We start from the raw sequence: 72,089 nt of genomic DNA, 5'->3' as shown, positions 1-72,089 counted from the left end.
TAAATAATTACCTGGACAAATGGTCAAAACCCTGTGATGGTTTTTGTACCATTACTCGTACGGTAAAGTTGATTGTACAAGTGTGCAAGCATAGCAGTATCCCATGCATAGTTGTCGACTTTATCTAAGTCTTCCGAGAATTGCAGTCACAGGTAACTTATCCTCGAACCAGACAAATCAGAAAATAAAGTAATACCAAAAAAATAAAGAAGGAAGCCGCGCAACTCTTGATCAGCTCTTTCAGATGCACATGTAGCAGACTGACCTTCCCATTTATTACAGAAAAAATAAACTTTCATTGATGCAGAATTGCTTACACCAGAAATACATTACTTTTAGTCTTCCATCGACATTCTTAGAAGGGCCATGCACCTGTCCCTTGCGGTATAGTTTGAATCCCGTAATAGGATAGCACTTCCATGGCACTTTAAGGCCCATAATTCGCACCACATCTTCTAGGGTCATGGTGATCTCAAAAAAATCAAACTGGAATGTGTTTGTCTTATTATTCCACTTATTTACCAGGTGGGTCATGGTGTTTCAGCATATTTTAAAAGAATGCTGGTCCAGAAGGCCGCCGAAGTGCATATTTCGTAATCGATCTTTTTGATATTCACTCAGTTGTTCATACCACGACAGAACTACAGGTCACTGACACCACTCTCTAAGCTTTTCACCCGGTGCTCTACTTCTCTTGTGACCTCTCTGTAATACAAAATAACATATTATTCATATCAAATCAAAATTAGTCTCATTTGTACTTCTACACATCGTTGTACATAATAATCACTATAAATAATAATCATTACACACTCGCTATACATAGTAATCACTATCACAGTAATCGCTATACATAATCATACATATAACAATAAATCATTCACAGTAATCGCTATCACATTAATCACTATACATAGTAATCGCTATACATAATAATACCTATCAAAGTAAATTATGACAGACATGATCGATTTACGTACCTTGGTCATAGTTTTCTCCTCTTCATCCCCTTCCTCCATCCTCTACCTTTCTTTTTCCTTCCTTGGCTCCTTCGCCTCCCTCCTCTGCTTTTCAATTTCTTCCTTTCTATTTCCTTCTCTTCCTCCTCCTACTTTTTCCTTTCCCTTTCCTTCTCTTCCTCCTCCTGCTTCTTCCTTTCCCTTTCCTTCTCTTCCTCCTGCTTCTTCCTTTCTCTTTTCTTATCTTTCTCATCCTCCTTCTCCTTCCTTTGCCTTTTCTTCTCTTCCTCATCCTCCTTCTCCTTGCTTTGCCTTTCCTTCTCTTCCTCATGCTAATGCTTCTTCCTTTGCCTTTCCTCTTCCATCTTCATCATTTGCCTTTCCTTCTCTTCCTCCTTCTTCTTCTTCAATTGCATTTTCTTCTCTTCCTCCTTATTCTTTCTTTGTTTTTCCCTCTCCTCCTTCTTCTTCCTTTGCTTTTCATTCTCCTCCTTCTTCCTTTGCCTTTTCCTCTCATCTGTCTTCTTCCATTGTCTTTCCCTCTCCTCCTCCTTCTTCTTCTTCTTCAATTGCCTTTCATTCTCTTCCTACTACTCTTTATTCTTTCTTTGCCTTTCCCTCTCCTCCTCCTCTTTCTTCATTTGCTTTTCATTCTCCTCCTCCTTCTTCCTTTGTCTTTCCCTCTCATCTGCCTTCTTCCTTTGCCTTTCCCTGTCCTCCTTCATTTATCTTTTTTTCCTTTGCTTTTCCTTCTCTTCGTCATCCTTCTTCTTCTTCATCATCTTTAGTTCTTTTCCATGATTCCTTTGCTCTTCAGCCTCAATATCTGATGAATAATGCTCCGCATAATAAAATTCCAACGCTTTATCTTTATTTTTATCATTCTCAAACTTCATTATATTTTGGTACCTTTTATAACACTCATATAGATGGGACTGGAGGATAATTTCTCTAATAGTCATCAAATCGAATAGCGGGGGATTTCTTGTCTGACGAGCTTTAGACATTGCTAACCTACACACCACATAAATTTAACTGCATCATTATATGTTACAACCACCTCACCAAGTATATAATATTACAAATTATCTCATTCGTTAAAGAATCACCAACATTACAAATCATCACAATATTTGGCTTCATAAGTAAACATCATTGTAAGATTTAACAAACTTAAGTACAAATCGAGGTAACTTCATAAATACATATTGCTACTGCTTTAAATGTATAAATCATTGCTGCTTCAAGCTTACACATCGTTGTAGAAATCATAACCTTTATAAGTACATATCGTTGTAACGTTTGGGCTTCATACGTAAATATTGTTGTACGATTTATCAAACTTAAGTATAAATCATGGTAATTTCATTAAATCATTACTGCTTCAAACGTATAAATGTTTAGCCTTCATAAGAACAAATCATGCTAGCTGTTTTTCGATGCCCAAAAGGTGGATATGTATAAATCGATTTGTTTCAGTATGAAAATAGGTGTTATTTAGCATGAATAGTACAACCAGTTATAAGATTTAGCATTCAGATTTATAAATTGACTTGTTTGCATAACAAAATGTTACATAAAACTCACCGAAATGATACGAGTTTTGGTAATCTGACAGTGGAGGAGAAATACCCAGAAGGTAGACGCAGCCGATGGTGGCAACGATGCTGCCACTATGCAGACGATGGCTAAGGATGCTCCGACAACAGTAGACGATGGCAAAGGGTACTCTGGCGGCATTAGACGACTACAAAGGTTTCTCCAACGACAATAGACGATGACAGAGGATGCTTCGGCAGTAGCAGACGACGACAAAGGGTGCTCCGGTGGAAGCAGACGATGGCAAAGGAAAGTTTGGTGGCAGCAGACGACGACAAAGGGTGTGTTGCCAAATGGAGCTCTTATTATAGCAGATGGTGCAAAAGTTTACTGCTTAGGGCGAAAATGAAACGTTTGGACTTTAAAGAGTTAACTTCATCCTCGACTTTATGGATGGAGGACATTTTTGTCCTTTTCTCAAACCATCATTTTGTTTTTCTAGATAGAGGGCATTTTTGTCCTTTTCTTAAACCATCATTTCATGGCAAGAATGGCGGGAAAGGGTAGTTAAGTCTTTGCAATAGCACCAGACTCTGATCCTATGTGATGCAGACACACACAGGGATACGAGCCCCACATGCTTATATATATGGTGCTCATTCAGACCCCCGAACACGCACTGTAGCAAACAGTGGGGGGGGGGAGCATATAACCTGCTTCACAAATTACCTCTCTAGTTGTGTTAGCATATATGTTGTTGCTGGCCAAGACCTTGGCTCAGGCATTAAGAAGCCATGATAGCACCATGTGCCACACCTGTTGGTCTACAGAAAGGGACATTGGTTGTTGAAGAGTTCAATTAACAAACCCAAACTTATTTAAGGGCCATCTTCATAGCCATTTTCCATGTAGAATAATTATCTTCATTCAATGGAGTTGAAACAGAGATTGCACCTAGATTGTCAGAATGGTACAAGAAACAAGGAGAAGAAGATTCAGGGGCTGAACCATTATCTACTGAATGATTCTGTGTTGTTGTCGTTGGAAGCCATTGAAGAAAACAAGGATGAGACACAGGAAATAACAATCTGAGGGAAGGAAGTAGATGACAACCATACACTAGAACCCTAAATACTTTAGTGAATATGAGAGAGGACAAGTATGGAGCTTCTGCTTATGATATCATGAGAAATAACAGAGACAAAAAAGATAATGGAATAAATCATATGTTTTTTCATTTAGTATGGTGGCAAAAATATATATATAGTTTACATAAGGAACATTCCCTTGATTAAAGGGATGATTACACTTGGAGGATCACTACACAATATAATCTACATACAAATATGATACAATAGAAAAAATATAAAAAATAGTAAATGAATAACTGCTATAACACGACCTTGATCCTTATAAGAGAATTTCCTAATTTATCGCTCAATAGCAGTGGATGGTTCATTGTTCACACACCAAAGGCTGAAACAATTGAGAATAAGTTTTCTAAGAATGAAAGAAACTAAAGAAAGATCAGAAAAAGAAAGAATTTGATTAAGTTTTTCTTGATACAATGGTTTTACAAATAGTTGAGTAGATAAATACAATTTTTTGTATTGGTCGACTATTACACCTCAAATGTAGGTAACGGCTAACCAAATAAATCGTTATCCTAAGCTGGCTGCTGCCTCCTCAAATGGAGATGATGATAAGCCCTCAAATATAGTTAACGAGATCCTTGTAGATGAGCCCAAGGTATTTAACGATATCCTTGTAGATGAGCCCAAATGTAATTAATGATCTTCCTGAGGATGAGCCCACAAATGTGGTTAACGATATGCCTGTAGATGAGCCTCAAATGTAGATGATAAATCGTTATACGTAGATAACAATTTATCTGAAGCAACTAATACACCCCCTCAAGTTGGAGCATGTGGATTGAGCATGCCCAACTTAGTCTTCAGAAGGGAGAGTTGTGCACTGCTCAAGGCCTTTGTGAAAATGTTTGTGCACTATGAATATGTAGGAATAAACTGAGTACGGATTAACCCACTTTGAATTTTCTTTCAAATAAGATGACAATCAATTTTGATGTGTTTGGTGCGCTCATGGTAAACAAGGTTAGCAACAATATGTAGCGCTACTTGATTATCACAAAATAGAGTCATTGGCTGAGGATGGGAGATCCTAAAGTCGGTCAATAAATATTTGACCCAAATGAGTTCACAAGTTGCTAATGCCATAAAACGATACTCAGCCTCTGCAAAGAATCGAGAGACAGTTGACTGTTTCTTGGATTTCTAAGATATCAGACTCCGGTCAATCATAATGCAATACCCGAAAGTAGATCTGTGAGTTATCAGACAAGAAGCCCAATCTAAATCAGAATAGCTGAGAACAATCAACAGACTAGAGGAATGCATTAGAATCCGTTGGCCCGATGTGCCTTTGAGATAGCACAAAATTCAAAGGGTGGCATCCATATGAGGAGTGCATGGTTGGATTAGAACATGGACGACATAGGAGATGCCAGAACAGGTGATGGCGAGATATATCAGTCGACCAATCAGCCATCAATAAAAACTCGGATCTTCAAAAATGGATCCGTCTTCATTATTGAACTTGAAATTTTGCTCTATAGGAAAAGAACATGGTCGTGAACCCAGATATCCCATGTCTTCCAAAATATCCAATGTATACTTACGTTGAGAGAGGAAAAGTCCCTGCTTGGAGGGAGCCATTTCAATGCCTAGAAAATATTTGAGAGTGCCGAGATCTTTAAAAGAGAATTTCTAGTTGAAATTTTGTTTGAGGTCACTGATCTGATCAAGATTGTCTCCTGCAATGATTATGTCATCCACGTACACCAATATGAATAGGTGGTGAGCGTTCCCTGTATGGGAGAATAAAGAGTAGTCAGCCTTGGATTGAACAAAACCAATGTCCTATAAATAAGAAGAGTGATTTGCAAACTAATTCCGTGATGATTGTTTGAGGCTGTAAAGAGACTTATGTAGGCAGCAAACTTGGTATGCCCCCTGAAGAGAAAAACTGGGAGGAAGCCGCATGTATATCTCTTCATCGAGATCACCATGAAGAAATGCGGTGTTGACATCAATTTGAAAAATATGCCAATTACACATAGAAGCAATGACAAGAAGGCATCGAACGATGACCATCTTGGCCACTGGAGCAAATGTCTCATTATAATTAAGACCTTTGATTTTAGTGTACCATTTGGCAACCAAGCAGGCCTTATAACATTTAATGGAACCATCAGACCGAAATTTAACTTTATAGACCCATTTGCAAGCGACGAGATGCTTATCTTCAAGTAAGGTCATCACCATCCAAGTATGGTTCACCTCAAGTGCTCGGATTTCAGCAGCCATGGCATCACACCAATGTTGGTGTTTTATGGCTTGAAAAAAAGTCTTTGTCTCTAAAATTTTATGTGAAAGTGACTAAGAAAAGTCTATGTGAAAGAGAGAAGTGCTGATATGCAAGGTAATGGTTAAGAGGATGGTGGGTACTTGGAGCCACGTCACATGAGTCATCTGATTGGAGTATGGGGGCTGCAGAGTAACACTTAAAATCCTTAAGGTATGAAGGTGGTTGACGAAAAGGATCAGATCTTTAAAGTTGAGGGATGGCTGGGGTGCTTTGGATGGCAACATGATTGGATGGGTTGTCTGAAGTAGACGACAATGCGGGATTATTTGAGGCATTCAGAATGGTGGGTAAAGGCTCAAGAGCTTGATGTTTGGGTGAGAAGTCATGGGGTTCAAATATGAGAATGGGTATAACATTAGTAGCATCAAAAGAAGGAGCTTTATGATCTTGAAAAAAGAAAACATTTTCATAAAATTTGATATCTCGACTAACAAATATCTTTTGAGATTAAAGATTATAAACTTTATAACCAACTTGGCCATATGGATATCTTACAAAGATGCATTGTTTGATAGTCAAATTTATGGGTATGATTGATGTTAAAAGCATAACATAAGCATCCAAATATTCGTAAATGATCATATTTGAGTGCTTTATTGTATAACATCTTATAGAGAGTTTTACCCATCAAGGGTTTTGAGGGGAGTTGATTGATAAGGTATATGGCAGTAAGAACACACTCCTCCCAAAACTTGATTGATAAATTTGATTGAAATCGGAGGGCCCGAGCCACATTCAATAAATCTCTATGTTTGTGTTCAACAACTCCGTTTTGTGGCGGAGTTGCTATGCAACTATGCTAATGGTTGATTCCATTTTCTCTAAGATAAAATTGCATATCATTTGAAAAGAATTTGGTTATATTGTCGGACCTAATGCTCAAAATGTTGGTTTGAAATTGATTTTGGATCAACATGATAAAAATTTTGATAATATTAAATATCTCAGACTTATACCTCATGAGATATACCCACGTGCATCTGCTGTAATCATCTACATTTGTTAAGAAAAAATGAGCTCCTGACATGGAAGGAGTTTGACGTAAAACCCGAGATTTTTCTTTGGTAATTAAAATGAATAAATGATGAACTTTATATGCATCTATGACATGAGTGCAATTTCTTAGTTTTCTTGAAATTCTTAAATTTCTTGATTTTCTTGATTTTGAATTATTATCAAATTAAGTCTCAAGTTATTAAGAACATTGCAAAAATATTTCAAAATTTTAAAATATATGGACTAAACAAGAAAGTAAATGTTTTTTATATGTTTAGTTTATGGATATTGGATTTGGATCTAAATCCTAGCATTCAGGTTCAATATAAATTTGGACCTTAAATTAGGTAATGGATTTAACTAATGGTATTTGAATCAAACCCAATTAAGTTGGAATATATCTAATTAGGGATGAATTGAGTTGGATATAACTCGGGATATTTGGATCCAATCTCATTGGATTGGACCCATAGGGTAGGATGTTCATAACAACATTATTATGGCTTCGATAGAAATTTTGGCCGATCGGTGCCTTACCTATTAAATTGAAGTCAACCTCAACATTTCTCATTTTTAGGGCATTAAAATTGACTATCTACATGCCTAAATTAGTGTCGATTTGAGCATTTTATCATCGACTGAAGTTTATGCCTAACTATAGGTTAAAAATTAATGTTTTTCAACATCGACTAATTTTTTTTATGATCTGTGTGCGTACAATTAAATCTAAGACCATCACGATGATCTATGTTTTGAGGGCTATCAAATTGACTCTTTAAACATTAAATTTTGTTGAGTCTTTGGGTTTGTAGGCTTCCCGAAAGGTTACCATGTTAGTAGAGCCCACACTACGGTAAGAAGACCCCACCTTTCTTCTCTAGCTTAATCAATTTCAAAATTTAATAAGTTAGGACCCATAATTTATTTACTTATTAATAAAAAATAAAAGATATTAATCTCTTATATTAGATATGAGACTCTTGCTTAGGCCCATCTATAAATATAAGCCCTCATGATAGGAATGTGCATCTCTCCCTTCTTCTTCCTCATATCTCATTCTTCCTCTAAGCCATTAGAAAAGTCCATACTTCCATTAGAGACCTGCAACCACCTTGGTTAAGGTCTAATCCAGCCCGAAACGAGGTGCAAGTGGAGGAAAAAGTGATAGTGTCATTGCAGAAAATATGTTTTCGGTAGAGAATCTTTACTTTTATGATGTTCGATTTTAGGATGTATTAGCATACTCTTTTTTTGATCCAAGGCTTAGATCTTTATGTAATCTATGCCTATAACATCTATGGCTATTAGATCTATATGAAAAAGATTTTTGAAAACCCAAAATGGTGTTTTAGAATATCGATTTTGAGAAAATGATTTAGAAAAGACTAGTTTTGAAACCCTAAAAAGCAAAAATCATATGGATAGATAGATCTATATTTTATTTGATTGTTCAACATGAATAATGAATGTAAAAATATATTTTTGAGTATTTTTCTATGGATCTTGATGCTATAAATATGTCTCTTGCATAGATCTTGGTTAACAATATGCGAAAATCGTTTTAAAGAAGGTTTTGCCAAAAATGTTTTAGGGTTTTGATATTTTATGATAAAGAAAGTTAATCTGAATAAATATATTAGGGTAGATTAGGACATGTATAACATGATTAAACAATATATTATTGAATAAATAATCCATAATTTTATAGTATTTTTATGTCTCTTGTGATTCTTGCATAGATGAAATTGTATTTGAGATATTCCATGAAGGTTTTATGATTTTTAGATTTTGTTTGTTAATGTTTTAGCAAGATTAACCTAAATATGATTAAAGATGTGTTGTATGATGTTGTAAATGTGTTTAGAGCATCTAAAAATTGTAATCGTATGAGTTTTACCATGTTTCTTGTTCTTACTTAATAGATTTTGCATGAGTTTGGATCTTGGCTATTCTGCCCTCATTTTTTTGTTTCAACTAGTCTAAAATTTTTTTGATATCTCTATAAAAATGAGGTCAATAAATAAAAATAAAAATACTTGAGTGTTCTACACATCCAGAGCTTAAATTTAGAATCTTGTTTCATCCCGTTTGGCTCAGTTTGGAGGCTGAAACTTCTATTACAATAGAGCACATATTTTTTGCCTTATCAACAGGATTGTTCTGACTAAAGATTTTGAAAACTCTAAAACCCTAATCAAAACTGATCAAAATAAATTATGAAAAATCTAGGTGAAAGGTAACATTATAAAACAATTATATAAAAATGATTTTGTTAAAAGATTTTTCTGTAAATCTTAAGAAATTCCTCAAATCAGTTTAAATTTCTACAGTTAACTGGATCTGTCTGATGTATTTTCTGAATAGGGTTCAGTCTCAAAAATTTTCTGATTTTATTAAAACAAAGTTTGTAATTTTGTTTCTTGGACTGTGTTCTAAGATAATGGAGAAATCTCAGTAAAATCTTGAGAGTTAAATTTGATACCTATGATTTTTGATGGTTTTTCCAAAATCTGGTTAATGGGGATCCAAACTGCACAGTATGACATGTGTTAATGCCGAGTTTTATTTTACTTTTTGCAGCATGTTTGTTAATGCTTAAATGAGATATTGGATTGATATGCATGTTAAATGAATGCATCTCATTATTGATTAAATTGAGCATGCATAAATATCAATGATTAACCTACCTTAACTGTGTAAACGCATAATGATTGCATTATTGTATTGATTTTATGGTAAAGACTAATCAAAAGCATGCATAAAGTGACATGAATATTGTTGCATATGAACCTTAAATGTGGTTGCATGTTTGCTTTGACACTATTAACAAGAGAGTTAATTAAGAAATTAAAATCAAATTAATTCTCTTGGGGCTTATTCAGAGAGTAAACATGGTACTAACGGTTCTGTGGAATATTTAGCTTAGCATGAAAGGTTGCTTTTGTCCCCCATCCACAGGACAAGAATCGAAAGAACTATCATGATTTGTTTGTGGTGTGGTAAGTAAGACTCATGAGAAAAATCTGATATATCGGGATTGTAGGAGTTGGAAACTCTCTTTATAAAATTATATTTTCTCTTTGTAGTATGCACAGTTAGGGTGTCACACAGGTTAAGAAGACACAATTGTTTGAAAATACAAACCTAAGTTATACCTTCATCTGGGAGAGTCTATATTGTACCCACAGACAGATATTGGTAAGTGAAACAAGATTATGATTTGCATATAGATAGAACATGACATATATCATTTAAGCAAGAAAACAATAATTGAAGAAAAGAACTTATTCATGCATGAAAGACTCGCAACACTGAAATGGTAAGCTCATGCATCTTATATATGTTCAAGCATTTTATAAATATTCATGCATATGCATAATTTATTGTGTTGATGCAAATCCTAGCATAAATGAATGTACATTAAATTGATTTACTAGCATGATTTTATGTTTATTGCCTACCAAAATATGTTATATGATTGATATATGAGGTTGTGTTTGAATATATTCTTATATCGTGCATTTGTTAAAAGTATGTTATTTTCTACCAGGCTTTCATGAGTCTGACCCGTTTTGTGGGGTTTTGGGTAAATTATAATGTTCAACTGCAGAGCGGATGCGAAATGCTTAGGCGACGTTGAGAGCCAGTCTTTTTCTTTTTCGATGATAGTTTTAGAAAAATAATTATTGTTATCAAAATACTCTAATATGTATTTTAAATTATTAAAACTGAATTAAATTTTAATGTTCACATTTTAATTCATTTATGATAATTGATTGTACTGTAACCCGTCCAGAATGTTTAACCCAAAGAAAAAAGTTATTTTTGTTGTTTTAAAAAGAAAAAAAAAGTTTTCTATGAAATTTAAGGGTTAAAATTTTGGGGTGTTACATTTGATATGCATATATTAATTCAAATGGTTTGGAAGATGATATGGTCCGATTAGGAAATGACATTCTGGTTTGTTTGGCCTTATGACAAACAAAACAATGTTCATGGGAAACTTTTTAATTAACTTTATTAGAATTAATAAGAATTTAAAGTCGAGAATTGGATAAATGTCCAAGTCTAAGGTGCTAAATGAAAGGGGATGAATCATTCAAAGCATGGTTACCACTAGTCTCAAGGATGTAAAGATTTTCTTGCAGCCTACCCATTCCAATCGTCATCTTCGAGTGCGGGTCCTGAAAAACACAATGATTTTCTTTAAACACATCATATTTCAAATCATGAATTAATTTACTAACTGATATGAGATTGAATTTGAAATGAAGAACATATAAGACATTATGTAAAGTTATGGTGGAAGTCAACATGACGCTGCTAGTGTGAGTGATAGGGGCAGATGTCCCATCAGGAAGGCCGATAGGTGGGAAGGAGATCGACACCGTGGAAAAAATATTGGATATTGAGTTTGTGATGTGATCTGTGGCCCCTGAATCTATAATCCAACATTGAGATGCAAATAGGCAAACTGATGGTTTTGGTATATTACCTGCAAGGTTGGCCATAGATGAAGTGTTTTGGTTACCTAGATTGACAATGGCCATGATCTTATCATATTGCTCTTGGGTAAGTTTGAGAAGAAAAAGACTAGAAATTGGTTTTTCAGGTTCGGTTGTAGAAGAACATGCATTGACATTAGCCTAGTTGGTGAAGCGAGCATTGAAAGAACCCCTTGATCGGTTAGGAAAACCATAAAGGTAATAGCATTTTATCTTGATGTGACCTAGACGCCTACAATGATCACATTTTGGTCTAGGACGTGTTTGGTCTGTCTTCGATGTGTCATCTTTGATAGGCAGATTGCTTCGATCGATTGGCGTGGCAGTCGATTCATGAAATGGTGTGAGATGAAGGTCACATTGTCGTTCTTTTTGAATGATCAATGAATAGGCTTTGAATATATATGGTAAGGGTTTTATGAAGAGTAATTAACTCTGGATGGCACTAAAGTTGTCATTAAGGCCTATAAAAAATTAAATGAGCCTTTCTCGTTGTTGGAGTTCTTGAATGACCTTCATGGCTCCACACAAACAAGGCGAAATCTCAATATATATGAACATTTCATCCCATAACCCCTTCAGTTTGGTGAAATACACCGTTACTAAAGATTGTCCTTGCTTGAGATTGATTATCTCTTGTTGGATTTGATATATTCTAAGAGCATTTGATTGAGAAAACCTCTCACGAAGCTCTGCCTATACCTCGGCTGCGAATTGGGCATAGATAATGCTTGCTACTGGATCCTTGTAAATAGAGTTGAGCAACCAAGATAACACCATATTTTTGCACCACTCCCATATAACAACATTTGGTGATGAAGATTCAGGTTTCATGATTAATCAATCGACGATTTTTGGCACTTAGTGCCATAACCATGGCTCTACTCCACATCGAGTAGTTGTCTCCAACAAGCTGTTGCGACACTAAGGGTATCTCTGGATTATCCGAGTGATGGAGAAAGAAATGATTGACTGTTGATTCTTGAGCATTCTTAGATGAACCAAAACCGCTATTGATACTATCAGAAGCCATTGGAAAGAACTCAAAGATGTGGCAATGGTTTGGTAACGTGAGATGACCAAATTGCGGGTCCGACAAGATGAAATACGCATGATCAAAGTCCCTGCTATGATACCATGAAAGAAACTAAAGAAAAATTAGAAAATTAAACAATCTGATTAAGTTTTTCTTGATACAACGTTTTTACAAATAATTGAGTACATAAATACAGTTTTTTGTATTGGTCCACTATTACACCTCAAATGTAGGTAACGGCCAACCAGATAAATCGTTATCCTAAGCTGGCTGCTGCCTCCTCAAATGGAGATGAGGATAAGCCCTCAAATGTAGTTAACGAGATCCTTGTAGATGAGCCCAAGGTAGTTAACGATATCCTTGTAGATGAGCCCAAATGTAGTTAACGATCTTCCTAGGATGAGCCCACAAATGTGGTTAACAATATGACTGCAGATGAGCCTTTATGTAGATGATAAAAGCAACTAATACAGCTGATGTTCACTCTACTGTAAGGCAGAAGAATCGGCACTTGTTTATAGGATGCCCGATCAGTCAAGGCGCATGGATGAAGGTAACAACCTTGTTTGGGGTGCACACTCGTTAGAGGAGGCGTGAAGGAAACAGGTGGAATAGAAGTAGATTTAAAGATAAAGCCACACCGGGGAGTTGGAATGTTACATTCCAACTGATGGTATGGTCTATTTGGAGGGCCCGTAACGGCAATAAATTTTGAGGACCAGGTTAAGGATTAAGCCAGGGTCATGCAATAGATTATCTTGTCAATCAGAGAGCATGTAATGGAAATTTTGAAAACGCTACTCACCCAGTGGCAGATCAGTGGAGAAGACTTAATTGTTGAGACCCCTTAAGGAAGGGTGGGTCAAACTGGAGATCAATGCAGTGTTTTGCCAAGGATGGCATATAGGATATGCACCGAGGGACTATCAGGGGGTGTTCATTGATGTGGGTTGTTAGTACTTTGCTAAGGGGACATTGCAAACCGAGAGTGGAGCGGATGGCAGGAGGCCTTGAATTGAAAGACATTCCCTCAGGAACACGAAGCTGGTCTTCAAGAATCGAAGGCCGGATCTCATCAGCAACTTAAAAAAATTTGTTGAAGGTAGGAGGTGTAACATACGAATACCCCAACACTTTCATATTTTTTTGTACAATTTGGACAGAATTCAGTTTTGTAGGACTCAGGGTCATAAAAACAATATGACCAAAGGCCTAGCTGTTTTGGCCAGATCGGGAGTGAAAAGTCCTGGAAGGACCACCCTCCCGACTGGTATCCTCTGGTAGGGAGGCATTTTTTATATAATATTGTAATCTGTAAATTTGGTTCATTAATAAACTGGTGAGGGTCAGCTTAGCCCCAGCTCACTTATCCAAAAAAAAAAAAGTTGAAGTGTTTGGCTCGCAGCCAATAGAGTTAGAGTTCAAATCATATTGCTTCCAGCTTTGAAACAATGCATTATTTCTGTGAAAGAACGAACTTGAGCTTGGTTCAAATCCTACAACTTTCAGCAATTGTGTTTCGGACGTTGCAAGTTCAAATCCCAATGGTATGGATGTATAATTGGTGAGAGTCTGCCTAACCCCAGCTTGCCAGGTTGTGTTTAGCTCATTTAGTTTGAGCTTGTCATGAACTCCAACTTGGCTCGACTTGCCAAAAAAATGAACAGAGCCTGGACACCTCAAGTTCGGTTCATTCAGCTTGTCACCAGCCGTACATGCTACTTGCTACCAACCTACTAACAGCAGAACGAAAGGAGTGGTGAGCGGGTATCTGTCCACCAGGCCTTAAATTCTTAGAAGCAGAATCTACTAAGGGCTTCTGTAGAACCCTTTGCTTATGATGCCATGTCTTGAAATGCAGTTCTGGGCACTTAGAGTTTGAAATCAGGAACATCGTTCAAAAAGATCCAGATATGCTAGGTACCGCGGTCAATAATGTAGTATTTAAAGAGTGACTTAATCAGATTCGAAATGGGCGAGACTCAAAACCTGTTGATGTATCATGGCTATTCTTGGTTGATTTCAATCACCAGTCAAGACGCGCCCAGTATCTCAAATGAAGCCCCAGTGTTGGCCTTCCTTTATTTGTAGAGCAACATACTAAGGGGATAGCTGTCATATATCACTCAAGCTAAAAAAGTGGAGAGACGTTTGTGTTCTAACCAATGCAGAAAGCTAAGGGGTATAACAATACAACCCAAATAACAATTGGAACGTACATTATTAGGAAGGCCAGTAGTGTCATGTGCCCACGACGGTTCTTCCTTACCACCGCAAGCCTTCCAATCACTTGTTTGTCGCTACGAAAGCTTTAAAAATTGAGAGTGCAAGAGAACGAGAAAATAGAGAGAGAAAAGAATCACAATCACTCAAAAGTAATCACAACGAAGGTTAACAAAAGAAATCTCTTCACATTTACATTCATTCACATTTTTGCTTGAAGGCTAGTTTCAGTTCAAATCTACGGGCTGACCCTTCAAAGTATTTATCAACCTGAACCAAAATACATAAGTGGCAAGGAGAAAGTTACTAGTGACTCGACAATTTACATCAAGACTCAACCAAAACAAAATAAACTCTAGACACAACCGTATAAAGTAAATCGCAGGATAACAAGTAGTGTGTGTGTTTAATTTAGCTACACCAAGAAACCTAGAGCCTGGTGGCAGGTAAATCATAGCATCCTGGCTAAGACCCTTGTCCCTAGGGTACCCAGAGGATATGATTGCAAAATTTGAACCTCAACCACCCATATGATGGGAGACAACCCCACTATGCCTACCCCTCAGGGCTGGCCAGTAGGGTGCCTTAGAAAACTTCATTCCATCTACATATGGCAAATATTAGTTCATAGTGAGTATAGAAGAAGATGGTCATCCCTATAACTTTCAATAGATTTTTTTAACTGTATCCTTGCAAGGGAAAAGAACCCATTTTTTTTTCTTACTTTTGATCTTCAGTAAAAAAGACAGTTGGAGCTGTGATAAAAGAGTGCATGCTCCTTTTTTACAGTCCACAAGGATGAACCAATATACTCTCGTTGTCTGCCTCAATCCTTTTCATGCAGTTGAACACGTCAAATTAGCCGAAAATAACAAAACCAAAAAAGAAAGAAAACTTGAAATAGAGGCAAGCCACACGGACTCTTCAACCAGGCAGCCAACAGAAGTTTAGTACATACACCTAAAACTTTATCCCTGCCCGCATAATGCACCCAAAAAGAATCTGCACTGGGTGTAAGCTTGGCATATTTTGCAAAGGATTGATTACTCACGAGATCTTTGAGGTACATGAGGATTATGTCATCTATTCTTCTTTCTTCTCCGATGATTATCTGAGTCTGAGCTAGAAGATGAGCTTGAATTGGCATGATGGTGCTTCCGTTTTTGCTGGTGGCGATCTGAAACTGAGCTCGAGTATGCACTTGAATTGGGACGCTGGTGCTTCATCATCCTTTGATGTTTATCTAAATCTGAATCAGAATCTGTGTGCTGCTTTCTCTTATGCTTCTTTCTTTCGCTTCTTATTTCCCCATTGTCACTTCCGTATGCACTTGAATGGGGACGCTGGTGCTTCCTCATCCTCTGATGTTTATCTAAATCTGAATCACAATCTGTGTGCTGCTTTCTCTTATGCTTCTTTCTTTCTCTTCTTATTTCCCCATTGTCACTTCGGTGGTGGTCTTGATATTCATGGGAATCTGGGCTGGAGTATGCCTTTGAATAGGGATGGTGGTGCTTCCCCTTTATCTGGGGTCGATCTGAATCTGAATTGGAATATGCACCTGCACCAGAATTCATGTGAAGCTTTTTCTTATGCTTCTTTCTTTCACTTCTTATTTCCGCATTGTCACTTCGGTGGTGGTCCTGATGTTGATCAGAATCTGAGCTAGAGTATGCACTTGAATGGGGAAGGCGGTGCTTCCTTTTCTTCTGATGTCGATCTGAATCTGAATCAGAATATGCATTCAAATCAGAATGCCCGTGCTGCTTTTTCTTTTTCTTCCTTTCACTCCTTATTTCCACATTGTCACTTTGGTGGTGATCCTCGGAATTTCCAGCACTTGTTGATGCCTTCTTCCTCCTACCTTTCCTTTTGGAATGCTTTTCGTTTCCCACAGAGAACTTGCTGAGCAGATCAGGAACATTACCTCCATCCAGAAATCCTACAATCCAGAAGGCAAAGTAAGTGGTGCAACATGAAAACTCTGGATCTGTTTCACGATTTTTTTATTTTTACCTCCATACTCGTCAAATATATCATCTGCAACAATCTGCTGATTGGGATCATCTGGTTTAAATCCACCGCGGGGAGGACTCATACCTCCTGGTTTTTGCTTCAATTCCCACTTCAGAGGCTGCAAAAAGATGTAAAAATTAAAACCATACGATACAAGGCAGAAAATGCAACCACGGAAAATGTAGAACCACATAATATACCATAAGTTTTCAGTAGGACTGATAGAGCATTCTACATACAAGCATGAATGCAACAATTCCCAAGTATCCAAAATACAACCTGTTGTACATAAAAAGGCTATAAATCACCCTGATGCCATAAGTTTTCAGGACTGAGAGAGCATCCTGCATACAAGCATGAATGCAACAATTCCCAAGTATGCAAAATACAATAGCTTCTCGACTAACCAACCTGTTGTACATAAAAGGGCTATAAATCACCTTGATGAAAAACAAAAACCCATTAATTCAAACAAAAACTTGGACATACATTATATGTTTGTTAAAATATAGCTTGCGTATGGATCTGGATCCAGATCCATACGCATGGTATGTTAATGAAACACATGCTGTTTTACTCTCATTAATGGCATCCTTGTAATATCTCTGATATTACAAGGATAGTTGTATATTTGCTGCATATATAAAATGGTTAGGGCTTGGAGGTCGAGCATTGTGAGCTGCCCCAGCCATTGTGTTCTCTCTCTCTCTCTCTCTCTCTCTCTCTCTCTCTCTCTCTCTCTCTCTCTCTCTCTCTCTCTCGTCCTGTTTCCTGTAGACGTTGTACCAGATATAAAATCTGATATGGTATCAGAGCACAGGCCATCCTGTGCGTGAAGAATCTCTGAAACAGCAGCAGTGTGTTCTTCCTTTCGCAGATCGTGAACTGCATGTTCCTCCTTCAGTGTGTTCCTCCTTCAGCGTGTTCATCGAGATGGGGTCAGCGTGAACAGCAGAACTCCTGTGCGTGAAGAAGTTCTGATCAGCGTGAACAGCAGAACTCCCTGTGCGTGAAGAAGTTCTGAAACAACAGATCTCCCCTTCTGAAACAACGTACTTTCAGCGTACCAGATATAAAATCTCTGGAACAGCAGCAGCGTGTTCCTCCTAACAGCAGATCTCCCCTTCTGAAAGTTGGTACTTTCAGCGTACCAGATATAAAATCTCTGAAACAGCAACAGCGTGTTCCTACTTTCAGCGTGTTCCTCCTTTCAGCGTGCTCATCGACTGTGTTCATCCTAAGTTCTCTCTTTTCTGTTACTCTATCATCTGTGTTGATTCCCTGTTTTTTTTTTTAACACATCACTGACTGTTGTTTCCCTTTTTATTTCAAACCAGTTTTGATTCCACAAGTTTCCTTTTCTTCCTTCATTGCTGTTTTAGTGTTCTTTGGGCAGCATTTTTGGTCGTACAAGTATCGGACTTATTACAGTTTACTGATTGATTAAGTGATCTCAAATCTGTTTATTTCTTTTCATTCATTTTGTTTGCTTATTCATTATTCTACTGATATGGATTACTCTTCGTCTTCATCATCCGGTCCCTCTGCCAATTTCTTGAGTCAGCTTGTTACAGAAAAACTTACTCATTCTAATTTTTTGACGTGGAAAAGGCAAATCCTTCCTTTTATACGGAGTCAGGATCTCGATGAACATTTGGATGGTTTAGTTCCTATACCACCACGGCTTATTTTGCAGGAAACCAAGGATGAGAAAGGTGACACAATTACCATTTTCATTAAGAATCCAGAGTATACAGTTTGGAGGAAGCGGGATCAGTCTTTAGTTGCTTATATTACGTCAACACTCTCTCAAGAAGTGTTGGTTACTCTTTCAGATGATTGCACTGCGGCGGATCTGTGGAGTAAGCTGTCACAGACTTACTCTCAGATATCAGAATCCCGAGTTATGTTCTTAAAAAATGAATTTCAAAGTTTGAAGAAAGGCTCCATGACAGCCATGGAATACATAGGCCGCTTGAAGAGTATTACTGATCAATTGGCTGTTGTTGGAAGTGCTATTGCAGATAAAGATAAAGTTCAACAACTCCTCAATGGATTGGGTCTTGACTTTGACATGTTTACCACAGTTTTATCATGCCTTCCTCATTTGCCCACTTTTGACGACCTCCAAGCGAAACTTCTCCAGCATGAGATGATTATGAAGCAAAGGGCAGAAGGAAATGAATCAGCTCGTCCTCATTCAGTTTTGGCCATGGACACTTCTGTAGGTTTTGGACGATGGAATGGAGGGCATCAAGGATGCAGAGGCCGCGAGCGTTTTGGGCAGGGAGGACGTGGTATCTTGCCTACACCTAATATTTCAGGGGGTTTTAACACAGGGAATCAGAGGAGAGGGCCCACTTGTTTCTTATGTAACAAAAGAGGACATGTGAAAGCTGATTGTTGGTTCAATCTACAGAATAGAGGAAAAATAAACAAAATTGAAAATAAATCCGCTACTGTTGTGGACACAAAAGGGCCATCCACAGATGTGCAACAACTTTTGTTATCAGCATTGTCACAGATGACGATCAAGCAAAATGAACAAGGCGAATGGTATGTTGATTCAGGTGCCGCCACGCATGTTACGGGTAATGCGGGTAAGTTATCTCACTTATTGCCTTATTTTGAAAAAGGTAATATGGTTACGGGAGATGGAACTTATCACTCCATTAGTCATACTGGCAATGCACATATCCCTATGTCAAAGTCCTCACTTCACTTGTCCAATGTCCTTGCTCCTAATATTAAAAAGAACATTGTTTCTGTAGCTAAACTTGTTGACGATATGAATTCTTCCGTCGAATTTACTCCCTCTTCTGTTTATGTTAAGGATCTACGAACGAAGGAGACGTTCGCTAAGGGGGAGCGACAAGGAAACATGTACGTCTTCAAGGAGATTCCTTCAATGTCTTCGTCTTCAGTCTCAGTCCTCCAGTTGAAGTCGTACAAGCATTCTTCAGTGTCTTCGCCTTCAGAGTCTTTGTTTTTTCCTTCATTGGCAGTTTTTAATTCATCTCATTGTAATAAGCCAGATATTTGGCATAGTCGTTTGGGACATTGTAATCGAGGTTTCGTTAAAAACCTTGTATCTGATGGTCTCCTTCCATAGTCTAGTTTATGTTCATTTTCTGATAATAATAATAAATGTTCCTCATGCGAACTCTGCAAAAGTCATGTTCTTCCTTTTCATATTATAAATAAAAGAGTTTCAAAGCCATTTGAGATTATTTGTTCTGATGTTTGGGGACCCGCACCTATTCCTTCTCTTTCTGGCAGTCGTTACTATGTTATCCTTATTGATTCCTATTCTCGTTATACTTGGATATATTTCTTAAAACACAAGCATGAAGTTTTTCAAATATTTCGGGAATTCCATTCGATGGTCAAAACAAAGTTTGCTTGTGATATTGTGCATTTACAATGTGATGGTGGAGGAGAGTATTCATCGAACGAGTTTATTGCCTTTCTTCGGGATAAAGAAATAAGTCGACAGGTTTCTTGCCCTCATACTCCTCAACAAAATGGGGTTGCAGAGAGGAAACACAGGCATATTGTTGAGAGCGCGATAAGCATGTTAAATGATAGCAATGTGCCCGTTAGTCTCTGGACAGAAGTTTTTCACACATCTGTTCATATCATAAATCGTCTTCCTATGGCACTTTTGGATCGGAAATCTCCCTATTATACTTTATTCGGGCAACATCCCTCTTACGATGAGCTGCGTGTTTTTGGTTGTGTATGTTATGTACATATTGATTCATCTCTGCGAAATAAGTTTCAGGACAAGGCTATCAAGTGCAGATTTGTTGGGTATGCAGATGAATACAAAGGTTATCGATGCTATGATCCTACTACAAAACGTATTAGGACCTCCAGAAATGTTGTTTTTGACGAACGAAATTTTCAGGTCAATGACTCTACAACGTTGCCATCTCGAGAATTAGAAGTATATGATCCATGGATGAGCGCAAATCTTTTTGCTAATACAGGAGAAACATGTCAGACAAATTGTCCTTCCTTCGGCTTGAGTAGGGAGTTGAATGACTCACAAATACATGTTGAATCATTTCCAGTTGAGCGACCCCCAATAGAACGCTTCTCTGGGCAGGTATACACTAGACGGGACAAAAATACAGAGCCGAGGAATGTGGAAAGCATCGCCAATGATCCGACTCAAAGGCCGTCACGCATTAAGCATCCTATTCAACGATGGGTGAGTTATGAGACCTTCTCCCTTGATTTCCAGTTGTTTATGTCTCAGCTCACAAAACAGGCTGAACCCACTTGTTTTAATCAAGCTCTTCAATCCCGTCATTGGACTGAAGCTATGAATGAAGAAATGGAAGCCCTTCATGAATGCCAGACTTGGGAAATAGTTCCTCGGCCAGAAGGAAAGAATGTAGTTGGCTCAAAATGGGTTTATAAAACAAAGTATAAGCCTGAAGGAAGCATTGACAGATATAAGGCACGACTTGTTGCTCGAGGATTCACACAACAATATGGTGAAGACTACGATGAAACTTTTAGTCTGGTATTCAAAATGGGTACTATTCGTGTCATCATATCCCTAGCAGTCGATCGAAGTTGGAGCCTTAGCCAGATGGATGTTAAAAATGCATTTTTGCATGGAACTTTAAAGGAAGAAGTGTATATGGAGCAACCTCCTGGTTATGCTGAGAAGGATCCTACTGCCTGGGTGTGCAAACTAAGGAAATCTCTGTATGGGTTGAAACAGGCGTCCCGTTCCTGGTTTGAAAGTTTCTCTATGCAAATTCAGAGTTATGGTTTTAGAAGATGCTCTCTGGATCACTCACTTTTTATTTGCCAAAAGGCAGACATTGTTATACTTCTTCTTATATATGTTGATGACATTGTGATCACTGGGAGTTCAGATAATCATGTGCAAGACGTGAAGCAGTTTTTAATGAAAACTTTCAAAATGAAAGATTTAGGGGAGTTGAGGTACTTTCTTGGTGTGGAAGTTGACAGACAACAAGACACATTGACACTCATGCAACAAAAATACACTCTTGACCTTCTGGAAAGAGCCGGGATGACGAATTGCAAACCAGTCAGTACTCCTAGTGTATTACATCAAAGGCTGAGCTCTGAAGATGGTCATCTTTGTGTCAACCCTACAATGTATAGAAGTCTCGTGGGAATGTTACAGTACTTTACCTTTACCAGACCTGATATAGTTTATGTTGTCAATCAGGTATCCCAGTTTATGCATGCTCCAATGGAGGGTCATATGAAAGTTGTGAAGCGCATTCTACGTTATTTAAAAGGAACTATAGGAGATGAACTTGTTTATCGCAAGAACGATAATTTGCATAGAGGACATGAACTCATCACTTATACAGACGCAGATTGGGCAGGGGATCCAGATGAGAGACGACCTGTCTCTGGATATTATGTATATATTGGACACAATTTAGTGTCCTGGAGCAGCAGAAAACAAAAAGCAGTGGCACGATCGAGTACAGAGGCTGAATACAGATCGATGGCTGCAGGCACGGCAGAAGCCACATGGATTAGACACTTATTGAGTGATCTTGGGGAGACAATTATTCGATCTTTTCTTCTATGTGACAATCAAAGCGCAATAAACATTACATGTAATCCTATCCAGCATAGCAGAACGAAGCACATTGAGATTGATCAACATTTCATACGGCAGAAAGTCGAGATGAAGGAGATAGAACTACGTCATGTTCGAACAGAAGATCAAGTGGCAGACTTGTTTACCAAGGGGTTAACAGGACGTCAATTTTGGCTATTGAAGAGCAAGTTGTACATGATCCAAAATCACGTACAACTTGAGGGAGGGTGTTAAAATATAGCTTGCGTATGGATCTGGATCCAGATCCATACGCATGGTATGTTAATGAAACACATGCTGTTTTACTCTCATTAATGGCATCCTTGTAATATCTCTGATATTACAAGGATAGTTTTATATTTGCTGCATATATAAAATGGTTAGGGCTTGGAGGTCGAGCATTGTGAGCCGCCCCAGCCATTGTGTTCTCTCTCTCTCTCTCTCTCTCTCTCTCTCTCTCTCTCTCTCTCTCTCTCTCTCTCGTCCTGTTTCCTGTAGACGCTGTACCAGATATAAAATTTGATAATGTTATGCCTGGACAAGGCTATGTACTGGACACAATCTGGGCTGTTAGATTCTGTGAACAGCTAGAAAATTAGTATTCAGAAACATGGAATTGAGGCTATTGAGCCTTGGAAGAAAAGTTACAAACTTCTGATTTATTGACACCCTCTTTGTTCAGTAACCCTCTAATTTCTAACTTTCTGAAGAATGTTGAGTACATGACATAGCATTGCAAATATCATTTGCAGAATCCAAGGAAAACATCTGGGGCCTGTTGTTTTAAGGGCAGTACCTTTCATATGAAAGGCCCACCTTAACAACACAACCCCACTCTGGGAAACACTATCCCCAGGTATGAACCAGTTTTCATAGGAAATGAGCTGTCTTCTACGAAAAAAGTGGGGCATACATTCAAGAGCCTATGGGTGTTTCTTTGACCCATAATGAGAAAACAACCCATTATTGTACAAAAATGGGATGTTATTTTCCATATCTTAATGAGACCAAAGAAGATTTGGCATGAAAAATGATAAAAAAAATTATCTCATTTTCTATTTTTGGAAATTTTTTGTAAAGATAAAGATTTTGTATGTGAAGATTGTATACATGAAAAAATGCAAATGATGCCTTTTGGATTTAGAACTTCCTTAACTAATGAAAATTTTGAATTAGTTCATTCGGATGTATGGGGTCTCGCTCCTGTTATGTCAAAAGGTGGTTATTCATATTATGTCAAAAGAAGATTTGGCATGAAAAATGATAAAAAAAGGCCCTGACATACTGAAGCAACGGGCAACCACATGCTTTGCTCTTAAACAGCCCTTTTCAGCAGTTTGTATGCATTTGGCAAATGAGAAAGCCGAATCAGCTCAAAATTTACAAAGGGATATGGTTAAGACAGGAATGGACATCACACTAGAAAATAAGAAATTAAAAGCAAGCTAATATATATATATGTTGTTTGGGTTACATCAAGGATCTGCTTTGATTGATGAGTCTAGAGCTGGGGTTAATGCTAAGTTAGAATTATGGAGACAGACATTGGAAGCTAGAGGTTTTAAGTTGAGTAAGAGTAAGACTGAATATATGGAATGTCGGTTTAGTAAGCAACGAAGTAGTGATGGGAGTGTAGTGAAGCTTGGTGAGCAAGATATACCGGTGAATGATTATTTCAAATATTTGGGATCCATCATTCAAAAGTATGGAGAAATTGATGGAGATGTAAATCATAGGATAAAGGTTGGGTGGATGAAATGGAAAAGTGCTACTGGAGTGCTGTGCGATCGTAGAATGCCATTGCGGTTGAAGGAAAAGTTTTATAGGACGACTATTAGACCCGCTTTACTATATGGTACGGAATGTTGGGCTGCCAAGAGACATCATATTCAAAAAATGAGTGTAGCTGAGATGCGGATGCTTAGATGGATGTGTGGAAATACAATAAAAGATAAGATTCGGAACGAAGAGATACGTAAGAAGGTAGGTGTTGCACCCATTGAAAATAAGATGCGAGAGAATCGTTTACGGTGGTTTGGACATATTCGGCGAAGGCCTAATGATGCTCCAGTTAGAAGGTTGGAGAAATGGGAAAATATATTAGTTAAAAGAGGTCGGGGTAGGCCTAGGAAGACTTGGATGGAGATGATAGGAAAGGATATGAATGCTTTGAACCTCACCGAGGACATGGCGTTGGATAGAAATGATTGGAGGAAAAGGATTCATGTGGAAGACCCAAAATGAATTTCTTTTTTGGTTCATATCGCTGACCCCAATTGTTTTGGGATGAAGGCGTAGTTGTTGTTGTTGTTGTATATATATATATATATATATATATATATATATATATATATATATATATATATATATATATATATATATATATATATATATATATCAAATATGACACGAAACCTAAAAAAAGTCCCAGAATCATAATGACACCATGTCCCAAAAGAATTTGCCAATTGAAAAGAATAGATAAAAGAAAATCATATGATTACCTCACTTGTATCAGTGTGTGCCATGATGACTGTTAAAGGATCATCTCTTTTAAGCCGATTCTCTTCATTAGGCATTATTACATCCTTCAAGGGGCACTCTCGATCACCACTTTGGTGACCATATGTTCCACATCGGACACATCTAACATTGCGAACTTCAACCGCAAAAGGCTTAATCCTTACAGGTACACCTGTCTCAAGTCTGCACCAAATAATGTCAGCCCCAATTCATTATAAAACATAAACTCTGAGTAACCACAACAAAACTCAATTTATGCAAATGATAGACCAAAAATTCAATAAGCTTACCAAATGTGATTACTATAGACCTTATCAGCTGAAAAAAAATAGCATGATTAGGGCTTTCCTACTATAAACCATTTATGAAGGAAATTCTTTAAATTTTACATGCAATGTTGTGAAAAGGGTTGAGGTGTAGCAAAGCGCTCCACCAAATATGAAGCGAGGCGTAAAGCTTAAGCCTCAAAAATATATTTTCAAAACTTTAAAAAATATCTAAAAATTACAAATAAATAAAAGAAATGCTTTATTCATGAAGCAACATCCAATAAGAAGTAGGAAATATCAAATAAATAACGAAGAATATGAGAATAACAAGTAAAAGTAACATGAATGCAACAACTTGATTTATTTAAGTATCTAACAAATAAAATATGAGCATTCAATGAAAAAAAGTAACAAAATCACTAATAATTAGATTCCTCAATATCATATCATCGACATATAATGCATATTAGCATTAACAACCAAAAGTTAATGTATATCTAGCTAATTTTTCAATCACTAGAACAAGTAATAATGCATATCTAATTACCTATACTTAGTCTCACAACAAAAACGCTTGAACTTATTTTTAATTTCCATGATCTAATGACACAAACTAAAAGTCACAAATTCACATTAACAATCTTTATATACAAAACTACAAACCTACACATACACAATCTTTATATATAGTTATGTACATGTACAAACCTACACATACACAGTCAATTACATGCATATCCACCTATCAAAAAAATATTTTAAAATAATGACACAAACTAACATTCACAATTTGATATACACAATCTTTACAAAAACCAGCACATACACAGTCAATTACATGTATCTACATAATCACATGCACAGTCAATTAATTGCACAAAGGAAGAAAAAGAAGAAAAACAAAAGAAGAAGAAGAAGAGGAGGAGAAAAGGAGGAAAGAAGAAGAAGAAGCGGCAGCAAAGGAAGGGAAGAAGAAAGAGGGAAGAAGAAGAGGGAGAGTACGTACCTGCTGCCAGTGGTGAAGAGGCTGGGGGCCTGGGGAGCAAAAGGGAGGAGACAAAAGGTGTGGTGGGGTGTGCCCTAACATCGGGCCTCCCTCCCCCCTTTTGTTTTGATTATTTTTTAATTACAAATGAGGCGTGTGTCTCGCCATGAGGCGTGCGCCTCAAGGCATATGAGGCAGACGCCTCACATATGGTTGCACTTTAGGCTTGTGCCTCAAGGCAAAAAGTCCCTTGCCTTGAAGCGAGGCATGCTTTTTGTGCTTTGAGACGTGCTTTTCACAGCATTGTTTACATGCATTTGTCCATGGTATTTCCAAATGACTCGAGCATGTAAGCCACATAAGCCACTCATGCCTAGCAACACAATTGATAAAAAAAAAAAAACATTTCAGATTATCCTTTCAAAGATTAAAACTTATTCATTCTCTAATCAAAATGATCTCCCATATAGGAACTATTCAACTTCATGGAGCATGTAAAACATACAACAATATTTCTCAAGGTGACAAGTATTGATAGACAATTGTATATGCAAAAGGCTTATATTTTAAATAACACTAAACAAAATTGAATCTAGTTATATAATGGGCAAATCTACAAGAACGTAACATAGACAAAATGAAGTGAAACCTGTTCACAGCTCATGCCCATGCATGTGGATGGGGCACCATGAATTAGTTGAATACATCTGAAGGAATCGTATAACTACTTTTTTCTTTTCCTCAACCAGAAAAGGCACATATTAATTTTCTTTATGTTCATTGAAATAACACCTTTTCCCATATGCCAATGAAACATAGATGGATTGCTTGTTCTTAAGGTTCTGCACACATTAGGGAACTTGATCTCATGTCGTCGAACTAAACTAGACAAAGTCAACCAATTAAATACAAGATCCTAATTAAAAGCAGCATGGACCCCTTGCCTAAAAAGCCCTGGGAACTGATAACATATTCAGCCAAGGTAACCTTCAGCTTGCCTACAGTAGATCTAAAAAAAAGTTTGGCGAGAAGAAACTGTCAGGCAAACTTTGGACAATTGAATCTATAGACCATTATAAAATGAATGCTGATAGTTCCTTTGGCTCTTGTTCATTATGTTCATCATCTGCAAAATTGCAACTAATGCAGTATGAACAGTTCAAAGAATAGCAGATGGTATGAATAAGTAACATAGTTCAAATTAAGACTAATCTCATCATCCATTAAAGACAAGAAATCCAGCACAAGACCAAGCAAAGAGGACTACAGTAAATTGGATTCAATAGCATACCTTGGAGCATTTTTTAAAATTTCAAATTCTTCTTCAGTAGGTAATGGACGTCCAAAAACATCCTTTGGCCTGGGCTTCTTTTTATCATTCCCCAGTTGATCCTTGCTAGCAGAATTTTCTTTCCTATATGAAACATTTGTGTGAAGCTGTAATTACTTATCAGCACATCACCTAAAGAAAATTTCCAAGCTATATGATACAATAAGCACTGGTCCATCAACTTAGAAACTACAAAAGCAAAGCTCGGCACAACTAAAAGCAAAGGGATAACACAGTATAGGAAATACTGTATAGGAGGAGCATCAGCAGGGCCTTGATGATCCATTTCCTGCCTTCTTTCATCTGCAAGTTCTGCAGCTTTAGCACTTTCTGCATTATAACCAGGGGGACGAACGTACATAAAACTAACTGCCTGCATCATCTCAACCTGCATAACATGCAAGAGTACTAAGATCAAGAAGTACACCAAAAAATTAAGTATAATATGGAAACAGGATGTATGGCAAAGATAAGATGATGACTGAAAAGAGGAAGAACATGAAGTGTTGGCACATTTCCTGGAATGAGGTCCCCCTACTGTGAGTTTCCCTTTGCCTTTCCTACACTTTTTGGTTCTTGGATTTTTACTAAAATCCTAGAAATTGCTCTCAATCCCTCATTCTTCTTGCATACATTTTTAAAAGAACTAGTTGGGTAAAATTTGCAGAGTATGTTTATTTTCAATCATTGTGACCCCAAAGCTCCTCAAGAATATATTGCCACTTCCAAGGGACTATTTTGTCCAAGGATTTTGAAAGAAGGATTTAAACATTCCCATCATTCTAAAAAACCCAACGATTGGCAGGGTGTAAGTTTTCCCAATGTGGAATGCTGTAAAAAATGGAATCTTGAAATTTGGATCTTAAAGCTTTCTTAATGACCTTACTGACATTTTTTTTGTTATGTCTTTTCCATGGATTCAATGCCCAAGTTATTAAGATTTTTCCATTAGTTCCATCAAGGATTGTTTTGCTACCTCTGTTTACTCAACTTCATATGTTCGTGACAATTGCCTAAATTAATATGAATAAGTAATGTGTACTTTTATTTTCAGTTCAACCTACAAATTGAAGTACTACATTCTTTCCCAAAGGAAAATAAAAGAACTACATCAATAAGATCAAGGCCCTGTTTGGGTCTATTTTTATTTATTGTTTACATATATATACATGTAAGCACACTTTATAAAGAAGAATCTTGCCTTTTCTTTTAATTAAGTGAATGTTTGGATCACCAACTGTTTAAATTATAATGAAGAAGAAAAGAAGATTAGTGGGTAGGGCGATGATGGTGGTGGTAATGGTAGTGATGTCAATGGTGATGGATGGTGGTGTGGTAATGGTGATGATGGTAACCGTGGTGGTGGTGGTAATGGTGATGTGGTGGCCATGGTTGTACGTATCGTACGATACGATACTATACATATCGTTAGTTTTGTGTTTTGTGATACAATACACACTCGTATCGCGATACAAGTGTGTATCATACCCTTATCGGATGTATCATATGATACACCCATGTATCGTATGATACATCCATGTATCATGTTGTATCGTACGATACAATGTGTATTATACGATACAATATCAATGCACTTAAAAAACACCGAAAGTTATTGATCATGCATAATTTCTGCATTTCATATACATAATTTTATGCATGATCCGTCGAAAAAATGCATTAAAAGCCCATTCTTGTCAATGTTTTTGAGAGACTGCTTTAAAATCAAAATAAAGATAAAAATGTATTTTTCAAACCTTCCTTGCGTTTTTACAGTGTTTTAATTAGTTAGGATTTTTCAATTTGTAGTTTAATTAGTTTAGGAGTGTTCAACTAATATTTTATCTTGTTTAGGATTGATTATTTTTTAAAATATATGTAGAAGTGTAGTTTTTAGAATTTTTGAAAAGTAATTAGAGATTTTAAAAAATCGTGTTTTGACCTAATTTTTTAGTATAAAATTAATTTTTCAAAAAGAGAGGGGCGTCTTTCCTCTAGGGATTCACGCCCAGCCTCTTCCTCCCTCCCTCTCTTTTCTCTTCTTCCCCCGTTTCACTCTTGGCCGATTCCTTCTTTGGTTCTTCCTTTTTCTTCTTCGTTTCGTCTTTACTTCTAACCCTTGTTGTAGTCGGCTTCTTCTTTTCTCCACCGTCGGAGGCACGTGCAGCCCGGAAAAAGATCGCTTCTTCTTCTCAACCCCTCCATCGGAGGCGAACTGCGAGGTTTGCTTTTTCTCCCCCGTCTCTTTAATTTTTTTGCATACAAATTAGGTTTAATTTATTTTATTGAATGCATAAAAACATGATTTAGCATTGCATACATCATACTTTATTTTCTATAATATTGTAGCATCTAGGATAGTTTGCTTTTGATTTTTGTTTCTGCATTTAGGATAAGAATACATTGAAGTCGTTGCATTATTTAGTTAGTTTCTTGAATTTCGATTTCATCCTAGTTAATTTTAGAATAGGCAGCATACATCCATCTTTGTAAAAGCCAGCAAACCGACTTGCGTGATCTGCGTAGTTCACACAGATTGGTTTGATTTGCAACACACTAAGAGATTAGCATGGATCCTTGGTTTCATGCTAATCCCAATCTGACGTTATACTGCGTGCTTTAGTGATTTCATGTAAGACTTTGATCAAATCTGGTTCTTGCTCTGATCAAATCAGATCAAAGTCGATCTGCAACTTTTTGCGCAAAAGAGACTGATTTCTTTTAGAATAGATTCAACGTCAAAACCTGTTCTTGAGCAGATTTAATTAAAACCGCTGTTCACATGATTTTTTTTATCACGCCGCACAGCGTGTTTGTTAAAACACACGTTTTGACGTGCATCTGAACTTCTGATTTCCATTGTTGATTGGCAAAGTCGCGGTCCGCAGAAACCAGCGTAAATACGCTATTTAAAACAATTTCTTTTTGCTGGATATTCAACAGCTCGCGTGATTCACGCAAATCGTATCGTTAGCATGAATCACGTATTCCAGCATGATTAATGCTGACTCTTCATGGCTTGCATGATTAATTTTGTGTTGCGTTGTTTAGTTAGCATAAATTCCTGAATTTTGTTAGACTAAGTCATTTATCTTTATTTTGTGGCTTTAGTCAATTCATTTACTTTAGAGATTAATGATAGGATAAATTAGTTCATAGTTTCGTACAGTTACTTTTGTTTAGTCATTAGTTGATTAATTTAGTCCAGCATTAGTTTATTAGTTATGTTTAATTTAGTTTCAAGGTTAATTGGTTAGAGTAGATTTACATGTTTTCATAAGTCTTATTTAGTTTATTATAAAGTAACGTGTTCTTTAGAATTTGTTTTAGTTTGTTTACAAGTAGTTAGAATTAGTTGATTAGTTAATTTGTTTAGTTGATCTAACATTTTCTTTTCTTACATCGCAATCAATTAGTTTTTTTTTTAGTTTGTTATTAGAATATGAGTTCGTTAAATTGTTTGTTGCATGTTAGTTTATTTGTTACAAGTTTGTTAGATTCTTGTTTCTTGTTTGACTAACATTAGATTTTGGTAGAATTTCTTTATTTTGTTTTTTTGTGTTGCAGGGAACGTTTGCATGTACGATAAGCCCTCAAAAGTGCCCTCGAAGAGCCCTCAGAGGTCCCTAAAGGTCCCCTGAAGGATCCTAAGAGAGCCCTTCAGAAAATGTGTGAGAAATGTAAGCAATGAATGCAAGACAAATCAAGAAGAAATACCAATAGCTCTTGGATTCAAGCTAAGCAGTGAAGAGCAAAGGGACTAGAGCTCAAGCAAAAAGACCCTCATTTTCTTTTCTTTTAGTTTTAGGGCTATTTATTTTAAGCAAAAATTGTAATAAGGTCTGTAATTATTTTTATTTTAAGCAAAAATTGTAATAAGGCCTGTAATTATTTTTATTCTTTAAGCCCTCCGCAAAGGGCAACACTCTCATTTCACTACTTTATTTTATTTAATCTTAAAGGCAATAAAGGTTGCATTTCTGTGGAATACAAAGCTTTTCGCTCTGTATCTTGAGTTCGACCCGGACTTCACCCTAATGTGAGCCAGTTTTTATTATTTGGTGTCTGGCTTTCACAAAACGTTTTTATCAAAAATATATCTTTAAAAATCTATTTCATAAAACTTACACCAGTTATCTTTTTTTCATTTTGGGTTTTAAAGGCCTCTTGAGGGCCGAGTTCTTCATATGTCTAGAGTTCGTTAGAAGGGAACCCACAAACCTTAGGTTCCGTGAGATCGATTTGATGGCCAATTCGTAAGCAAGAGAGAGGGCTTTTGCAATTTTATCATGAGTGCATTTTCACCATTATTTTAACTCAAAGAAGTTAGTTAAGGTACAAAATCCCTATTTTTTGCTTCTTATTGAGTGTTTTGGGGGAAAGGTGTGTCTGGTGCTTCTTATTGAGTGTTTTTGGGGAAAGGTGTGTGGTGCTTCTTATTCTTTGCTTCTTATTGAGTTTTTTAATTGATTATGTTTTATTTTAAATCCTTCGATGTTGTCTTTACGTTCATGTCATGTTAGAGATGATCCTGCATGACAATACTGCAAAAGCATTGATGATGTACCATGACTAAGGTTACCATTGAATTTGAGATATATGCTTTGTGATGCTATTATTATAGGTGGACTGCATAGATTTAAGCAACATATTGCAGGCCAAGATAAAAATGTACGTCCATGTGATTCTCTATATATTCCTGTAACTTTTTGTGTTGATGATATTGTTAAACTAGAAGAAATTTGAAGAAGAAGAATTTTGCAAAAATGCAAAGATAAAATACTTTCAACCATTGTTTCAGACTCTGAAGATGATGATGATCCACTTGCCAAAAAAATGACCCAACATAAAGAGATCATCGAGAAGTAGTTGGATGCAGAACTGAGAAAATACCATCCTGATGTTTGGCAAATAGGCTCTAGAAGATAGTTTAGTTTTAGGATCTTTATAGTTTAGAACTTTAGAGATGAAGATTGGCATGTAAGACGTTGGTTAAATGTAATGTTTTTAGTTATCATGAACTCTTAGTAGTTTAGTTATGACTTATGACATTTTAGTATGACTTAGATGTGAATTTAATAATGTTAGTTAGTTGGTTAAATGTAAGGCTTTAATTGTGTTTAAAATTTAAATTATGCAGTTGTCTTTTATTTACATTGTTAGTAATCAGTTGCATGGTTTGTTATTAATTTAAATTATGTAGTTGCCTTCATATGTGATTTTATGGTTGTATTTTGTACAATTCATCATTGTTTTATGTGATATGATTTTTATAAAATTTATGCTAGTTTTTTTATTTTTCTAGATTTTTTGGATTTTTTATTAAAAATTTACGATATGATACGGTGTTACTTTGGGCCCGACTGATATGGGTAATGATACAACACTTACAACTATAGTGGTGGCAATGATAATGGTAGTGGTGATGATGGTGATGGTGATGGCAGAGAAGTGGTGGTGGTGATGGGGGAATGGAAGAAAATAAGTAGTTATAAAAAAAGGGTCTCCCTTGTTTTTGAAAAAAAAGGGTGACTTTTATAAAAGGTCAATAAAAAAATAAAAGTAAAAGATCCAAACACCAAAACTTGCTATTTAAAATAAGTATAAATGGTAAGGAGCATGATCCAAACAGGGGGCAAATGATGACCTTTATTTTCTTCCAAAATGGCTACTTATTTTTTGTATAATTATCAATATGCCAACTATATAACATACTTGAATTCGTAAAAAAGTTGCAAAAATGAGAGCATAACCAAAATTGGACATGCTTAATGGCTTAATCACCCACTTAAATACCACATGGCTTACATAGAACATATTCTTAAGGGAATGCAGAAAAGCAGCTTGACAATGAAAAGTAAAAAAGCAGAATTTAAACAAGACTTAATAAAGGCATATCTTATGATACAAGGATCATTTACCAATGAACAATCACTTCCCCTTATTAAAGTATTCAGTCAACAGTATGCCACATAGTTCCTATCAAGCACCATGATGTTCTAGGTAAACCTCATCTTAAATATCCACTAAATAAAGTATCTTATCAATTTCTTGCCTACAGTAGAAACTGAGGCTTTAGATACACATGCTATCTTCACATAGCATAAACAATGACAAATTTACTGCCTTGAGCCCTTTGCATGAATCATCTTGTCACATAGTATAAGCGATGATGAATTATCTCCTTAAGACCTTTGCATGAATCATCTCAATACAATGATGGAAGTTCAAATCATTATCAGTTATCACCACCTCTTTCTAAGGTCCTCTTGAAAAGAGTGGTCATAAAGAATCACGTAAGATAGATGAAAGTTTAATTTTCACAATTTATAACTTCAAATCCACCGTAATTGGCTAAATAGTAAATATGTCTCAATTTCCAATAGATTTGGACAAGGGACAGTGAGTTTGTAATGAGACAAAGTCTCCGCAATTATCCACAACCCCTTCGCTCATCACCTCGTGCAAAAAGCAACTATTTTTCATGCATAATATAGATCATGTTCAATAAAGTAGCGTGAAATAAGAAACAACGCAAAATGACAGGAGGCACATGCAACAAACAAAAGAGGGGGGAGGGGGAGGGAGTATCACAAGCTTTTAGTAGACTCAATCATGCCAGAAATTCACCTTCTCTTTTTCCTTCCTTGAGATGGAAGCTGACTGTCGGAAGAACTCCTGCTCCTGAGCAAACTGCAAAAGGGTTTAAACAACACTAATCACAAAGGCAATCCTCACCATGAAGGGAAATAGAAAAAGCAACGAAACCAGCCCACACCACATAATGCAACTGAGCAAGCAAACCAAACATGAACCCAAGGGTAAAAAAACAAACAGACTAGTGAGTTGTATGCTACCCACTTGTCCAGCAGTTGTTTTGCAGTTTGGTCCACAATTTAGCATCCCATTTTTTCCCACTTTCTGAATGAGTGGGAGAATCTAGACACTGTAAATGGTTTATACAGCTAAGAGTCATCGTTATTAATGAGGCAATTTCATTTGATAAAGTATTTTAAAAATATTATTTAAGTACACTTCGAAAGGCTTTCAAGTTTCAACATAATTTCATGGGATTTTCTTATCTGGATAGAAATGGGGAGGGCAGATCAAGGGCATTATCAATTCAAGGGATTCTAGTCTCGAATATGTAATAGTAGTCAAGCAGGTAGCTTTTTAGTCTATGCCTAGAGTTTTGCTTGCTAACGAACAAGGCTGTAAAGCTTCTAAGGCGTCTCTAATCCCAACTACTACCTCTTTTTTCTTTTGGGGGTGATAGTCAAGCTGGGGTTAGGCACAAGTCCCTACTAGTTAATATGAATACAATTAGCAGTTATGACTTATGAGCAATAAAATTACATATAATTTTAATTCTTAGAATCCAAATCTGGTCCTATCCCAACATAGCAAAATTGGAGAGATTCCTAGCTATGCAATTACCTTCTTTAAGACAATGAACACTGATTTAAACTAGCTAAAGCTGCACACAAGGTGAAATTATGTATTTTCTAATCAAGTTAGGAACACCTCTTCCAATGCAATGGCACAATGTCTCTTTGAGATGACTTTAGATTACCTCATCTGAATATATATGACCACCAATTCCATTCACGATCCTCACACTTTCACTTCTCACCAGCTATCCAATTTAAAAAAAACTCATCATAGTCATTCCTCACAGTGAAACCAACATGCCATTCCCTTCTAAAAATGCTGTACAACTGAGGTTTTGGTCATCCAACAATAGGAGGAACCCACCTGCCTCGTGCAACCAATTCAACTTTACTTCATTTTTGGACCCCTGGAAAATCTTTTCTATGTTTTCCCTTACTTTGCTGAGTACTTCCATTTAACTTCACCTTTAAAAACATTATCTTCCTTCTATTCCAAATACTTCCATCAACAAGTTCGACGGTGACCACCCAGTGTCAATAGGCCTTCTTCTCTTCAAAACCACCCAACCCCATCTTTTCAACTCCTGTTAAAATGTATTGTTGTATATACTCATATAAGTATATAAAAGTAGTCAGCCCTAACAGTCATATTGACTGTAACAATCATATTTGACTGTAACAGTCAAAAACAAAAAACAGAGAAATAAAATTAAACAAAATTACAAAACAGTCTCTACTAGACTGTCCCTATTACAATAGAGAAAATGACCAAAATACCTCTGATATATAGTCATATTTTAACACTCCTGTAATGAAACAAGAGTGCACGATTACTATGCCAACAAAAGGCTACACAAGTGCACAAATATAACATGGTCACTAATGGACCGATAACAATCTCATAAAAGAGACAAAAATATGAAATCCACAAGATCACAAAGGCACAAAGCTCACAAAAGCATAACAAAAAAAGTATTGTATTAACACACATCAAATGCTTTAGAAAAGCATGGAAATACATAGAGAGGTGAGTTGCTTTAAGGGAGGCAGTCCAACAGCTGTTGGAGTGCCTCCAACTGTCATATTTATGACCGTTGGGGGCAATCCAACGACTAGTTGGACGGTCCTCCAACAGTCATATTGACTTTACAATTTAAATAAACAAAAAGAAATAAAAATAAAAAAAGACTTTTCAGACCCTAATGGACTGTACTAAAATACATTTTATGAAATGACTAAAATACCCCTGATATATGTATATTGTATAAATATACGTATATCTGTAAAACCCACGTTTTTCAAGAAAAAAATCCAGACCTGGTTCGGATCCGGACCAGACCCGGATCCAGGGAAAACCCTAAAGGGGTTTTCCCCTTTAACTCCCCCTGCGCCGCACGCAACCCTTTCCCCCCTTGCCTACTGGGGTTTCCCGATTCGTGCCCTCCCCTTGTCTTTAAAGAAGACGCAGAGAGAAGGGGCGGGGGGGGGGGGGGCTTTCATTCGAAAGGCCTCCCTCTCGTCCTCCTCCCTCGCCTCCCTCATCCCTTTGCCAGAGCTCCACCACCGTCTCTCTCTCTCTCTCTCTCTCTCTCTCTCTCTCTCTCTCTCTCTCTCTCTCTCTCTCTCTCTCTCTCCGACGAGACGCCGGTGAACCCCCTACCGTCGCTCGCATGTTTCCCCTTTCGACAGACCCATCGACGACATCACCCTTCCTCTTCGTTGGGTACCTATCGACGGCAACCCCTCTGCAGCATTCGTCGGAGCTCCGACGCCGTGGCCGTCTCAGGTAAAACCGAAACCCCTTTCGATTCTCCTTCTTTATCTGTCTCCCTCTTCTTCGGATTTTCGTCAGGCAGGGGCCGAAGCCCCTGTCGTTCAGCTTTTTATCAGGCAGGAGCCGAGGCCCCTATCGTTCGGCAGTCCGGCTCTTTGTCAGGCAGAGGCCGAGGCCCCTACCGTTCAACTACTTCTTTTAGGCAGGGGCCGAGGTTCGATAGTTTCCATCAGGCAGGGGCCTTGGCCCCTACCGCTCGATAGCTTACGTCAGGTAGGGGCATCAACCCCTGCCGCTTGCCCCTTTTCTGTCAGGCAGGGGCCTCGTCCCCCTGCCTCTCGTTGTTCTCGCCAGGCAGGGGCCAGCCCCTGTCGCTCATGCCCTCGGCCAGCAGGGCAGGCCCCCTGCCTTCTTTTGCACGTTCAGGCAAGGTCGGGCTCGGGCTGGCAGCCAAGCCTACCCTTTTGCTTGTTGTTATTCTCTTTCTCGAGTTTTTAACTCGTTACTGATTGTTTGTTTCTTCGCAGTTTGCGCAATGGTGCACGCTCGTGCTCCGCGACCAGAAACCTTCGTCGCTTACACCTGAAGACGCCCACAACACCGCAACCCCGAAGGTAGGAGAAAGTTGCACAAAACGAGCAGTATATGAACCGAATTAAGTTGAAATAATTAAAATGGCCATGCTAGATATGCTGAGATTTACTTTATTTTCCTGCACTTAATTGCCTTACATATTTACTTGCCTTCACGTTTGTTAGTTGAGGTCTGGTTTCGTACCTCGTGCATTATTTACACATTTACTTGCTTGCCCATCTTTTTGGTCGAGGTACGGTTTCATACCTCGTGCATTTTGCTTATACATTTTACATTCAGTGTGTGATTTTGCACATCGAGTATTGCTTTGTACTTTGTTGTCACGCTATAATATGTGCATGCTCGTAGTTGTGGTATACAGGTAAATGCAGCCTTGTACATGTCCTGTTTTCACTCATTTTCAAAGGATGCGAGTTGCGCTTGTGCGCAACAGTTGTTTTTAAAGGAGATACCTTATGCGAATCCAGTTTTCAAATACACAATTTTACAAAAGCAAAGATTTAAATTCTTGCAGGTTGCGAAAGCGCAACCAAGTTTCCCCAAGTCGGCGTTTTTGAGAAGAATGTTTTACAACTAAAATTTGAGATTTTGATACGACTCGAAAAACCCTAAAAAGGGGATCCCTTGCGAGGAGTCTGACTTATCAAGTGTGCAATCTTGCAAAGCAAGCTCGAAGGTTTTGGGAGTTACGATATAACAGTCAAGTCTCTCAAATCGACGTGTTTTTAAAAAAGTATTCTACTGTTTCAATTGCATTTTTGTTGTGACTCGGATGACCCTAATTAGGGGCAAAGTGTTTGGGGAGGGATTCTGTTGAGAAACCCGAATTTTTGTTTATCGCAGCTAGCATCGAGACATGCGTAGCATGCAGGTGTAATGAAATATGCGGAAAAGCAAAGAGTGCATTAAGCACTTACAACATCCACTAATGAACAAACAAAAGGGCTAACACCCAAACCCACAAGAGACAACACAACATAAAAATATAAATGTCTCTTATTGAAAAGAGAGAGAACTCTCAAGAGTGAAAAATACAAGAGTGGTTCACCCCTATTTATACACAAAAAGGAGAGGAGGATTGGCCTTATGGCCTTAAAAGAAGAGCCACCTAGGGGCTCCCATGGAGTCGTTGGGAGCCCCCAACGGTCACAAATGTGACCGTTGGGGGCCCCATCGACTCCATGGTGGGGGCCCTTTTAAGTGGGCAAAAATATAAAAAATAAAAAGTAAAAAAAAGAAAAAAGAATATACAAAAAATAAAGAAAAGAAACAAGTACCCCTATCGGGTACTTGTGAAATGACTAAAATACCCCTATCGGGTATTTTAGATAATACATATATGTATGTATATAAACATATACATATATATGAATTACATATATTTTAACACCCTCCCTCAAGCTTTACGGGGATATAACCGAAAGCTTGTTAAGGAGAAACAAAAAACGAGGAGCAGCAAGGGCTTTAGTGAAGAAGTCTGTCAACTGGTACTCAGATGTGACGTAAGGTAGTGCTATGGTTCCTCTCAGGTATTCATCACGTACGTAATGGCAGTCCATCTCAATATGCTTAGTACGCTCATGGAAGGTGTGATTGCTTGCAATATAAATTGCACTTTTGTTGTCACAACACATCTTCGAAAGAGTAGAGATGACAATGCCCATATCACTGAGGAGACTTCTTAGCCATACAAATTCCATGGTTGTAGTGGCCATAGCACGATATTCCACCTCCGTTGAGGACAATGATACTTTGTGTTGCTTCTTGCATCTCCAAGAAATCATAGAGTCACCTAAGAAAACACAAAATCCCGTAGTTGAGACTCGGTCATTGGGATTTCCTCCCCAATCAGCAGCAGTATAAGCAATTAAATCAAGTGATGAAGAGGAGGAAAGAAAAACTCCCTTAGTTATGGTGTTTTTGATATATCTGACGATCCTTAAGACTGCACTCATGTGCACGGTTGTAGGTGCATGTTGAAACTGACTGACAGAGTGGACAGCATGAGCTATGTCTGGCCGAGTAATGGATAAGTAGGTTAGAGACCCAATAAGTTGCCGGTAGGGAGTAGGATCCTCGAGAGGTGTTCCATCTTCCAACCTTAACTTTGCATTGATGACTTCAGGGGTTTCTGTCTTCTTATCATCGGAGATACCAGATTTAGAACAAATGTCAGTAGCCAGTTTCATCTGAAAAAGAATGTACCCTCGAGGAGAGTACGCCACTTCAATCCCTAAAAAGTATCTTAAGAAACCAAGATCAGACATGTCAAAATGTTCTTTTAAAACTTTCTTAATATCATAAATTCCTTGCTCATCACTTCCAGTGATGATCATATCATCAACATAAAGTAGTAAAATAACTAGTGAAGACCCAGCACTTTTCACAAACAAAGCAGTGTTAGTATAACATGAACGAAAATTCAAACTTGTCATTACATTACTAAATCTATCATGCCAAGCCTTTGGGGCTTGTTTTAAACCATATAATGCCTTTTTAAGTTTGAGAATTTTATTTTTACCAATACATACTCCTGGTGGGGGATCCATGTAAACTTCTTCATTTAATTCGCCATTTAGAAATGCATTCTTAACATCTAGTTGATAGATAGGCCATTTTTTCACTGACGCAATGGCAATAAGAGTCCTAACACTAGTCATTCTAGCAACAGGTGCGAAGGTTTCTTCATAATCTATATCATATTCTTGAGCATATCCTTTAGCTACTAATCGTGCTTTATAACGTTCTAATGAACCATCACTCTTAATTTTAATTTTGAAGACCCATCTACATCCAATTGATTTCTTTCCAGTGGGTAACGAAGTTATTTCTCAAGTTTTTACTTTTTCAAGGGCACTAAGCTCTAAGTTCATGGCTTCAACCCATTGGAGAATGTTTTTGGCCTCATTATAGTGTGAAGGTTCATGAAATGAGTGCAACGCAATTAGACACGCTCTATATCTTGGAGTTAGGGACTCATAGAAAACAAACCTATTAGGAGGATTGGAGATCCGACTGGATCTCCTTAAAGAGGTTTCTTCTATGTTGGATCCTTGAGAGTATTTTTCTAAGGCGCTCATTTGAGTTTGTTGACCACGCCTAACATAGGTTTGGATTGGTCTATCACTTTCATCTATAACATTGTCGAGGAATATCCTCTAGGTCATTCAAAGACTCATTAGAGATTTCCTCTTCTTGAGGAGTCTCATCTTCTTGAGATAGAAGATCAAATAAAAAAGCACATTCACTTTCGTCAATATCTTTAGTTTTCACAAAACCATTTTCATTTTCCAAAAAGGTTACATCTTTGGATACATAGAGTTTGTTATTTTTCAAGTCAAAACATCTAAAACCCTTTTGATTTTCTCCATATCCCAAGAAAACACATTCAATAGCTTTAGGAGATAATTTATCCCGTTTATGTGTAAGGACAAAACATTTACATCCAAAAATTCTTAATCTATTGAAATCGGGTGTTCTTTCAAATAGTTTTTCATATGGAGATGTATTTTGTAAGGATGAAGATATCATTCTATTTATTAAGTTGAGGTTAAGGCCGCTTCGGCCCAAAAACTCTTTGGAATTTCTTTGGAAATAAGGAGTGTCTTAGTGGTTTCCATGATGTGGCTATGCTTTCTTTCGGCCAAGCCGTTTTGTTGGGGAGTCCTAGGACACGATCTTTGATGACAAATTCCATTTACTTCTAAATAATTTTGAAATTCATTTGATAAATATTCTCCACCCGAATTGGATCTAAGAGTAGAGATATTACTTGAAAATTGATTTTTAACTATCATATAAAATTTTTTGAAGAAGTCAAAGACTTCGGATTTTAAATTGAGAAAGTAGATCCTGTAATGAAAAGAGGCGGAAGCACCAATAGAGCAAGTGTCACTCTTTAAGAGTGACCACTAGAGTCAAGAACACAAACACCGAATGTGCACACACAAAAACTCTCAAATATGGAAATGACTTAAAGTCATAAGTTGGATATTATTGAAGAAAGGAAGAGAGGGGTATAAAACCCATACATAAGGAGAACACCTCCTCTATTTATAGAGGAGGGAGGCACTAAAGAAGAGACTACAAGGGGGCTCCCTTGTAGTCGTTGGGAGCTCCAACGGTCAGAAATCTGACCGTTGGGGCCCCAACGACTACAAGAGTGGGGCCCCTTGTGGTCATCCTAAAGAAAGAAAATAAAAAAACAAAAAAGGAAAAAGGAAAAAGGAAAAAAGCAAAAAGATAAAAAAGAAAAATAAAAAAGTACATTGACTGAATTACAAGAATACCCCTATCGGGTATTTCAATAGAATAGAATATGTATATATATACATATATGTATACATATACTTATATATATATATACGGATGTATATATCTAAGTATATGTATATATATATATATTAACAGATCCATACATATCTAGTGTAGTCATCAATGAAAGTAACGTAATAGGAGTACCCTCCTTTAGACATGACCGGGAAAGGACCCCAAACGTCTGAATGGACTAACTCAAAAGGTCTTTTGGACACAAAAGTTCGGTTTGGAAAAGGAGTAAATTTCATTTTGCCAAAAATACAATTCTTGCAAACAAAATGTTTCTCATTACAAAATTTCTTTCTAAATAGAAAGGAGTACATTTTTTAGAAACTTGGATGTCCATGTCTTTGATGCCAAATTTCAATATTTTTATCTTGGACATAGTTACAAAAAGAGTTAGTGGGGAGTTTCAAGTTGCTCATGTAATAGAGATCTCCCCTCCTATGGCCTTGCCCAATCTGCTTCCCGGACCGGAGATCCTGTATAGAGCAATCCTTAGTTGAGAAAGAGATTTCACATCTATGATCACATATTTGAGCAACAGAGAGGAGATTTAAATTAAGTTGATGTACAACTCTCACGTTTGGCACAAAGAAATCTTTTGAAAAGTTTAAAGTTCCAAAACTTTTTACTTGTAAAGATGTACCATCGGCAGTTGAAACATAGGAGTTTTTATAATTATTACACAAATCGGAAAGCTCATTTTCAAGTGGGGTCATATGAAAGGAAGCTCCAGAGTCAAGGATCCAAGAAGACATACCTGGAGGAGAGGAAGAAGCTATGGCGGCACCCGAGGTTGATGGTATCTTGAGTAGAGTTTGTAGTGCTTCCGATAGTTGAGCAAGAGAAAAAGATTTCTTCCCTTTGATGATTTCCTCTTTCTTTTGAGTAGCTTCTTCAACGGAAGCAACCTTATTTTTAGGTGCTTCATTCAACTTAGGGCAATTAGGTCTTATATGACCCGGCTCTTGACAATGATGGCAAATGGCTTTTATATAGTTTTCATTATAATTATTTTGCCTTCCAAAATGTGGAGGTTTGTAAGCTTTCATATGGTTGCCGGGTTTTGATACGGCCAAGACATCATCTCCTCCTTTAATCATGCCAAGACGAGTTTCTTCTTGGCATATTTCGGCTATGGCATCTTCCAAGGGAAGAGGCTTAGATCTATGTAGGAGGAAAGATCTAACTTGTTCATATTCGGGCCTAAGCCCATGTAAAAAATAGAAAAAGTGCTCTTTTTCCATTTGTTCTCTCCTTAATTCCACATCCACACTAGAAACCTATTTTGGTTCTAGTAAAGATAGTTCATCCCATAGGGGACCAAGAGTGCTAAAGTAATCCCTTACACTCATTTCTCTTTGCTTGATAGTCCGGATTTTTTCTTGAAGAAAGAATTGACGAGCAAGGTCTTTTTGAGTAAACATACCTTTCATAAAGAACCATGCTTCATTAGCCATCCGAAACTTGGCAATGTTGGCGCAAATCTTGAGCTCCACATTGTTCATGAACCAAGCAAGAATCTTGGCATGCTTACTTTCCCAATCTTCCACTTTAGATTGGTGATCTTCAATGGCCTTCATGCGGGCATTTCCTTCAAGAGCTTTTTCTTGATCACCATCCATCTTAGTTAGTTGGAGTTGTGGTTCCGGAATGGTGCCCATAACGTATCCCCAAAGTTTTTTACCTTTGAGGTTGTTCTCCATGGCGGCGGCCCACATCATGTAGTTGGAGCCATTGAGCTTGAAGGAGAGATCAATCTTTTGTTCTCCTTCCATTTTAATCACTCACAAGAGGATAAATGAAGAGAGATACAACAAGAAAAAAATATAGCTACACAACTAGCTATATTAAGAAGAAGAGGATACACAAGGCTCTGATACCATGTAATGAAATATGCGGAAAAGCAAAGAGTGCATTAAGCACTTACAACATCCACTAATGAACAAACAAAAGGGTTAACACCCAAACCCACAAGAGACAACACAACATAAAAATATAAATGTCTCTTATTGAAAAGAGAGAGAACTCTGAAGAGTGAAAAATACAAGAGGGGTTCACCCCTATTTATACACAAAAAGGAGAGGAGGAGTGGCCTTATGGCCTTAAAAGAAGAGCCACCTAGGGACTCCCATGGAGTCGTTGGGAGCCCCCAACGGTCACAAATGTGACTGTTGGGGGCCCCATCGACTCCATGGTGGGGCCCCTTTTAGGTGGGCAAAAATATAAAAAATAAAAAGTAAAAAAAAGAAAAAAGAATATAAAAAAATAAAGAAAAGAAACAAGTACCCCTATTGGGTACTTGTAAAATGACTAAAATACCCCTATCGGGTATTTTAGATAATACATATATATATGTATATAAACATATACATATATATGAATTACATATATTTTAACAACAGGTACTATGATAAATGAAAGCAAGATCCGTAGCGATCTCCTACATGTGATTGGCACAGTGCTATACCATCACTTTCAAAAGATAGCACACGACAAATGAATATCTTTGTTTTACACTAAATTCTTTGCAAGATTTTGTGTTGGGGTTTCTTTTGAGAAACCTATACCCTTTTATCGTAGGGTCCTTGTAGACATGTGCGGCATGTTAGTACTACGATGATCGGATGGGAGATCTGAGGCGATCTCGTATCGTGAAATGTGCACAATATTGTTGTAGTGATTTAAAAGACTTGATCTTGTCAAACTGAATGATTATTGCATCATTTCTTTTACGAACAATAAATGTTGGGGTTTCTTTTGAGAAACCATTATTCGTTCATCGTAGTCGTACCTTTGGAGAGGTACGTCACATTAGTGTTACGATGATAGGATGATGAGGTTATGCCAACCTCGAAATGTGCAAATAGCACACTTGTCAAATGTAAACTAAAATGATTGCATTGTGCATATTCTTGCAAGACATCAAATGTTACCCTTTCATCGTAGTTGTACTTTTGCACATGTACGACCGTACCTTCGGACAAGTATGTCACATGTGTGTTACGATGATTGGATGATGAGGTTGTGGCAACCTCGAAGTATGCAAATGGCACAATACTGAAATCACCTAAAATGGTGATGTTTAGCCTTCACAGGCAAGATGCTCGAGTTGGGTTGAAAGACCAGAGCATGAAGAATGGGTCTTCAGTTAACTAACCCTTGATACACTCATTCGATCTGCTGACTCCCGTCAAAAAAGAGGACGAGAATGAACAAAAACTCTGATGGACAAATTGTTAACAACCACCCTACGGGCAAAAGATCCTGCTTCCCCAGTCATCGGAGTCAGGGGAAAGAGATTACCGTAATTATCCTAGGTGGTAGCTCCCAATGAGCAGGATGCATCTATAGTTTATATATGCTTTAGGGAATTCTCTCTTGGTCACCGACTGTTCCCTAAGGAGCGAACTCAGTCAGCTATCTAGGGTATCATAAAACACATAGCATAATAAACCCCCAAATCAGTCTCGGTTGTTTCTATAGTCGTGTCTTGTGTGTACCTGCTTGGCCAGCAATATCAAAACATAAGTTAAATCTGATCACAAAATTTATTGAGTTATGCATGTGTGATAATTGTAGCATGTGACATGCTTTACTACTTGTTGAACGGTGTGTGCCTGGTGTAACATTGCTCTTGCTAGTTTAACAGATTACGCAGTTCTTTGCTTGTGGCAACTAGTTTACTCGTGCTAGTTAAATGCTTGTAATAATTATAGCATTATGTTCATGATAGTTTGCAATATGACACTTGTAATATCATAGATTCAGTTATTTATTTGCGTATATACTTGTCATATTAAATTATTTTGCTGAAGTCTGTTCTATATTATCCTGTATGTGCACCTACTATTTTTTCGTAAAATTGACTTATTTCATGGGCAGGTGATGTATAGGTCAATGCGTCTTGCGATGACACGATGACGCGATGAGATCAAGATGAGGCTCTTTCCCTGACGTTTCGCTCCTGAGAACATTTTGGTAAATTTGGTATAAAGTTTCTTTGAAATTTTCTCTTTTGATTAAACTCTGAATTATTAAAACAATGTTACCAAAACTCCGTTTCTTTTTTTAAATATATTGAATTTCAAATTCGTTGTTTAAGAGAAAGTTTGCACTATAATGTGCTCAAGGTCCAGGGACTTGCTATTTAAACATTATTTTCCGCTGAACCTCTATTTCAAACTCTGATAAATGATCGATTTCAAAGCTTTCAACCTTTTCATAAAAAGTTTCGGGAGGTGTTACAATATCAATCAGGTATATATACACACTATTTTAGCACTCCCCCTCAAACTTACGGTGAAATCATTGAAAGTTTGCTAAGAAGATACAAGAATCTTGATAGAGGAAGAGCTTTGGTGAAGAAATCCGCAATCTGAAACTCAGACAGAACATATGACAAAGTAATTGTTTTCTTCAAGTATTCTTCTCGAACATAGTGACAATCCATCCTAATATGTTTCGTCCGCTTATGAAATATGTGATTGCTGGCTATATAAATGATGCTTTTGTTATCACAACATAGTTTTGAAGGTTCTGAAACATCAACACCCATGTCTGAAAGTAATGATCTCATCCACACGACCTTGGTGGTTGTTGTAACCATCGTCCTGTACTCAGCTTCTGTGAAAGATAAAGATACTTTCTGTTGTTTTTTGCATCGCCAAGAAATGAGAAAATCACCTACAAAAACATAAAAACCTGTAGTTAAGTGACGGTTATTGGGATATCCTCCCCGGTCAGAATCAATATAAGCAATAAGATTTAAAGATGATAAAGAGGATAAGAATAACCCTTTAAATATAGTTTTCTTGATGTATCGAACTATTTTTAATACGACACTCATGTGAACCGATATGGGCGCATATTGAAACTGACTTGCAGAGTGTATTGCATGCGCAATGTCTGGCCTGAATAGACAGGTACATTAATGATATGATAAGTTGCCTATAAGGAGTTGAATCATCTAATAACACTTCATCTTCAACTCTCATTTTTGCATTTATTACTTCAGGAGTATCGGCATATTTTGTGTCAGTGATTCCCGAACGCGCAACAATATCAGCTGCAAACTTGATTTGAGACAAAATGTATCCTTTTGGTGAGTATACTACTTTAATTCCCAAAAAAATATCTTAAAAAACCAAGGTTAGTCATATCAAAAAAAATTTAAGCATAATTTTAATTTCTCCAATTTCCGTCTGATCATTCCCAGTGATGATCATATCAACAACATACAAAAAGAGAATGATAAATGAGGTACCTATAGTTCTTACAAAAAGAACAGTGTCAGTGTAATAAGATTTAAATCCAAGGTTCAACACAATACCACTAAAACAATCATACCATGCTTTAGGGGCTTGTTTAAGCCCATATAAAGCTTTGTGAAGATGAAGAAACAAACTATTTTCAATAGTCAAACCAGGGAGGGGAGGATTCATGTACACTTCATTTAAATTTTCATTTAAGAAAGCATTCTCAACGTCTAACTGATATATAAGTCATTTTCTAATGGATGTTACTGCAACTAGAGCCCTAACTGTGGTCATGCGAGCTACTGGGGCAAATATTTCCTCATAATCTATTCCATATTCCTTAGAGTATCCTTTTGCAACTAATCTTGCTTTATACCTTTCTAGGGACCTGTCAATGTTAGTTTTGATTTTAAAGACCCATCTGCACCATATTGTCTTCTTTTTTTTTGGAAAAATGTTGAATTGCAAGTGTGAGCCTTATGTAATGCATCTAATTATATTTTCATAGCTTCAACCCATTCTTTTATGTTTTTAGCTTCTTTGTAGTTAGATGCTTCGTGATATGAATGAATTGCTAAAAGGCAAGCCCTATAGTTTGGGGAAAATGATTCATAAGACGCAAACTTATTTGGAGGCCTATGTATTCGTTCAGATCTTCTAGCACTAGTTTCTTCAACATTTGTTGATTGATTATATCTTTCAAAAGCACATGGATGCTCTCCATTATCTCGTCTAGAGTGTTGTAAGAAATTATGAGTTGGTTCTCTTCTCTTTCTTCACTTGAGTCATTAATAGACTCAAAATTATCAATATTTTTATCATCAACAATTTCATTATTTGATTTAGGTAACAAATCAAATAAAAAGGCATACTTGGATTCTTCCTTAGGTTTTCAAAATCAAATCCATTTTTATTTTCAAGAAAAGTAACATAGCTAGACATAAAGTTTATCATTTGTTTGATCATAACATCGATAGCCTTTTTTATTTTCAGCATATCCAAGAAAAACATATTTTAAAGTTATAGGAGAGTTTGTTATATTTTTCAAGAAGCACAAAACATTTACATCCAAATACCCTTAGCCTTTTCAAATCGAGAGAAATTTTAAAAAGTTTTTCAATAAGAGATTTGTTTTCCAACATTTGAGAAGGCATTCTATTTATTAGATATACCGCGATGAGGGTGGCTTCGGCCCAAATTTTTTTTGGAATTTCTTTTGAAATAAGTAGGGTCCTAGTAGTTTTAATAATGTGACGATGATTTCTTTCGGAAATACCATTTTGTTAGGGGGTCCTAGCACAAGATCTTTGATATACAATACTATGAGTTTTTAGATATAATTGAAATTCATTTGAAATAAACTCTCCTCCTGAGTCGGAGCGAAAGACTTTAATATTTGTTTCAAATTAATTTTTAACAAGATTATGAAAATTTTTAAAACACGAAAAGACTTCAGATTTGAGTTTAAGGAAGTATATCCAAGTATGTCTACTAAAATCATCTACGAATGTAACATAATATGAATAACCACCTTTTGACATAACGGGAGCGAGACCCCATGCATCTGAATAAACTAATTCAAAATTTTCATTAGTCAAGAAAGTTCTAAATCCAAAAGGCATCATTTGCATTTTTTCATGTATACAATCTTCACATACAAAATCTTTATCTTTACAGAATTTTTCCAAAAATAGAAAATGAGATAATTTGGATATACTTGGGTGTCCTGATCTTTTATGTCAAAGATCTAAATTGATGTCTTTGACATGATTACAAAAAGAGTTTTTGGGTAAACATAAGGAATCTATATAATAAAGATCTTCTCTTCTATGACCTTGCCCAATCAACTTCCCTGACTGGAGATTTTGCACCCAACAAGCCTTAGATGAGAAGAATACTTTACACCCATAGTTGAAAATTTGAGAAACCGAAAAAAAGATTTAAGTCTAAATTTGGAATAACCCTCATATTTGGAACAAAAAAGTTTTTTGAGATATTATTGAGGTTTTCTATACTTTTAACTTTTAAAGAAGTACCATCGGCGGTTGATACACATGAAAAATATGAATTAGTGCAATCGGATAATAGAGACTCATTATGAGTCATGTGAAAAGAGGCTCTCGAATCCAAAATCCAAGAAGACTTACTCGGAGGAGAAGAGGAGGAGATGGCGGCACCGGATGTAGGAGTGACTTTAAAAATTTGTGAGACAGTCTCTACTATTTGTGCAATTGTCAAATCATTGAAGTTGCCTCCTTTCTTTGATTCTTGAGGTTTTTTACTTATGGCGACAACTTTCTTGAACTTGGGAAAATCCAGTCTTATATGCCTCGGTTCCTTACAATGATGACAAATGATTTTATCTTTGTATCTTCCCCCATTATGTCCTCCATTGGATTTTCTTTCAAAGTGAGGTTGTTTATATGTTTTTACAAAATTTTTGGGTCTTGATACGACAATAACTTCATCATTATACTTGTGCATTCCAAGTCTTGTTTCTTCTTGACAAATTTGAGCAAGGGCCTAACTTATATAAGGAGTCAAAGTCCTATAAAGCAAGGAGGACCTAACTTGCTCAAATTTCAGTCGGAGACCATAAAGAAAAGAGAAAAGGTTCGCTTTCTACTTGTGATCTTCTCATTTCAATAGTCGAACCTTCCCATTTTGGTTTTAACATAACTAGTTCATCTTAGATAGGAGATAAAATACCATAAGTCTCTCACACTTTTATCTTCTTTTGGTATTACGTACCTTGTCTTGAAGATAATATAGCCTAGCCATATCTTTTTGGATGAAGGTGCGCTTTAAGAAAATCTGTGTCACATGCCCTTTTAAATTTGATGATGTTGGTGGCGATTTTGAACTCCATGGTATTCATGAATCATGAGATAATTTGAGAATTGATAGCTTCCCAATCCTCCAACTTGTTTTGATATTCTTGCAAAGCTTTATGTTTTTCTTCTTCGGATAGAGCTTTGACTTGATCTCCTTCTCTTCTTGTCAATTTGATTTGAGGTTCATTAGTGGTTCCACTAACAAAACCCCAAAGCTTTTTACCTTTGATGTGATTCTCCGTAACGATCGCCCACATCAAATAATTGTTTTCATTGAGCTTGTACCAGATGACGGAGGCAGAATCTCTTTCTCCAACAATGAAGAATTCTTGTGTAAAAGGAGTGGACGAGGACTAAAGGTTGAAGAGCACCACCCCAAGGAGGATAATCCCAAGATAACTTTCATTGCTCCAAAAGCCAAGCTCTGATACCATGTAATGAAACAAGAGTGACAATTACAATGCCAACAAAGGGCTACACAAGTGCACAAATATAATATGGTCTCTAATGGACCGATAACAATCTCATAAAAGAGATACACAAAAATATGAAATCCGCAAGATCACAAAAGCACAAAGCTCACAAGAGCATAAAAAAAAGTATTGTATTAACACATCAAATGCTTTAGAAAAGCATGGAAATACATAGAGAGGTGAGGCATTGCTTTAAGGGAGGCAAGTCCAATAACTAGTTGGACTTTCCTCCAATAGTCATATTGACTTTATAATTTAAATAAACAAAAATAAAAAATAAAAATAAAAAAGACTTTTCAATCCCTAACAGACTGTACTAAAATACATTTTATGAAATGACTAAAATACCCCTGATATATGTATATTGTATAAATATACATATATCAGTCAGGTATATATAGACAATATTTTAACAACTCCCCCTCAAACTTACGGTGAGATCACTGAAAGTTTGTAAAGGAGAAAAAAATTTTGTGGTAATGGAAGTTCTTTAGTGAAGAAGTATGTGATATGAAAGACTGTACATAATGGCAAATCAATAGTGCCCTTTAAGTGTTCTTCCCGAACGTAATGGCAATCCATCTCAATGTGCTTCATTCGTTCATGGAATGTATGATTACTGACAATATATATAGCACTTTTGTTATCACAACATAATTTTAAAGGTTCTAGGACATCAACTCCCATATCGTTAAGCAAGACCTTAGCCACACAACCTCGGTTGTTGTTGTAGCCATAGCCCTGTATTCAGCTTCCGTAGAGGATAATAACGCTTTCTATTACTTTTTACATCTCCAGGATATAAAGAAATCACCTAAAGAATACACAAAAACCCGTAGCTGAGTGTCAATTAATGATGAAAAAGAAGATAAAAACAACCCTTTAGATATAGTATTTTTAATGTATCAAACTATTTTCAATATAGCACTCATGTGGACCGAAGTAGGCGAATGCCGAAATTGACTTGCAGTATGCACTGCATACGCAATGTCCGGTCTAGTAATAGACAAATACGTTAGCGATCCAATAAGTTGCCTATAAGGGGTTGGATTTGTTAAAAAATGATGTATATTTATATATATATATATATACATAGATTACGACACATACACATATATATGATATATATATGTCTATGTGTCTATCTATATATATAAATATATATATATATATATTTTTTTTATTTTGTAAAACCCGATAGGGGTATTTCTGTCATTTCATCCTGTACACGCATATCATTGATATGCTTTTCTCTTTTTCTTTTTCCTTTATTCTTTTTCCTTTTTTGCTTTTTTAGTTTTTTGTTTTTATTCACTTGAGAGGGGTCCACATAGAGTCGTTGGACCCCTCCAACGGTCATAAATATGACCGTTGGAGGGGCTCCAACGACTCTATGGGAGCCCCTCCTTGGGTCCCTTGCTGTGTATAAATAAGGGGCACAGCCCCATGTATTTGTTAAGCTTCTTATGAAGCATTCTATGAAGAGAAATATATTTTTTATCTTCTTTTTGTGCTTGACCACTTTTGTGGTTTATTTCGCCCTTTAGTGGCCTCTTGTGTATGTGCGTGCTTCCGTGCTTTCGCTTGGAGACGTTGCTCTTTTCATTTGGCACTTCATTACATGGTATCAAAGCCTTGGTTAAGAAGGCTTCATTGGATCCTCCCTTGACAAGTAATACCTCTCCTCTCTCTTGTCTTATAAATTTTTCTTCTAATGGCCAACAAAGATGCAAAAATCGATCTCTCATTCAAATTGGATGGGACCAATTATCGCATGTGGGCAGCCGCTATGGAGAATAATCTCAAAGGTAAAAGGCTTTGGGGTTATGTATGTGGAACCATTCCGGAACCACAACTAAAGTTAACTAAACTTGAAGGAGGTGAAGAAAAAACTTTGAATGAAGAAGAAAAAGAAAAGGCTATTCTTGATTATTCTTCTAAAATGGAAGATTGGGAAAGTGAACATGCTAAAATCTTAGCATGGTTCATGAATAACGTCGAATTAAAGATTTGTGCAAATCTTGCAAAATTCAAGAAGGCTAATGAAGCATGGGTTTTCATGAAAGGTATGTACACTCAAAGAGACCTTGCTAGGCATTTTTTTCTACAAGAAAAGGTAAGAGCTACCAAGCAAGGTGATATGAGCATTAGGGACTACTATAGTGCCCTATCTTCTTTATGGGATGAACTTGTCCTTCTCGAACCGCAATGGGAAGGAAGTGCTATTGCTATGCGACAAGAGCAAATGAAAAAAGAGAGGTTCTTTCAATTTATTCATGGGCTTCATCCCGAATTTGAACAACTTAGAGGATCTCTACTTCATAGAGCCTCTACTCCTCTAAGCGATATTTTGGCCGATTTATGTCAAGAAGAAACCCGTTTGGCCTTAAAAAGGGATGTTGATGAAGTACATGCCGTGTCTAGACCCGGCAACAATGTAAGATCATATAAACCACCACATTTTTGGAAGAATAATGGTGGTGGAGGAAGAAAAATCATTTGTCATAATTGTAATGAACCGGGCCATATTCGTCCCGATTGCCCTAAATTCAAGAAGAAGGTAGCTTCCGTGGGAGAGACTCCTCCAATCATCAATGAAGATACAAAAAAGGATGGTGACATAAAGGATTCCATCGCTCATCTAACCGAAACTCTCCAACAATTTATGAAGATGAACGCCTCTACATCATCATCCTCACCTTCCACTTCCGGTGCCGCCATCTCTTCATTTCCAGGTATGTCCTCTTGGATTCTTGATTCGGGTGCCTCTTTCCATATGACTCCAAATGCATCACTTTTGTCAAAACCAAGTCTCAATAAATTTAAATCATATGTATCCACCGCCGATGAAACTTCTTTAAATGTTGAGGGTATTGGAAACCTTGAGAAAATTTATGACCAAAACAAAGAATTTTTTGTTCCCAAAATCCGAATCATCCCAAAACTTAATCTAAATCTTTTTTCCGTCTCTCAAATTACCGATTTTGAATGTAATGTCTATTTTTCACCTACCCATTGCTATGTGCAGGATCTCTGGTCCGGGAAGCGGATTGGGCAAGGCCATAGAAGAGGGGACCTTTACTATATGGATTTTTTGTCTTTGCCATCCAAATCATTTTGTAATCATGTTCAATCCAAAGATATTGAGACTTGGCATAAGAGACTTGGACACCCTAGTATTTCTAAATTGTACCTTTTTCCATTTTTGGAAAAATTTTGTAATACAAATACATTTACATGCAATGATTGTATTCTTGGGAAAATTCACTCTATTCCATATTCTCATAGCAATTTTGTGTCAAAAAGGACTTTTGAACTTGTGCATTCCGATGTATGGGGACCGGCACCCGTTATGTCCAAAGGAGGCTTCTCTTACTATGTTTCTTTTATTGATGACTTTACTAGATACACATGGGTTTATATTATCAAGAATAAATCCAATGTCTTCACTAATTTTAAAGAGTTTCACGCTCTTATTCAAAACCAATTCCAACACAATATAGCTATTTTTAGATCCGACTCAGGAGGAGAATACATGTCTAAAGACTTCCAAAATTATTTTAAAACAAATGGAATTTTGCACCAACGATCTTGTCCTAAAACTCCGCAACAAAATGGTCTTGCGGAAAGGAAACATAGGCATTTAATTGAAACCACAAGAACTCTTCTTGTGTCTAAATGTGTTCCTAAAAATTTTTGGGCCGAAGCTCTTCTTACCGCAACATATCTTGTGAATCGTATGCCCTCTTCCTCTTTGAAAAATGTTTCGCCCTTTGAAAAATTATTTAAAATTACTCCCGATTTTAATAGACTAAGAATCTTTGGATGCAAATGTTTTGTACTTAGTCTAGGACAAGATAAGTTGTCACCTAAAGCTATTGAATGTGTGTTCATTGGCTATGGTGAGAATCAAAAAGGCTATAGATGCTATGATATTCGAAACAATAAATTATATGTGTCGAGAAATGTAAACTTTATTGAAGAACAAAATGGTTTCGATATCCACACATCTAAGGAAGACATCGATTATTCTTTTCTATTTGACTTAGCTCCTAGAATTGAGTCTCCTGAGGCTATTACTTGTGATACTAGTTGTGATGGAATTTCACATTATAATATACAACAACATGATAATACCTCCCAAAATGAAAACCTTAATGATATAAATGTCTATACCCGGCGGATAGGAAATGAACATCAACCTGCTATTGACAGATACTCTCAAGACTTCTCTTTAGAAGAATCTATTGACAACAATCTACCTAGGAGATCTTCTCGTACTAGTAGGCCACCACAAAAGTTTGTGTCCTATGAATCTTTTTCTCCGAATTATAGGGCCTGTCTTATGTTAATACATTCGTATCACGAACCTACCTCTTTCAAGGAAGCTAAAGATCACCCACATTGGATTGAAGCCATGAAAATCGAATTAGAGGCTCTTAACAAGGCCCAAACCTGGAGCATTATTCCTCAACCTTTAGGGAAGAAGGCAATTGAGTGTAGATGGGTATATAAAGTCAAAACTAAATGTGATGGGTCTCTTGAAAGATACAAAGCTCGTTTGGTTGCTAAAGGCTATGCCCAGGAATATGGGATTGATTATGAAGAAACTTTTGCTCCCGTAGCCAGAATGACTAGTGTACGAACCTTAATTGCTTTAGCATCCATCAAACAATGGCCTATATACCAACTTGATGTTAAAAATGCTTTCTTAAATGGAACTTTATGTGAAGAAGTTCTTATGGACCCTCCGCCGGGTCTTGAAATTGGGAAAGGTAATATTCTAAAATTAAACAAAGCTCTTTATGGGTTAAAACAAGCGCCAAAAGCTTGGTATGATCTTTTTAGCAAAGTAGTTCTTGATAATGGTTTCTCCTCATGTTACACTGATACTGCTTTGTTTGTTAAATCCTCTAATGAACACATAACAATTTTGTTATTATATGTTGATGATATGATTATCACAGGTAATGATAAGAAAGGTATTGATCTTATTAAAAATATTCTTAAGAAAAATTTTGATATGTCTGATCTAGGTTTTTTGAGGTATTTCTTAGGAATTGAAGTTGCATACTCCCCCAAGGGGTATGTCCTATCTCAGATGAAGCTTGCCTCTGATATTATTGCTAGGTCTGGGCTAACAGATGACAAAAGGGTGGAGACTCCAGAAGTGATCAATGCCAAGATGAGATCCAATGATGGCACTCCTTTAGCAGATCCCACGCCTTATCGTCAATTGATTGGATCCTTAACATATTTATCTATCACCAGGCCTGACATTTCTCATGCAGTTCATAGTGCAAGCCAATTTCAGACTGCTCCTACCACCACTCACATGGCAGCAGTAATGAGGATTATCAGATACTTAAAAGATTCCATAACTAAGGGAGTATTCTTTTCCTCTTCTTCACCTCTTACTTTACTTGCGTATACTGACTCTGATTGGGGGGGTAACCCCGATGATCGTATTTTTACCACAGGTTATTGTGTGTTTCTTGGGGAGTCACTTATCTCCTGGAGGTGTAAGAAGCAGCGTAAAGTTTCTCTCTCATCTACTGAAGCAGAATATCGTGCGATGGCCACTACCACAACTGAGATTATATGGTTAAGAAGCTTACTTAAAGATATGGGTGTCTCATTCTCCACTCCCTCAAAGCTGTGCTGTGACAACAAGAGCTCCATTTATATTGCTAGCAATCACACTTTTCACGAACGAACGAAGCATATTGAGATGGACTGTCATTATGTTCGAGATGAGTTTTTACGAGGCACCATTCAACTTCCATATGTTCCTACCGAATATCAGTTAACGGACTTCTTCACCAAAGCTTTGCCTTCGCCTCGCTTCTACTTCCTCCTTAGCAAACTCTCGGTGATCTCACCATGTGTTTGAGGGGGGGGGTGTTAAAAAATGATGTATATTTATATATATATCTATATACATAGATTACGACACATACACATATATATGATATATATATGTCTATGTGTCTATCTATATATATAAATATATATATTTATTTTGTAAAACCCGATAGGGGTATTTCTGTCATTTCACCCTGTACACGCATATCATTGATATGCTTTTCTCTTTTTCTTTTTCCTTTATTCTTTTTCCTTTTTTGCTTTTTTAGTTTTTTGTTTTTATTCACTTGAGAGGGGTCCACATAGAGTCGTTGGACCCCTCCAACGGTCATAAATATGACCGTTGGAGGGGCTCCAACGACTCTATGGGAGCCCCTCCTTGGGTCCCTTGCTGTGTATAAATAAGGGGCATAGCCCCATGTATTTGTTAAGCTTCTTATGAAGCATTCTATGAAGAGAAATATACTTTTTATCTTCTTTTTGTGCTTGACCACTTTTGTGGTTTATTTCGCCCTTTAGTGGCCTCTTGTGTATGTGCGTGCTTCCGTGCTTTCGCTTGGAGACGTTGCTCTTTTCATTTGGCACTTCATTACAGGATTATCCAACAAGACTCTCATTTTGGCATTGATCACTTTAGGAGTGTTAGCATGTTTTTTATCTGTGATTCCTGAACGCGCAACGATATCAGCTGAAAACTTTATTTGAGACAAGATGTATCCGCTTGGAGAATATGTTACTTCAATACCTAAGGTCAATCATATATAAAAAAATTCTTAAGTATAAATTTAATTTCTTCAAATCCTTTCTTATCACTCTCAGTAATGATCATATCATCAACATACATGAGCAAAATGACAAGCGTAGAACCTGTAGATCTTATAAAAAGAGCAGTGTCAATATAACATGATTTAAAGTCAAGAACTAACAATCTTAATGTACCGATCATACCAAGCTTTCAAAGATTGTTTAAGCCCATATAAAGCTTTACGAAGGCGGAGAACCATACCTTTCTCAATACTTAAATCAAGGGGAGGATCCATGCAGACTTCTTCATTCAAATTTTCATTCAGAAAGACATTCTTAACATCTAACTGATATATAGGTCAATTTTTAATGGATGTTACCGCAACAAGAGTTCTAATTGTAGTCATATGAGCTATTGGGGCAAAAGTCTTCTCATAATCTAGACAATATTTCTGAGAATACCCTTTCGCTATCAACTTTGTATCTTTCTCAGAGTTGCCAGTCGGAGAAGCGGGAAGCGATTCAGGAAGCAGAAGGGGGAAATGAGGCACTTCCAAAATTTTAGGAAGCAGGAAGCGCGGGACAACTTAGAAGCGAACCAATAATCATCTGAAAGCAAGAATAAAAGTGAACCGAAAGTGACCTAAGAAGCGAGGGAAAGCGAAAAAAGAAAGAAAAACAAAAATGAAAACATAAAAACAAATGAAAAAAGAAGGGGAGGCTCCCTTGAAGGGGAAGCAAGCTTCCCAATTTTTTTTGGCTCTTCCTAGCACATTTCGGAAGTACCACATTTTGCGCTTCCCAGCACGTTTCAGAAGCACCACGTTTCGCGCTTCCAAAACGTGCTTCGGGGAAGCACACTTTTCCATGTCCTATGGTGCTTTCGGTAACCTTGATCTTTCTAGGGATCCATCACTCTTGCTTTTAATCTTAAAAATCCACCTACATCCTATAGTCTTCTTTCCCTTAGGGAAATGCTGGATTTTTCATGTATTGGCGTTACGTAATGCCTTTAGTTCTAAGTTCATAGCACCAACCCATTCTTTTATGTATTTGGCTTCTGTATAGAAGGATGAATCAATATGTGAATGAATGGCTAAAAGGTGTGCCCTATAATTAGAAGAAAATGATTCATATGAGACAGACCTATTTGAAGATCTAGATATGTGTTCCGATCTCCTAACACTAGGTCCTACCCCTATATTTCAAGAGGTTGACTATATTTTTAAAGTGCACATGAATGTTCCTCATTATTGAATCTAGAGTAATGTGTGAGTTTACGAGTAGGTTCTCTACCAACACTTTGTTCATTTCTCGGTTCAAGCTTATTACAAATTTCATTTTCAACATATTTATAATCATCAATGTCAATATTAGACTTAAGCAATAAGTCAAACAAAAAAGCATACTCGGATTCCTCCTTAGATTCTTTAAGATCAAATCATTTTTCGTTTTTAAGGTAACATTCCTAGACACAAAGTTTATCATTTTTCAAATCATAACACCAATAGCCTTTTTGGTTATCGACATATCCAAAGAAAATACATTCAATTGCTTTGGGAGAGAGTTTATCATGTTTTTCAAGAAGCACAAAGCACTTACATCAAAAAAACCTTAATCTTTTCAAATCGAGGCTAGTTTTGAAAAGTTTTTCTATTGAAGACTTATTTTCTAACATTTAAGTAGGCATTCTATTTATTAAACAAGATGCGGTAAGAGCGGCTTCGGCCCAAAACCTTTTTGAAACTCTTTTTAAAATAAGTAAGGTCCTAGTAGTTTCAACAATATGACAATGCTTTCTCTCGACAACTTCATTTTGTTGAGGAGTCTTAGGACACGATTTTTTATGCACAATACCATGTGTTTTTACATAAGTTTGAAATTCATTTGAAAAAAAAATCTTCCCTTAAATTGGAGCGCAAGATCTTAATATTTGTTTTAAATTGTTTTTTAACAAGATTATGAAAATCTTTAAAACATGCAAACACTTCGGATTTGAATCTAAGGAAGTAGATACAAGTATGTCTACTAAAATCATCTATAAATGTAACATAATATGAGAATCCACATTTTGACATAACAGGAGCGGGACCCCATACATCTGAATGCACCAATTCAAAGATTTTATTGGATAAAGAAGTTCTAGATCCAAAAGGCAACATTTTCATTTTTTCAAGTATACAATCATTACATACAAAGTCTTTTTCCTTAGAATATTTTTCCAAAAACAAAAAAAAAATAGTTTGGATATACTTGGGTGTCCTAATCGTCTATGCCAAAGATCTAAGTCAATCTCTTGGGCATGATTACAAAAAGAGTCTTTAGGAAGACAAAAAATTCATATAATAAAAGTCTCATCTTCTATGGCCTTGCCCAATCAGCTTCTTTGACTGAAGATATTGCACCCAACAAGCCTTGGATGAGAAGAAGACCTTATACCCAAAATCGAAAATTTGGGAAACCAAAAAAAGGTTTAAATTAAGTTTTGGAATAACTCTAACATTTGGAACAAGAAAATTTTTTGAATCATTTGAAAAAGCTTTCAAATTTCCAATACTTTTCACATTTAAAGAGGTTCCATCGACGGTTGACACATAGGAGAAACATGAATTGGTGCAATCGAAAAGTAAGGACTCATTAGGTGTCATATGAAAAGAAGTGCCCCAAATCTAAAATCCAAGAGGATTTACTCGGAAGAGAAGAGGTAGATACAACGACACCGAATGTAGGTGGAGTAGCTTTTAGATATTGTGAAACAACCTTCGCTATTTGAGCGATCATTAAGTCATTGAGGTCATCTTTTTTGCTTGTTTCTTATCGTTTTGAAGCCTCTTCACTCACTGCGGCCACCTTCCTTTTGAGCTTTAGGCATTTCGGTTTTATTTGCCCTAGATCATTACAAAAATGACAAATAATTTTTCTTCTTCCTCCATTGTATTTTTTTCTCGAAGTGAGGAGGTTTATAAGTCCTCACATGATTACCGGGTCTTAAAATGGCAAGAACCTCATCAATAGTTTTGTGCATCCCAAGCTTAGTTTTCGCTTGATATACTTTGGCAAGAGCCTCACTTAAAGAAGTAGCGAAAATTCTACGAAGAAGGGATGAATGTACTTGATCAAATTTTAATCTAAGCCCATATAAGAAAGAGAAATTTTTTCTCTCTAAACGAAAGTTCTATTATCGATCTTTCTCACTTAGGCTCTAGCATAGCCAATTCATCTCATATAGGAGATAAGAGACCATAACAACCTCTTACACTTTTACCTCCTTGCTTGATAGTGCATACCTTGAGATAATATAAACGAGTCATGTCCTTTTGAATAAACGTGCTCTTTAGAAACACCCATGCATCACATGCTTTCTTGAATTTGATAATATTGATGGCAATCTTGAACTCCATAGTATTCATGAACCATGAGAGTATTTGAGCATTATTGGCCTCCTAATCCTCCATCTTTTCTTGATATTCTTGTAGAGCCTTTTTTTTCTCTTCTTCTGAAAGAGCTTTGACTTGATCTCTTTCTTTTCTTTTTAGCTTTAATTAGGGTTCAGTAGTAGTTTCACTAACAAAACCCCATAACTTCTTCCCTTTGATGTGGTTTTCCATAGCGATAGTTGCAACAAAGTATGTAGAATTGTTAGAACAAAGTGCAAAAGCACATACAAGTCCAATAATGTACAAGGACATGAAGGCACAACAAACACAAAAGAACACAAGTCCACTATGGGACAATATAAAGAGCCAACAACTAAAAAATATATTCTTTGAATATGTGCTTGGAAATGCATTAAAATAATAGGGGGTGAAGACCCCTATTTATACACAACAACAACAAAGGAGGGAGACCCTTGGGAGCTCCCAATGATCACATTTGTGACGTTGGGAGTCCCAACGACTCTATGGTATGAAAAGACCATAGAGCTCCTATTGGTCTCCCTTAATTACATGAAATAAAAATAAAAAAGGAAAAAATAACAAAAGTAAAAATATTGTTTTAATAAACAATATTTATATACATGTGAAAAGATAGAAATGCCCCTATAGGCATTTAACTATTACAACAAACAACAACAACAAACAACAACAGCTACGCCTTCATCCCAAAACAATTGGGGTCGGCGATATGAACCAAAAAAGAAAATTATACTGGGTCTTCCACATGAATCCTTTTCCTCCAATCCTTTTTATCCAATGCCATGTCCTCGGTGAGGTTCAAAGCATTCATATCCTTTCCTATCATCTCCATCCATGTCTCCCTAGGCCTACCCCGACCTCTTTTAACTAATATATTTTCCCATTTCTCCATCCTTCTAACTGGAGCATCATTAGGCCTTCGCCGAATATGTCCAAACCACCGTAAACGATTCTCTCTCATCTTATTTTCAATGGGTGCAACGCCTACTGTTGAGAATAGGTGGTTTTAAGTAAAGTTATTTTACATTAAGATGCTATTTGTATTTTAGTTTTTTATAATGGGGCTTTATTGTAATTAGGCCTTTAAGCCTCTCTCTATTTAACATAGAGAGAGGCCCTAATATTGATATCGAGTTCTGAGGTTTTCTGTGCAGCCGTCTCTCTCTCTCTCTCTCTCTCTCTCTCTCTCTCTCTCTCTCTCCTCTCTCTAGGACTCGGTTCATCTTCTACATGGTATCAAAGCCATGCCGATCGTGGGAGCGTGATCGACTGTGACGTGGGAGCGTGATCGTGGGAGCGTGATCGACCGTGACGTGGGAGAGTGATCGAGTCTGATCAAGGCTCGATCGATCGTGGAGGCCATCTTGATCGTGATTCAATACCTAATCAGATCGTGATCAAGGCCACCAGATCTGTCAACAGATCCAATGAGTAAAAGAAATCAATACCTAATCAGGTCAGCGATGTAAAATTTTTTTTTGGATCTGTTGACAGATCTGATCACGTTGTTGGACGTGGATGCTTGCTGTAAGTTCGTGGATGCTTGCTGTGGATTCGTAGCTTCTTGTTTTATTGTTTCGTGACTACCTACTGCCTCGGTGGTATTTCCTGCCGTCAGTCTCGTGACTACCTGTTGGGAGTTGATTGCTGTTGGTATAGTGTGCACTGAACATGTCGTGTGAGATATTGATATCGTTGCTGTTGGGAGTTTGATTGTTGTTGGTGATTCTACATATGGTTGGGGCCCTGTTTTGTTTATCTTGATATCGTGGCTGTGGGGAGTTTGATTGGTGTTGGTACAATTTGCACTGAAAATGTCGTGATTTCAGGTCGTGACTTCCTGCTTATTTTTTTTTGGCAGCAATCCAACACGTAGTGGTGTTGCTCGTGAAGAAAAAAAATGAATGACTTATTGTCGAACTGTATATGTCTGGGGAGCTGCCCCTGTTATGAAAAAAAATATTGTTGCATATGCAGAAGTCATGTTAGTCGTGATTCACTGACGGGCTGAATTATCTTTCTGTTTGTGGGTTGCTGCTCACTACTGTCGTGGGGTTTTTTTTTTCCGTGAGTGAACAACTGCTGATTGGAATATCAGTTGGCGTGTGAGTGTAACACACGGTTTTTCCCTGTTTAGTTTGGAGACTGTCCAGTTTTTTTTAACCAGAAGTATGGCTGAAACTTCGAAATGTGATTCAAAATTGGAACATATTGGAGAATATAAGGCATTTGCCAATCCCTTTTCGTACGGCTCGTCTGTAAGGTTAAATGAAACTAACTATGCCAGGTGGTCCAGAACATTTATGATGTCGGTATCTGGACATCGTAGAAAACATATCTTGTTGGAAGATGGACCCACTGAAAAGGTGGGAAAATATGTTACCTGGGATGAAGATAATGACATAGTTATTGCAGATAGTTTCAAATATGTCATGGATTATGAATAGTGTCGAACCCCATATTGCAGATGGTTTAATTTATTATAATACAGCCAAACAGATGTGGGACAATCTTCGAGATACATACTCACAAGAGACTAATGTGAGTCGTATCCTACAAGTCGAACAGGAAATATACAATTTACAGCAGGGAGATCAAACCTTGGCCCAGTACTATGCCTCCGTAAAAGCTGCGTTTGAAAGACTTAATGCTCACAGACCTCTCTGTTGTTCGAAACAAAAAGATCATCAAGAACAAACTATGGTTGCTAGGTTTCTTACAGGTTTATCTTCAGAATTTTCTGTTGCAAAAGTCCAAATGTTGACTGGTTCGGATGTACCTACTCTTGCTGAGGCATATAACCGTCTAAGCAGACTTGCGATATCTCTTCCACATTCTCAGCCTGTGACTCAGTCTTCTGCCTTAGTTGTCTCATCTGGTTATGGATGTGGAAATCTTCAGAACATCAGAGGACGAGGTTGCGGACGAGGTGTGGGAGGCAGAGGAAAGCTTCAATGTACATTCTGTGGAAAATCTGGACATTTAGAAGATCGTTGCTGGGATAAGCATGCCGACCAACCTCCTCTTCATCAAAGTCATATGCTCCTAAAGTTAATACTACTACTCTCGAGGCAACAAAGGCACAAGAAAATATCTCTGCAAGTGACAGTAGTATAACCCTCAGTCGTGCTGAATATGATGAGCTGATAGCTCTTCGTCCTTTGAGTTCTACCTCCCCTGTTGCTGGTGTTGCCTATTCAACCGGAAATCTTCTTCATCCGACTGACCGTAAGTGGATTATTGATTTTGGTGCATCCAGACATTTGTGTGGAAATTCACTTGTTTTTTCAGATCTAAAGGATATTAAGGCTCAGCTTGGAGTCTCATTAGCCGATGGGAGTACCTCCTCGGTTGTTGGTCAGGGAAATATTTCTATATCCTCCTCATTACAGTTGAAAAATGCTCTTCATGCTCCAAAATTTCCTCAAAGTTTACTTTCTGTTAGTTGCCTTGTAAAAGAACAAAACTGTAGAGTAATATTTGATCCAATGGGTTGTCATTTTCAGGATTTGCTGACGGGGAAGAAGATTGGTGGAGGCTATGAAGAAAATGGAATCTACTACTTACATCATCCAATGGGTACTGTTCATGCTGCAGTGGAACATTCATTTAGTCTTGTTCAGTGGCATCGTCGTCTTGGTCATCCTTCATTGTCAAAGCTTCGTTCGGTCTTTCCTCAGATTCCCTCCACCACATCATTTCAGTGTGAAGCATGTCAGCTGAGCAAGCATCATCGAAGTTCGTTTCCTTCGAGTCAGAGTCAGTCTAGTAATAAAGTCTTTGAACTTCTTCATGCAGATGTATGGGGTCCTAGTAAGATTCCTACTAGGACTCAGTGTCGATACTATTTAGTGATTTCTCTAAGTTATCATGAGTGTTTTTAATAAAGGAACGATCTGATGTTCCAAATATTATCAAATCTTTAATTCTTGAAATAAAAACTCAGTTTGAATCTAGTGTCAAGATTGTTCGCACTGATAATGCTCTCGAGTTTAAATCAAAAAGTCTGTTACAATTTTACCAAGATAATGACATCCAACCCCAAACTTCCTGTGCCTATTCATCTCAACAAAATGGGGTGGCTGAGCGAAAACATCGTCACCTACTTGATGTTGCCAGGACTATTATGATTCAATCAAATGTTCCTGCGTTATACTGGGGAGATGCAATTACAACTGCTTGCTATCTGATCAACTGCATGCCTTCCTCTTCTATGGGTGATCAAATTCCAATTCATATCCTAAAACCCAATACCCCTCTCTTCTTCCTCTCGCCCAAAGTGTTTGGATGTGTTTGTTTTGTACACAAACTTGGCCCTGACCGAGATAAATTAGTTGCTCAAGCTACAAAATGCATATTTATAGGTTATCCCAAAAATCAAAAGGGCTATCGATGCTATGATCCTACTTCTCGCCGAGAGTATGTCAGTGCGGATGTATCTTTCTTGGAATCCACTCCATATTACTCTAATACCGATTCCCCGCTGCAGGTTGATCCAGCTGAGTCTTGTCCATTACCTATACCTCCTTTTCCCTTGGAATCCGTGCCCTCATTCCCGAACCACACTTCATCCTCTTCCAGATTTCATAATCCTCCATTGGTATATGTGCGTAGAGATCCACCTCCGCAAGTGCCTCCATCTTCTTATTCCCCTGAGGTAAGTTCTACTGACAATAATGATCTTCCTGATGATAATAGGCCGATTGCTCTACGAAAGGGGACACGACAATGTACCTTATATCCCATATCTCATTTTGTCTCCGAAGCCAGAATTGGAAATCAGATGAAATCTTTTATTTCAGCTTTATCTGCTGAAGTTATTCCTCTGAACTATCAGCAGGCAGAGCTTGATACTCGCTGGAAGATGGCTATGCAAGAAGAAATGGATGCCTTAATATCTCAGCATACTTGGGATCTAGTTGATTCCCCAGCAGATGCTGACATTGTTGGATGTAAATGGGTATATACGATAAAGTACAAATCTGATTGTTCAATTGAACGGTACAAGGCCAGATTAGTAGCAAAAGGGTATACTCAGACATATGGTATTGATTTCTTTGAAACTTTTTCTCCTGTTGCACGGATGGGTACCATTCGTCTTGTTCTCTCAGTAGCTGTTCAGCATGGTTGGAGCCTGTACCAATTAGATGTGAAAAATGCATTTCTATATGGGGACTTATCTGAGACTGTTTACATGCAACAACCTCCAGGATTCGAGGTTGAGGGGCAGTGTCAGAAGGTGTGTAGATTGAAAAAGGCAATTTATGGCTTGAAACAAAGTCCTCGTGCATGGTTTCAGAAGTTGTTTGAAGTGATGTCATGTTTTGGCTTTAATAGGTCAGCAGCAGATCATACACTATTCATAAAAAAAACTAGCTCTGGCATAGTTGTTATGGTGGTATATGTGGATGACATCATTCTTACAGGTGATGATGTGAAAGCTATTGAAGCCACAAAGGCTCATCTTCAAAAACACTTTGTTACAAAAGACCTTGGTTCACTTAGGTATTTTCTGGGTATAGAAGTTGCCAGGAGCCGTGAAGGGATGGTTTTGTCTCAACGGAAGTATGTTCTTGACTTATTAAAGGAAACAGGAATGTTGGGAGCTAAACCAGCAAATATTCCCATGGACCATAAAGTTCAGTTTTTTGAAGAAGGGTCAAAACTGGTTGATAGCAAAAGTTATCGCTCCCTAGTTGGGAAACTACTGTATGTAACTGTGACCAGGCCGGATATTGCTTTAGCAGTAAGTAAAGTCAGTCAGTTTATGGACAAACCAACTGAGGTACACTGGAATGTAGCTATTATGATTCTCAGATATCTAAAATCTTCTCCTGGAAAGGGGTTATGGTTCAAGAAAGGTGGAACTCTGGATATAGTGGCCTATTCTGATGCTGACTATGCAGGATCTGTAGTAGATAGAAAATCTACCACAGGATTTTGTGTGTTCCTGGGAGACAACTTGATCTCTTGGAGAAGTAAGAAGCAAAATGTGGTTTCTAGGTCGAGTGCAGAATCAGAATATCGGGCTATGGCCCAAACAGCTGCTGAATTGATGTGGGTTCGTACTGTTCTTCTTGATCTTCAGGTGAAGGTTTTCTCTCCCATGACCATGATGTGCGATAACAAAGCTGCAACATATATAGCAAACAATCCTGTATTTCATGAGAGAACAAAGCACATTGAGGTTGATTGCCACTATGTAAGGGATATGGTTCAAGCGGGTCATATCACTACCCAATATCTAAAGTCGGAAGACCAAGTTGCAGATATGTTCACAAAACCTCTTGTCAGACCAAATTTCTCAAAATGTTGTGACAAGCTGAGCATGATTGATATCTATGCTCCAGCTTGAGGGGGAGTGTTGAGAATAGGTGGTTTTAAGTAAAGTTATTTTACATTAAGATGCTATTTGTATTTTAGTTTTTTATAATGGGGCTTTATTGTAATTAGGCCTTTAAGCCTCTCTCTATTTAACATAGAGAGAGGCCCTAATATTGATATCGAGTTCTGAGGTTTTCTGTGCAGCCGTCTCTCTCTCTCTCTCTCTCTCTCTCTCTCTCTCTCTCTCTCTCTCTCTCTCTCTCTAGGACTCGGTTCATCTTCTACACCTACCTTCTTACGTATCTCCTCGTTCTGAATCTTATCTTTTATTGTATTTCCACACATCCATCTAAGCATACGCATCTCAGCTACACTCATTTTTTGAATATGATGTCTCTTGGCAGCCCAACATTCTCTACCATATAGTAAAGCGGGCCTAATAGTCGTCCTATAAAACTTTCCCTTCAACCGCAATGGCATTCTACGATCGCACAACACTCCAGTTGCACTTTTTTATTTCATTCACCCAACCTTTATCCTATGATTTACATCTCCATCAATTTGTCCATACTTTTGAATGATAGATCCCAAATATTTGAAACAATCATCCATCGGTATTTCTTACTCACCAAGCTTCACTACACTCCCATCACTACTTCGTTGCTTACTAAACCGACATTCCATATATTCTGTCTTACTCTTACTCAAATTAAAACCTCTTGCTTCCAATGTTTGTCTCCATAATTCTAACTTAACATTAACCCCAGCTCTAGACTCATCAATCAAAATAATATCATCAGCAAACAACATACACCACGGCACATTTTCTTGAATTGATCTCGTAAGCTTATCCATCACTATAGCAAATAGGAAAGGGCTTAAAGCAGATCCTTGATGCAACCCAACCGTTATAGGAAAATTGGTTGTCACCCCTCCACAAGTGCGAACATTGGTTACTACTCCTTCATACATATCTTTAATTATACTAATATACTTGAGAGAAACACCTTTCTTCATTATTGTCCACCAGAGAACGTCCCTAGGTACTCTATCGTATGCCTTCTCCAAATCAATAAAAACCATATGCAAATCTTTGTTCCTCTCTCTATATCTCTCAATAAGTTGTCTAAGAAGATGTATAGCTTCTATAGTTGATCTTTCAGGCATAAAACCAAATTGATTCTCCGATATCATGACAACCTTCCTCAACCTAGACTCAATCACCCTCTCCCAAAGTTTCATAGTATGACTCATGAGTTTTATACCACGATAGTTTGTGCAATCTTGTATATCACCCTTATTCTTATATAGAGGCACCAAAGTACTCTTCTTCCACTCATTAGGTATTTTATTTGTCCGCCAAATCTTGTTAAAAAGATTTGTCAACCAATCTAAACCTTTCTCTCCCAAGCATTTCCAAGCCTCGATAGGTATACCATCTGGGCCAACTGCCCTTCTTGATTTCATTTAACTATTACAAGAAAAAAATAAATATATATAAATATATGCATATATACATACGTATATATATACACACACACATATATTTTAACACTCTCCCTCAAACTTACGACGAAGTAACCGAAAGTTTGTTAAGGAGAAAAATAAACTTAGGAGCAGGAAGAGACTTGGCAAAAAAATCAGTCAGCTGATTACTCTGATGTAACATACGACAACTCAATGGTTCCTCTCAGATATTCATCACGAACATAATGATAATCCATCTCAATGTGTTTGGTTCGCTCATGGAAAGTGTGGTTGCTTGCAATATAAATTGTGATCTTATTATCACAACACATCTTTGAAGGTTTTGAGATTATTATCCCCATATCCCTGAGAAAACCTCTTAGTCATAAAAGCTCCATAGTTGTCGTAGCCATCGCACGATATTCAGCTTTTGTTGAAGATAGAGAAACATTTTGTTGCTTCTTGCTCTCCACAAAATCAAAGTCACCTAAAAATACACAAAACCAATAGTTGAGACTCTATCATTGAGAATTCTTCTCCAATCGGCATCAGTATAGGCATGTAAATCTAATGACAAAGATGAGGATAAGAAAACTCCCTTGGTTATAGTATACTTGACATATCTGACAATTTTTAATACAGCACTCATGTGCACAGTGGTAAAAGAATACTAAAACTAGCTGACAGAGTAAACTGCATGAGCTACATCTAGCCGAGTGATAGACAAGTGAGAGACCCAACAAGTTGGCGGTAAGGTGTAGGATCTTCGAGCAGAGTCTCATCTTCTAACCTCAATTTAACATTAATCACTTCAGGGGTTTCTATCTTCTTGTCATTTGAAATACCAGACTTAGTACAAATATCAACAATAAGTTTCATTTGAAAAATAATGTACCCACCGGGAGAGTACGCAACTTCAATGCCTAAGAAATATCTTAAAAAACCTAAGTCAAATATATCAATTTTTTTTAATATTTTTAATATCACTAACTCTCTGCTTATCACTTTCAGTGATTATGATATCATCTACATAAAGTTGAAGAATAACATCTTTAGAACTTGTACTTTTGACAAAAAGAGCACTATCAGTATAGCAAGAATGAAAACCCAGATGAGTAATTACATTACTAAATTTATCATGCCAAGCTTTAGGAGTTTGTTTAAGACCATACAAAGCTTTTTTAAGTTTAAGAATTTGACATTTTCAATACAAAACCCTGGCGGAGGATCCATATAAACCTCCTCATTTAATTTACCATTGAAAACAACATTTTTAACATCTAGTTGGTATATGGGCTATTTTTTAATAGATGCAACAGTTATAAGTGTCCTAACACTAGTCATTCTAACTATTGGGGCAAAAGTTTCTTAATAGTCAATTTCATATTCTTGAGAGTACCTTTGGCCACTAATCTAGTTTTATATCTTTCTAAAGTCTCATAACTCTTGGTTTTAACTTAAAAAACCCACTATTATTCATGTTTTAGCCTTTTCAAGGGCTTTAAGTTCTATATTCATTGAGCTTGTAGAAGATGACAGAAGTTTCTCTTTTGGTCATAATGACAATCACGGTGAAGAAGATGACTTGAAGATGAGCACCACCATTAGGAAAGCATGATCATAATGACTTTCAAATAACAAGAAGAGCACGATCAAAATGATTTTCAAATAAAAAGAACTCTAGGCTCTGATACCATGAAATAAAGTGAATAATAATCACAATAGAATGTCACTAGAGGCTACAAGAGATCACAAACACACAAAGACCACTATTGGGTCAAATACAATAACACTAAGGAGATGATCACAAGAGCACAAATCTTACAAGAGTCACAATGTAAAAAATATAAATTTATATAACCTCAAACATGCTTGTAAAAGCTAGCTTTACACCAAGAAGAATAGCTCTATTTATAGAGCCAAGAGAGGACAAAGGAAGGCAGTCCAACTAGTAGTTAGACTGCCTCCAACATTTAAAAATGACTGTTGGGAGCAGTTAGCCCCAACAGTCATATTGACCGTAACAGTCACTGCCTCCAACAGTCAAAAATATGACTGTTAAGAGCCGTGAGCCCCAACAGTCATATTTGACTGTAACAGTGTAAAACAAAAAACAGAGAAACAAAATTACAAAACAGTATCTACTAGACTGTCCCTATTACAACAGAGGAAATGACCAAAATACCCCTGATATATATAGTCATATTTTAACATTGCCCACAATCTATTTAGTCCCAGAAACTAGGTTCCATTTGAATTTTGCTAGAAATGCTAGATTAACACCATGCAATCTCTTAATCCTCGGCCTCCTTCATGTAAAGGCTTACAAATTGAATTCCATCCCAATAAATGCATATGCTGTCTTTTCACCGTCTTTTCGTGTCTAACTTTCCTAGATAGGTACACAGCTATATCTGAAGAGAAGAGGATTTCAAACGGCAAACCAGTGTCCTATTTGCTATGAAGAAGAAGAATCAGCTTTTCACCTCTTCTGATCATATTCTTATTTTAGGAAACTATATAAGTTGACATGAAAGAAAGGTATTTGGAGGCCATAAACATTAGCACAATGAGATGGCTCATCTTCGTGGACCCACGACAAAGTGTTATCATAGACTGCAACCTTCCTTGTGTTTATACACTCGAAGGCATGTAAGGATTTTGGGTCCTTGGTTGGATTGGAACAATAAATTGAAACTTTTCTTATTGGACGATCATGTTACTTCCCAAAGATCGAAATTCTTCGATCGGAATTGTGACGAGCACATACATATATGTTTTAGTTTCATGCTTTTTTTTGTTCTCTCTTTCTGTTTTTGCATTTCTCAGTTTTATTGGGGTGACTCCTTGAGGGAAGGGGGAAAGGGAAAAGGGAACAACTGCTCAGAATTTCTATAATTTTTCCCTTCTTCCAAAAGCTGCTGGTTCGATTAGAAATCATGACGAGAGAAGGGGAAGGAGAAAAAAAAAAGAGAAGAAAGGGGGGAAAACTCAAAATTCAGAATGACCACCATCACAGAACTATGCACAAAGCATAAAATGCTACAAACAACGACAACAACAATTATAATACACAAAAAATTCTAGGGAATAGAGGGATTATGAATCGGTGAGTAAGAAATAGCAAGTGGGGTGATGAAAGAGGTAGATGTTTGGTGGGTACCTCTCGGGCGACCTCTTGGGCGCGTCGATCACGTTGGGCGTCGACTTGCTCGGCGATCCACTTGCGGCGTTGGTTTGGGTAGGAGAGAGGGTGCCATGGCTTCTGGTTGAGGTAGGAGTGGCTCCACGCCGTCCCGGCCTTGATCTTATAGTCCACCTCCCCATTCTCCGAGAACCTCTTGCTCAAACGCATCCCCCCGCCTTCTTCCTCCTCCATCCTGACTGGCGTTCTCTCTCTCTCTCTCTCTCTCTCTCTCGTTCGCTCGTTGGGATTTGGCAAAAATAATAAGAAAATGAAGAGAAGAAAATTTATACGGGTGGAGTTCCAAGCTGATCCATATCCGTATTCAGAGTTATTATACTAAATCTAGGTATGTAAACGGGTCGAATTTGGTTCGGATCTAGGCATAACCGAGTCCAACTTAATCGGAATCGGATTCCGATGAAAAAAGTAAAACCAAACTTGAATCCGACTAGCTTAAAACCTGGTATTTACACATAATCGGGTCAGGTTTTTAGTCGGATTTGGGTTTGAATGTAAAACTTAATACTAAACCCAGATCCAGATTTAGCTACCAAACCCACCTAATGGACTCAGATTTGGGTCGGGTGTTGGGTTACACCCGACCCCATTGACATCCCTAACTAAATCGCCTAGGGCTATTAACTGGTCCAATTTGTATCAGATACTCGACCCTACCAGAATTCCCAGATATGGGCATGTTAAGTGTTGACCCCAATTATTTGGGTCAACCTGACCCAAGCAATATATGGGCCAGGTTTGGGTCATGATGTTTACCCATTACCAGACCCAACTCTAGTACTATATATATATATATATATATATATATATATATATATATATATATATATATATATATATATATATATATATATATATATATATTTAAAAAATTATGCTGGTCAGGGTTTGGGATTCTATCTTAATGACTACAAAACCCAAACTCAGTTCTTAATAATATGAGCGGGTTCGGGTCAACCTTGACCCGAGCCATTTACAGCCCTAAATCGCC

General features: G+C 37.2%; 1 protein-coding gene across 1 annotated transcript; it reads right to left on the bottom strand.

The window, feature by feature from the left end:
- Nucleotides 1-14,873: 14,873 nt before the first annotated feature.
- Nucleotides 14,874-71,361, bottom strand: LOC149822481 (zinc knuckle (CCHC-type) family protein). Its single transcript, XM_089981567.1, has 7 exons — nt 71,057-71,361; nt 34,064-34,126; nt 27,682-27,821; nt 27,395-27,517; nt 24,831-25,032; nt 16,722-16,839; nt 14,874-16,647 (listed from the first exon to the last, which is right to left on the bottom strand). The coding sequence occupies exons 1-7, from the start codon at nt 71,270-71,272 to the stop codon at nt 15,785-15,787; spliced, it is 1,725 nt and encodes a 574-aa protein (XP_089837693.1). The 5' UTR covers nt 71,273-71,361; the 3' UTR covers nt 14,874-15,784.
- Between the last annotated feature and the right edge of the window lie 728 nt (nt 71,362-72,089).

This window comes from Nuphar pumila, chromosome 11, assembly GCF_984573655.1.
Source record: "Nuphar pumila chromosome 11, dmNupPumi1.hap1.1, whole genome shotgun sequence".
Classification (NCBI taxonomy): Eukaryota; Viridiplantae; Streptophyta; class Magnoliopsida; order Nymphaeales; family Nymphaeaceae; genus Nuphar; species Nuphar pumila.
Note: the sequence above shows the minus strand (reverse complement) of the source record. Positions and strands in the feature narration are given on the sequence as shown.

Excerpts from the sequence above, each read along its gene's own strand:
- LOC149822481 (XM_089981567.1), bottom strand. The coding sequence starts at position 71,272 with ATGGAGGAGGAAGAAGGCGGGGGGATGCGTTTGAGCAAGAGGTTCTCG. Across the intron at positions 27,822-34,063 it reads CAAGGAAGGAAAAAGAGAAG|GTTGAGATGATGCAGGCAGT; the intron begins GTGAATTTCTGG and ends CATGTTATGCAG. Across the intron at positions 16,840-24,830 it reads CACACACTGATACAAGTGAG|CCTCTGAAGTGGGAATTGAA; the intron begins GTAATCATATGA and ends ATCTTTTTGCAG.